Raw genomic sequence first — 72,089 nt, 5'->3', positions numbered from 1 at the left:
GATTAAACATATATGTGTATTGTTTTTGTTGTAAACTTGACAGCCGTGTCAGAGATTGCAGCGTTGCAGTCATTTGTTTATGACAATTTGGCTGGTTCTCTTGCAATTGGCCAATCTTTCGGCACCATGAATACATTATACTTTCGCATTCATAAGGATGCTTGCAAAAACCTGGTCGTGGAGCTGAAAAAGATGTCAAATATTGTGCATGTTCACATCCTGCTCAGGTCAAACCTTCCGGCATATGCGATCGGTTTGTTGTTTCTGCTGATGAGCATTTTGGAGTTGATTTTATATTTGAAAGATCTTACAATAAATAATGTTTTATGTAATTTTATTTGTAATGTTTTGCAACATCAACTGTTACGGATGCAGCACCAGCTAATTTCCGCTTTACTGAACGCTTATGCACTTCAACTCAAGTGTATTTTTAGCCAAAGCCCAGTAACCGTTCATGCGTTTTATTTCCTTCGATTGCAAACCGTGTTTCCTCCAACAGTGATATTCCTAAATTACGGAAGTTTTAGGATGCATTTAGTGAAATCAAATTACACAGATATTCACAGACCTCCAAGTACAAACATCAAGGACTGCCCGCCTCAGACGTGGGCAGGATTCTCTGTGAATGCAAACTATAGATGAACACTCAGCTTACTAACAGAGATATTTAGAGAATCACATCACGTTGTACACACGATAATGCAATCCCACATTAAACCACCTGCAACTTGTATATTTCATTTGAATTGTTGGTGTTATGGTGTAAGTGATGTTATGGTGTTTTATTTGACATTGGCGATTTGCAACACATACCAGATCTTATGCTGAGTATAATACTTCTCTTCTACATGTCTCAATAGTTAACAGCCGTGCATGGAATCGATCGGTTCTGCGAATCTATAAAATATAAAAATCTGCAATCGAGATTTTTGAAACACGTAAGCTTTCTCAATCATTACTGTTTTTGCATATATACTGCCTTGTAATGTTAAGTTATTTCTGTATTCCCACATTGTTATGCGTATTTTGATATGACGTGTACTTTTCCATTTTTTAACTGCGATTTTGCCATGAGAAAGAATATTCTTTCTACGTTAAAACATCAGTTCTATATTGCACATGTGATCAACATTCGGTTAATTGGTTAACAAAAATATCTTCAAATACTGTAAGCGACGGTTAAGTTAAAGTTAAGTTTGTATGATACATTTTTGCTTATTGTTAACTTTGAAACGATACAATATATCTTTGAACTCAAGTCTATTAATGCTCATAAAAACCTCTTTGTTACAAGTGACAAATGTTTATAAAACTCATTTAACTTCAAACTTGTTAGAATTTGTTATCTTGTATACCCAACTTCTTAATATAAAAATCTGTATTATGAATTTGCTTGCATACTACAATGTATGTAAAGAGATTTTTCTTGTAAATAAGAGAGTGATCATCTTTATTATGGTGGGAACTTACCATAATGTGTATGTATACGTTTTGCATTATAATTTACGAAACGTGCCTTTTTATTTTGATTTGTTTAGAGTTTATGCCCCAGAAGGTTGTTAACGAATCATCCATCATTCCGTCCTTGCACTTTAATAACCCTCAGTCCTTCCGTTTCTCAGTATGCCCCGCTTCCAGTGCAAAATATAACGCGGAAGTATTGAAGTGATTTTAATAAATGTATATATACTTAAAAACTGCATTAAGTGCCGAGTAGAAAAGCCACAATTCTTTAAGCAGCATGTACAGAGCCTTTTTGTCGCCGTTCTTCTTTTTCTTTTTGTACGGAGTATAACTTAGCAAGTAATGAAATCCTTCAAATGAAACTAGATGTCTACTATACTGTGGAAGATGCTCAAATTGACCTTTCGACAGCGAGAGTGAAGCCACGCCCACCGATTTCAAGGGGGGTCACTCCGCCGAAGTCCGTCATAAAAATGGCTACGCGAATCGGCCGCATAAGTGAACCAAAAAGGCCTCATGGTATACCAGAAAGGCCATACAATAGTTTTTATTATCATTGAATAGTGGTGCTGAATATAATTATCATATCTTTAAAATAGTCAAAACTTTTTTATTAGTCTACTTAAAAGCCGTTAAATTTATCATCAAAGTCGGCAAAATTATCGCCAATTATCTCATACAGTATGAATTGTTCGTTAGTCACAATATTTTTCCTTGAGTAATAGATGTTTCAGTTTTTTAATTAAAAGCCGTTAATTTTTGCAACCGATGGCAACATCGCAAATGTGGCACAGGTAAGTAAATTTATTATAATAGAAGACGAAGAATGTTTTTATTGAAATCCGATATAACACATATCTACAATGCGTTTGGTCAAAATGACCCATGCGCATTGTTATAATCGTATAACAAAGTCAAAGTCGTCAAAAAAGTAACATACACAATATATTATTATATATTATTATTTCCTCGAAAACTATCTTCTGCAATGTTTAAAATATAAAAAGTTGAAAGAATTTTCATGTACAAAAAAACTCGCTAATCAGACCGGGTTTTCAAAGGGTCATTCACAGTTTGCGGCATCTGTTTTGATAACGGATTAGTAGAAAGCCCACATATGGTGTAAAATGACACTTATTGGCCCCTATTGATAATTACTTGCGCATTTGAAAATAGTTTCTTAACTTACATTAAATTTGGAAGACTTAAACCGAAAGAAATAAAAAATGTTTTATTCTATGTGATATTATTAAAAATAATAACTGATTGTCTTTATTATTACGATTTCATTAGCATTAAAAAAATCTAGCAAAGTTTATAATGTCTTATTTATTTGCCGACTGCATTAGAATGTCAAATTTATTTAACGTTGGCCACCTTTGAAAAATGGTTTTAAATGTTCCTTCCTAATTTGTCTATATAGAGGATAAATTAGTACAAAGTTATACTCTTTTTTATAACGTGTCCGTTGCAAAACTTACATTTTCTATTTTCGCGTAGTATCTTATTATAACGACTGTGTTTTGCTTTCGGGCGATCGCTTAATATGTTGAGATTAAGCTGTTCGTGTGGACGACCACAAAGACGAATCCAACGTTTGAATTTTTCAAGATTAGTACCCGGTTGAGGGAACGGAAAAAACGTACTTCCATCTTTTAACCGGTCTGGATACCTTGTGTCTGAATAACAAGTGCCATAACAGCACCTTTCAACCATTTTCTTTGTTTAAAACACAGAATTACGTATAAGCTTATGTGTCGGACAACGGCGAGTTTGACGGACAAAATGGCGGATAGTAACGGGCCTAATCTATGCTGTAATCTGATTGGTTAATAAGCCTGTCAATCAATCGGCTGTCGAAAGGTCAATTGGCTGGAGCAATAGTTTCTCCTTTGTGTAAAGAAAAAAATATCTATTAAATGATGTTCCTGGAAAAATCCATTTATCATTTCCTCTTCAATGCGTAATTAAAAGTGGAATGGTCGAATGATCGTTTAAGTATTGTTTCGAACCTAATCTTTGTGTCTAAACAAAGTCGAATGTACGTTCAAAAACAACTACGCACGTATCAAGTGATCATCAGCCGACAGTAGTAGAGGCAACAGCAGCATTATTTCTATTTTTATTTATTAGTAGATCAAGAAGTAGTAGAAGTAGTAATAGTAGTAGAAGTAGTAGATGAAGTAGTAGTATTAGAAGTAGTATCAGTAGTAGTAGTTGTAGTAGTAGTAGTAGTAGTAGAAGTAGTAGTTGTTGTAGTAGTAGTAGTTGTTGTAGAAGTGTAGTAGTAGAAGTAGTAGTAGTAGTAGTAGAAGTAGTAGTAGTAATAGTGGTATTAGTAGAAGTAGTAGTAGTAGTAGTAGTAGTAGTAGTAGTAGTAGTAGTAGTAGTAGTAGTAGTAGTAGTAGTAGTAGTAGTAGTAGTAGTAGTAGTTGTTGTTGTTGTAGTAGTAGTAGTAGTAGTGGTAGTAGAAGAAGAAGTAGTAGTAATAGTAGTAGCAGTAGAAGTAGTAGCAGCAGCAATAGCAGCAGCAGCAGTAGCAGCAGCAGTAGTAGCAGTAAAAGAAGCAGTAGCAGTAGCAGTAGCAGTAGCAGTAGCAGTAGTAGTAGTAGTAGTAGTAGTAGTAGTAGTAGTTGTTGTTGTTGTAGAAGTAGTAGTAGTAGTAGTAGTAGTAGTAGTAGTAGTAGTAGTAGTAGTAGTAGTAGTAGTAGTAGTAGTAGAAGTAGTAGCAGTAGTAGTAGTTGTTGTTGTTGTTGTTGTTGTTGTTGTTGTTGTTGTAGAAGGAGGAGGAGTAAGAGTTGAAGTAGTTGTTGTTGTAGTGCTGTGCGTGATCTTGTTAAATTTTTGTAGGTATTAGACGAATGAGTTTTATTTGAAGAGGTTTAAGTGGTTGTTAAACATTACGTTGAGCAATACAACGGACTTTACATGTAATTTTTATTTACATGTTGTGCGTATTTTTTAAATAAGATTTTTGAGGGGGAAATGGAAAATATTGCTTATTATCGTTATAATAGGGAATGATGCATTTTTTTCGGAGAATGCAATATTAATGTTTTATCTTGCATGCACAGCTTCGTCAGCTGCAAACCAAATGTACTTTGCGCCTTCTTCATATAGACCCGCTCGTAGCAGCTTCACACGGCATTTTTTTCTCTCTGTGAGCTAGCGTTCTAGTACAAAGTCCATATACAACTGCTACTCGGTGTTTGTCGTACACGTCTCACTGAATAAATAATATAATGTCTGTAAACAAATGCAAAATCGATACGGCCTTTGAACAAAAGAGGCAATCCAGGCGAGTTATTTATGCTGAAACGAAATAAGGTTAATGCTGACGTGCATTGTAAAGTTTTTCAATAATTTAACATGAACGCTCCATTGGGTAATTGTATATCATGAACACAAATATTATTTATGTGTTTGAATTGTTGTGTTTGTATTTTGAATTTATATTTTAATGTTTATTAACACATGGACTTGGTGGATAAATATTGAGCTTTTCTTTCAAATTTGTCGTTTGTGCCATAATATATAAATATTTTCTGCAAATAATTTTATCTTCCTAGGTAGTACCACTGGTTATATGTTTTGACTATTTTTACAATAAAACGAACCTATTCGTCCAACGTCAAAGCATTTAGTAATCATATTTATATTTTTCTTAAATGTCTATGTTACTGTCACATGTTAATTGACACACTAAAAAGCCAGACTGCTTTGGTTGATCTGAACAGCAATATCAACATGAAAATATAATTCAGCAACAGATAACATTTTGTTCTTATGTTTTGTCCAGTGACAGTAAAGCACCTTCTTAATATAAGTTTCAAGTATTTTCAACGATTACCTGGAAATTGGAAGACGTCATGATTTTGTAATAATTTAATATACTTGACAAATGCTTAATGTCAGAATCAAGTTGATTTTTTTTCTTCTCGCCAAAATATATCGGTAAAGTATTGTGTCCACTTCAGTCACAATGCTTTTGTTTGGGCTGCCGATAAAACATGTTATTTCGGGGATATCTCGGGGTAAAAACGGGACGCGTTTAAGCGTTTACAAATCTGTGGCATGTATTAACACTTTTTAAATGTGCATATGGCATTAAAAATACACAGCTGCTTCATTTGTTTACTAAACGCTATCAAAAGTATGTGTTTAATTTGTTTCATATACTTTAATAACGTTAAGTCGGCTTTTATCGTTTAAATTAACATATGTAAATGACCAGGTAAAATAATGTGCTCTTTAAAGCATGATTTAAACATGTGACAACACATTACTCTATTCGTGTACTGTACAAAATGAACGTTTTTTTATGTTAAAGAAAATGCCTCAACATAGCAATATTTTACCTTTAAAGCCGTTAGAACATCTAAAGTAATTAGTGCGTCCAGATATCAATAACAATTATTCTTCAAGAAAGGAGGAGGCAGTGCTGAGTCTGATGCAGAATAATTTCCGGGAATAGACAATGTCTCTTCTGAGCAGATAAAGCACGGTGTAGAGGCAATAACTGAAGCCAAGACAACACTATGCAGCAAAGATATTGTTGGCGAAGAAGTAGCCCAAGCTGGACCCAGTCTCTGGGATTCTCCCAACCAATCATGGCAACCTCAAGTTGTGCAAACATAATCGCAGCATCAGCATCTTCAGTCATCCTACAAAGTTATGCTATGCATCATCCGCAATCGATTGAATAGTAAGGCCGAGGAACTGCTGGCGGAAAAGCAGGCTGGATTAAGAGCAGAGCGGAGCACAGTGGAACAGATCGTCAAGTGTCGACTAATCATTGAGACACACCTGCAACACCAGCGTGAGCTCTTCCACAATTTCATTGACTTTAAGACAGCTTTCGACCGCGTGTGGTTTGATGGCAATCCATTTGGGGTGCATCAAGCATTATGGAGCCTTGCACGCTTACCGAAGATTCCGAGTAAATTAATGTGGATTATTAATAAATCCAAACGATTGACGAAGTTTGATGAACATCCCCGAATAGACTCGAATAAAACATTCGGGACAAAAGTGTACGACTTTAAAATATAGTTACCGAAGTCTTTGGATTCGGATTAGGCCAAGAATTTCCATATGGTTTCATCAGATACGGTCTTACCATATGTAGTTATATTGGGTATCGTGTTACGGGTTTATACTTAAGCGGACAGCCAGATAACATTTCTTTTGGGGATCACGAGCTACGTGAAGGCGTAATTTTTGTGACTATGTTTTTTCATCACGATCTTAAATATTGTCCATGCTGATCTGTACCATTACAAGAACAAAACTTCAGTAGTAGTAGAAGTAGTAGTAGTAGTAGTAGTAGTAGTGGTGGTAGTAGTAGAAGTAGTTCTTACTACTACAACTCCGATTACTATTGCTACTACTACAACTACCAATACTATTTTTGTTCTTCTTCTACTAGTACCACTACTTCTACTACCACTTCTACTTCTACTACTACTACTAATACAACTACTGCATCTACTACTACTACTGCTACTACTACTACTACTACTACTAATACTACTACTACTACTAGTAGTAGTACTACTACTACTTCTACAACTACTACTACTACTGCTACTACTACTACTACTAGTAGTAGTAGTAGTACTACTTGTACTTCTACTACTACTACTAGCCTAAAAATGAATGATCGTAGTTTTAATGTTACAATTGTCTTTAAAATATTGGTTAGCAAAGCAATCAAATTTATATAAAAATTAGTTTTTTGCTGTTTACTATGCTGCATTCCTACTGACTTAATGCTATATATAAATAGTGTATTGATCCTAAGATGCAATCGTTCTATTTAAAGTAACGATTTGTCGATCGATTCCTGTATCGTCAATTGTTACCGACCGTTTTTGTGCATACCTATTTCATAAACATTGAACAGTGTGGGTTTTCAACTTTGAAATATTGTGTTTTGTTGACTATCGCAAAGGAAATATTACAGACATGTAAAAGCTGAAATCTGTATTACATTTAATAAGTTGATAAGTAATGCAAACGTCATCGACAGTTGTCCGTAGAAAAACAAACATGCGCGTTCGAAATAAGTGTTTCAGAAGTGATCATTTTTTATGTAGGGGGGGATATGGATCAATTCTTTGTAGTTGTTTTTACAAACGTATGCTCGATTTTGTCGGTTCGACAGCTTTATTTGTATTCTACCGTGTTAGTAAATGTAAGCGTTTGCACGGCGCTACATGTAGTTACGATCACCAACGTGGTTTCAGTCACGAAGTTTCTATATATGTAGCGTAAGCATAATGATTGAAATTTATGCTCATATAGCTACATAAAATGTCAGAAATTACTGTCTAATAATGCTGTGTATATCCAATGGGGAATATACATAATTTATTGATCATATGATGTCAGCGCTCCTTCACTAAAGCAAACAAGCATATTACATGCGGGGTCTGGCCGTGCAGGTGTCTGACATGAATACAATATTGGCTTTTGTGTTTAAATTTATTACTGTAAAGGAATAATAGAGACATTCCATAACAACAACCGTCTGTATTACACAAAACATTAAATCTAACATGTGGTATGTGTATAACTCAACGTTATTTGCATACCATAACGTTATTTGCATGACGCAACGTTGAACAAAATGCTTCATGTACATATCGTTGTGTTTTGAACAGACACAAACATTGCTTTAATAAGTATATTTAATCTGAAAATTAAACATGTTTTCGGATAACATATTACTTTTTGATTAAACGAAAAACTTGAATGAGTGCTTTATCATTTTTTTGTTTGCCAATATCGTATTACACTTCTTATAACTAGGCACCTATCCGTAATTGACAGTATATGTATTGTTGCTGTACAAACTGTCTTTATTATCGAATAGTGGTCCATATATAACAACGCGATGTCTTATCATGCATTGTTCACTACATGTAGTTGAATTGACCTAGATATAGGTCATATATATATATCCATATTGTGTAGCTGTTGCAAGCGATTGATAATCATTTAATACTTGTAACGAACTTCACAAAGTTGTGATAAAAACATAAAACCTTTTTAAATTTGCATAATATGTGTGTGCTGGGACATATTTACTATCGCCATGCTTTTGAATATTTTTATCATAGTAATCTAACTGTTAGTATTGGTTGTTGTTTTTTGTAAACTTTAAACAAAATAGAAATTAAAACGCGTCTTGAATGATTTAAAACGTCTGAAGTAATATCGTGGAAACAAGATAAATGACGCTCTGGCGATGTATGAATCGTGATTGTGTGAAATTCGATCGAGCTGATTAGTATATTATATAAATGCAAATGACTGGCAGTTATTGTTTTTCAAAAGTTATATATAATGTGTCGTTTGCCGCCATAGTTTGTAGTATTATTGTTTGAAAATTCGAAGTAAATCAATTATGCATATTTAATCGACTGTTGCCCTCGTTAACACAACAACTATGAATTACCTGTTTCCGAATAATGACCAGGAAATATTGATTTGTGAATTTTATTGTGGGCAATATTTACATCTCAATGCAGAGTTATGTCATGTGCCCTACTACTTTAGTTTTTTTTCCTTCTAAATCATCACCGAAGATATCGATCAAACAAATTTCGGGTTCATTAGATAACTGTTTAAAAATGTTTGTTCTGTAATTGATAACATTTGCTTACCTTTATTCCAGAAGACATTTAACACTCAAGTAAGAGGTAAACACCGCAAACATAAAAATTATCGATAGGTTAATGGCGTGTGTCAAAGGGCAAAATCTGAAACCTATAATAACTTGAATATAAATAGAGAGGACAGGTCGGATGAAAATACAATTGTGATGGTTCAATCTCAGAGCAAATAAATTGTTTAATTAGAAAAAAAAATATGAATATGATTCATAGCAGACAAAGATTTTAGAACAAAGTCAATTTTTAGATGCACAAAAATATACTGGAAGTTATAAAAGGGATTGTAAAGCCTTGCAAATCGGATAAATTAAAAACTGATGTTGTTTTTTCTCGATACTTTAACTCCACTCATGATCCAGACACACATTTTTGTCAGCCAGATGAACACATTCTGTACTTTAATAAAATATACCTTAATGAGGAATTTTAAATATTGTAATACACACTGGGGGTTCTTTTTCATTAACATATGACGCACTCTCAGGACAGGCTCTTACAGCAATACATAAGCTGAACGCAGATTTAGTTAAATACCAAGTTATATCAGTTCATCATAGACTTGAGCTATTAAATCAACTTATTGAGCCTATTCTAAGCTATTGCTGTAAAGTATAGGGATTAAATAATAGTGTTCAGATTGAAATAATACATATACGATACTGTCAACAAGTGTTAGGTGTGAGGTTGCAAACACAAAATAATAACGTTTATGGGGAACTGGGAAGTGTGACGTTAATAAATAAGCGTATCATCTGTGATTTAAAGTACTGGTTTCAAAAATAACAATATGATAATGTCACATAAAATCGTGTATGATATGTTATTCCTTGATAATGATATATACCAAGAACACATATTGGGATAAATATCTCAATGAATTATTGACAAGTAAGGATTTATTGAAGTATGTTTTTTCAAGGGGTTGGAGATATTAATATATTTATATCAATAGCTAAACGACGAATATCTAATATGTTTTGCAAACCTGGTCAGGTGCAATGCAATACACGACAAAGGGTAGAAGTTATAGCATTTACAATAGCTTTAAGTTCCAACAATAGTTAAAAGTATTAAATGTTTCAAAATTTAGAGTTGCGTTAACTGGTTTTGCAGTGTCTGTCCCTTAACGTAAAGTGGAAGCAAGGAGATGATACAAGCCTGAAACTTTACCGTTTCGAAACAGATCATTCAAACATTGGTACGTGCTTTAAGTTCATTTTTACTTAAATGGCCAATGTGTATTAATTTACGGAAGAAAAACATACATGAATGTTACTAGAAGAACACAAACATGATCAAGTTTAATGACCTCTTACAGACTTAAAATTACAAAAGTGCACATAAGCTATATATTTATGTTTCAAAGCTTTAAAGCTGAGAGCTTACTTATATTATCAATAGTTTCTCTGTATGAACTAACATTCATTTATCTTTTTATACAAAAATAAAATACGAGAAAGTGTATATAAATGTCTGTATTTAGACTTTAATCTAGGTTCAGGTTATTTACATTTTTTTTATATTAAGACTTGCATCTAGGTCATGTTAAAAATTCTGGACATCATTGACCATCTGTGTATATATTTTGTTGTAGTATGCGTGTAATCACGGGCTTAAAGCCTAATGTATGTTTAAATAAAATCTCTTGATATGATCAACATTTAATGTGTATGACAAACATGTATACATGACTTTTACGGAGGTTTAGGTGTTTGATTGTCTTTGAACAACGTAGAAACATAAAAGTGCAATGCTGCAAACACGATGTGTGCAATATGTTTGTAGATAATTGCAGCAATCAACATAACATATGAATATATGAATGCTTACAACTCGACCGACTTTATTCACAATTTATTTTTTATGTCAGCGTTTACAAAGTTATGCACACGTATACAGTTTACCTTTACTGGAACAGATAAAATTTATATATTTCTGTGAGTTCACTGTTAGTTTAGTGACTGATTTCTGCGAATTATGTTGTGTGTGCGTGCGGAAGAAGATTTGTTTAAATAAAAACATGGTTTGCTGTTTTCAAATTTGTGATTGTCACATATGCTACATAGGTTGTTTTTATAATGAATCAACTAAACTACAAATTTTAACTACAAGTTTTAAATTTATACCAGCCGTTTTATTGTGTGTGACATTTAGTGGTTGTCATTCAAAATATATGCGTATTCATTGCCATAATAATGTTTCAATTTAAAACAATGCTCGTTATCAGCCAATGAGAGTTGTTCTTTTGTTTCAATCAATCAATGAGAGTTGTTTTTTGTTGCAATCAACCAATGAGAGTTGCTATTTTGTTTCAATTAGAAAACGTGTGTACTCTGATAATTGTTTTGACTATTTTGTAAACTGACTTAAAATACGTTACGAAATCCTATTTTCCGACGCATTCTTATGAACGTATCTCTGCAGTGATACCGTTACCATTCCTTTTATAATATCACACAAAAATACAAACCATAAATATAAGCGTAATAGCAGTGATATATAGTTGTCTAGTAGTTGAGACTTGTGGTAAAAGTGATACACAAGTGTTCAATATGAAGTTACTTCACATACACAAGTTTTTGTATGTATTTAAAACATTTCAAAATAACACGCGGGCCACACACAAACTATTAGAAACTAGAAGTTGTGCGGCAGAGGCCGACGCGTATCCCCACGCTTCATGATGTTTTATTTAAAGGCAATTTCGGGTGGGCAAGGCCTATGTTGGTGGGGCCACGGCGAAGATATTGTGGACATAGATGATTGAGATGGACCATGTTGTTATAAGAGATGTTCAGTATTTATTTCAAGTCAATTTGTGAATAAATGAAGAAGTTATGCTAAAACAAAATTCGGGGTACGAACAAAAATTTGGGTACGAACATATTGGTTACGAACGAATTATGCAAAAAGAAAATTGCGTACGAAATTTGGGTGTGAAAGTATTTAATTTGGGTAAGAAAAAAAATTGGGTACGAAAAAACATTTTGGTACGAAAAAAACATTGGGAACGAAAAATTATTGGGAACGAACAAAATATGGGTACGAAACAAAATTTCGGCTACGAAAAAAAATGGGTACGAAAAAAATTGTCAAAAAATGTCGATACGAAATAAAATTTGGGAACGAAAAATAATTTGGATACGAACACAGCTTGGGTACGAATAAATAACGGTACGATAAAAAATTTGGGTACGAACAAATAATAGGTACAAAAAAAAATGGGTACGAAATAATTTGTGTTCGGGTACGAACAAACATTTTGGTACGAAAAAAATTGGGTACGAAAAGAAATTTATGTCAGAACAAAATTTGGGTACGCACAAATTTGGGTGGGCAAGGCCTATGTTGCTGGGGCCTCGGGATGAAGATTACATACCAGAACCTTACGCGCGATTAAGGTATCGTGAACTCTAGCACATGAAACACTTAAACAAGGTAAGATTCAAATTTCCTTCAAAATCCTATAACTGTTAATCACAGTTAAACATGCATTTAATAACTAGAAGTGGCGCTCAGAGGCAAACGCGTATTCCCAAGCCGCGTAGATGTTATATTCAAATGCAATTTTGGGTGGGCAAGGCCTATGTTGGTGGGGCCCAGGGGTGGATAATGTGGACACGGATGGTCGAGATAGAACGTGTAGTCATAAGAGATGTTCAGTATTAATTTGAAGTCAAATGGTGAATAAATGTAGAAGTTATGTTCAAACAAAATTGTGGGTGGTCTATATTGGTGGGGCACCCCAGGTTTGGTAATGGGCCATGCATAGTTGAGATTTACAGTATTGTCATAAGAGAAGTTCAGTATCAATTAGAAGTGAATCGGTGTAGAAATGAAGAAGTTATAGTAAAAGGCAATTTCGGGTGGGTGTGGCTCATGTGGGAGGGGCCCTGGGGTAGGCAATGTGGACATGGATGGTCGAGATAGACCGTGTTGTCATAAGAGATGTTCAGTATTTATTTCAAGTCAATTGGTGAATATATGAAGAAGTTATATTAAAACAAAATTTGATGTACGAAATAAAATTCGGATACAAACATTTTGGGTACGAAAAAAGTATGCCCATACAAAATGTGGGTACTAAATTTCGGTACGAAAATATTTAATTTGGGTAAGAAAAAAAGGGCAACCAAAAACATTATGGGTGAGAGAAAAAAAATTGGGAACGAAAAATAATTCGGTACGAAAAAAATCTGGGTACGAAACAAAATTTCGGGTTAGAAAAAAATTGGGTACGAAAAAATTATGTAAAAAAATTGTCGGTACGAAATAAAATTTGGGAACGAAAACCAATTTGGATACGAAAAAAATGTGGGTACGAAAAAATTAGGACACGGTAAAAAATGTTGGTACGAAAGAAATTGGGTACGAAAAACATGGGTACGAAATAAATTTTGTTAGAAGAAAAGTTTGCGCACAAACAAACATTTTGGTACGAAAAAATTTGGGAACTAAAACAATTTTATGTACGAACAAAAATTTGGGTACGAACACAAAATTGAGTACGAAAAAATTTGGGTACGAAAAAAAAATTAGGAACGAAAATACATTTGGGTACGCAAACAAATTTTGGTTTACAAAATTTGGGTACGAAAACAATGTGTGTACGAAAAAAAATTGGGGTACGAAAAAAATTGTAGGTACGAAAAAATTTGGTACCAAAAAAATCGGTACAAACAAAAAAATTGGGTACGAAAAAAAATTGGGAACGAAAATTTTTGGGTACGAACAAAATTGGGTACGAAAATAATTGGGTACGAAAAAAAATTGGATACGAAAAAAAATGTGGGTACAAAAACAAATTTGGTACGAAAAAAAGATTTGGTGCGAAAAAATTGGGTTCGAAAATTTTGATAAATTTGAAAGAGGACGGGAACACAGCTGCCTTTGCCTTTATCAATGGCCCAGGGATGGGTAATGTGGACATGGATGGTCGAGATAGACCGTGTTGTCATAAGAGATGTTCAGTATTAATTTGAAGTCAATGAATTGGTGAATAAATGAAGAAGTTATGTTAAAACAAACTTTTGGGTGGGCGTGGTCGGCTACTATCTCCTCCAACACTATTAGCACTATAACCTTTAAACTTACACACATGGTAGCTATGAGCGTATGTTGGACCGTGCACTATTTGGACTTTTGATCTGACACCTGGGTCAAAAGTAATTATCATGTGCTTCGCATATTGTTAGTACAATGAGTTTTTTTTACCCATTTTACCTATTTATTTACCCATAACTTTTGAACAAGGGATCAGATCAAAATTCCGTCGCCGTAACCGTCGCACATATGTTCATAGCTACCATGTGTGAAAGTTTCAAGGTTCTAGTGCTAAAAGTGTAGAAGGAGATAATGGCCAAACGGACGGACAGAAAGATGGAGACCAATACGATAAACCCACGCTTTGAAAAGCGTGGAGATAATAATGTTCAGTCGGCATTGAGCATTGTTAGAAATCTCAGATCACTTATTTTGTGCGTTTCAATAGCTGTGTGGTTTGAACAAGACTTTTACGAAAATACCGAATTCATTACCAAAACGAAATTATATTCAAACTTTTAACAAACACAAAAGTTCCAATCGTCCCATACTACATACAACCCCTCAATTTAAAAAAAATCCACGCGTTTTTTCTGCCATTACATCTGCGGGAGGTCGTTAGACCATAATTACGACCTTACTTCGCGTCGTTGTAATCGCTAGCAAAACATAAAAGGCAGTGTATACGTCCTTATACGTCTTCCTTCTATATTCGATGCATAATCTAATGGATCCGGTTTTTTTTTTTTCGAATTTAAAGACCAGCGGTTCTTTGACCCCGTTTGTCAAGCTTGTTCTAATCATCTGATGTTCTTTTGGATAATTATGCTTGTATCATTCCCTCTCTCTAACACTTTCTGTATTAACTATTCAAGTAGTATGCACCACGAAGAGGTAATCTCTCTTTTTCTCCTGTTGAGCATTGCAATATATTATCTTAATTCGTTATCAGCTTGTGAAATATGTTATATAACTGCTAAATTATTCGTCTTTTTCAAGCTGCATTTTCTGCTTTTGTCCCTTCCTTTTCATATGCTGCCGGTATCTGTTTCCTTGATTGAATCTGTCAGATAGCTTAAAGTTATTGAAGTTTCATTTGTTGCATTCGTGTTTAAACGCCCTTAAGCAGATCTTAATTAGCAGTACTGTACATGTCCTCTGCGTACATGTTATGTTAAGTATAACTTTGTAATGATGTCCTCAGAAATTGTTACATGTCAAATCACATTGTGTATAATCGAACTTTCCTTGCCGATGTATTTCTCAATCAACTGGGTGATTGCATGTGTCGTAATGTAGTTGGTTAGACTTCCAATTGTTTATATCATTATATATGATGCTCATCTTTTCAACATGTCCTGCGGTTTTGCGTCATATCCGGTATAATTGCCGTTGTATTATATATTTATAAATTATATTTACAAAATAATACACTTAAAACTAGTATATGTTTCTTAAGATTATCTGACATTTAGCGCCAAACTTAGGGCCGTGACGTTAACTGGGTTATACACTTAGAAACCTGTGTTTTTTTTATGAAAATTCCGAATCCATAAGTTCGATGACTAAAACATATTGAGATGGAAAAGGCTTTGTAGCGATCCAGTCAGCTTAGTCGGAAAAACAATCGCGGCGTGTCCCTGGTTTGAGTCCAGGACTGGTCACAGCAATTTATCGCCCTATGATAAAGGCATACTATAAGACTAGTAAATACTAGTAAATATATTTAAAGTACATTAGCCTTCTTATACACGTAACAGCATATCACCCACAAATATGTTACAATATTCAACTTCTAGCTTAAATTGAAGGTTTAGATCCGCAATTAAGACAACGAATCTTGTTGCGTCGCGATTTTAAGTATTGTTACAACATCGATATTGTCTAAATTCTGTGATAGAATTGATTCGCCAAAAAGTGTTATATGTTTTTATGGTTTTGTTATAAGCATGAACACCATGTCTTATACATGGAATCGATAGAAAACCCGAAAGCTTATTCGTTTTTTTTGGTCTTATATCATGCCGTTACGATCGTATTTCATGCTGTTAATAATACCGTTCATTTCAAAAGGCGAAACCGGAGGTGGTGGGCTTTGTTTTATCACCATTGAACGTCACGTCATTCGATTATCGTAAAACATTGTCCTACATCGGCCTATATTCATGTCGATGATATATCTTACTTTGAATACAAATTGAATATCATTGCTGACTCGCGAAAGTGATCAATTTACAGCGCGTTACGCATGGAAAAATACTTTTGTTACCAATAAAATATTTAACATTTAGTGATTTTTTACAATGCCTTAAACGACTCCCCATTTAACACAATGCTAGTTTACTAGCGTAATTATAAGAATGATTTATTTTGCGGAAGGTCATGATGACCTTGTGTAAGGATGTATTTGAAGCTTTTTTTAAAAAAACATATATATCGACGTTGTGAGAACTTAGACAGAAAAATGTCCTCTCATATATAATCATGTGTTTGTAGTTTTGTTCAAGGTGTAAATTTAGCGCTATTTATATGTGCTTTTGGATCACAGACAAGTGCTTGTTTACAGAGAAATAAATCGATCATATTATAATTTTTCCTTCAAAAATGAACAAACATAGGTATCCGGCCAATTGTGTTCAGCTATTTTGTTAAAGCATGCTGTGTAATCTATGAAAATATACGTTTAAAATTTTCGTTGTTGGGAATAACTGGGATAATGAAGTCCGTGTAGGCTATTCAAGGTTGAAACTTTTGTAGAAATGTTCGTTTAAAGAAGGTATCTTTGTAATAAAACCCCAGCTTAGGTGAAAAGTGTCGCACCTGATAAGCCTGTGCGGACTGCACTGGCTAATCAGGGACAATATTTGTTGAGCATGCATTGAGCTCAGTTTTCAGTTTTCGAACAACGAGGCTAAAAGAAATAACACTAGATCGCAACGCTAGTGGTTCATGACCCAAGTCCATGTCCTGTATTTTCTAGTAACATTTCAAGTGATACGGTCAAATGGAAGCCTACATTAGAATTTGTCATCAACATACAATAGGTATTTTTCCTTTACAATGTTTTAATACGAGGCTAAAAGGCGAGAGCTGAATGTTTTAATTTAAGTTGGTAAATATGTTAAACTTGTGTATTAACTGTATGTTTTATAAAGTAAATAATCTTTTATCAATGAACTGGTCGTAACGGCTTCAGCTGTTCCGTGCTATTTCATGCCATCTGATCATTATCTGTGTTTTTAATCCTTTACATGTATTGAATAGCACTGACCTGAAGACCATATTTCATTATTCATGCATACGGAATTATTTGTTATTTGCTATTGTAATTATCGTTAGGTGTTTTGTGGGTTTAATTGTCATGGACACAATGCATATTACATTGCGGTTTCTTGACATTCTAGTGTTTATGTCATAATGTTCCCATTTAGCGCCGTAAACAGAAAAGTGCTATACGAAACAACGGTTCTTGTTCTTGAGCACATTGATTTATATTTGTATTGAACAAAGACATGTAATTATATACTGTCTGTAAATGTCATGCAATTTCATTTGCTAATAATAATGTAGTTTTCTTAAATAATGCGTTTTGTCTATGGGTATGAAAACTATAGCAAACTTGTATGACTTGCAATGACGTGACACTCCGTTTATCATGCCACAACATATGAACTGTTATAGTTATGTGTGTTTATGTCGGCGGAATAAATGGAATAGAGAAAACACTTGGTTGACGATTGTTATCAGAGTCGTTTGCGCATTTGTTTGCCACCTAACCTGCTCTCCCCGACGAGTTTATCCCAGGGGACTTTAAGTTTGCCCACGGTTTGTCAGTCTGTCCGTCGGAAAACAACATAGGGTGACTTCGAAAACTCTAAATATACTGAAGTAAGGTTGATAAAACTGCGCATAATGATAAAGAAATATGGAGACTATGCATGTTGCTTCATTTTTATTGTCAGAAAGAAGTGGTTTCATCGATACATAAATAGATTATAGATAATTAATCAAGCTCTAAATACTATAAAATGGTTAAAACTAAACTGCATAAGTAGATTTAAAGACAATGAAAGAAGTAATTAAGCAAGGTTAATGATACCCGATGTGTATATAGAGTTTTTGTTCGTGTATATTCACGTTATTACTCGTTTTGGTTTGTAGACATAATTGCGGTTTCTTCTATTACGGAAATAATTGTCATCTAAACTATGTGTACTTTAATGACGTTAAAGAAAAACTTACATGGTCATGTGCCTCTCTTTTACATTTTTCTTATTTTTCGATTTGCTTTCAATAAAAAGATGTATGCAATTTACGTGTTATGGTGTTCCTATGGCACAATGAAAAGGCCTTTTGTGTTTTTTTTCTTTACGAATGCAAACGCGAATGCTTCATGTACTCGTTCGACGACAATGCAAATCACAAACTACCAATTTGTTGGGACTATCTCCATTCCATTTGGTTAATATTATATATAAAACACGTGTTGTACTTTTGTTAACAAGTTTGATAGTTTAACGTTATTTGAATCTTTAAAATTAAGTTCAAAGTTTGCTTACGTTTATTAATTACATAGCTCATCTTTAAGCACGCTTGTTAAACCAATCATATAGATATACAGCAATGGACATGGTAACTTAATAACTACATAATTTAAGACCTACATCCTCCATACATGGTTCGTAATCATACACAATGATACACGAACAGATGATAGTGAGTTATTGTATATTGTTAACCGCATTTCTATTGAAATCGTGAGTAAATCATTAACTTTGGAAACAGGAATTCATACAGCTTTTGTTGAGAAATTAATTGTTTGTTATAAGAGAGGTATTGTGTTTGTGTTTTAATAAACTGGCGTAAATGCTGGAGTTCGATAGGCAACACTGGTGGTTGTTTTTTTCGCATTTCGCGTGCGATTAAACACGCCGACTGTATGCCTGGGCCCGTCCTATCAAAGATCGTACGACATTCTCACCTTACGATGCAATTTTCGAAGCGCCATATATATAATCAACGCATTCTTGAACGTATCTCTGCAGTTATAAGCCGTTACCATTTCTTTCATAATCTCACATATATAATATACAAACCATAAATATAAGCGTAATAGCAGTGATATCTAATTTTCTTGTAGTTGAGACTTGTGGTAAAAACGATACTATGAAGTAACTTTACATAATCATGTTTTTGTAGTTATTTATAACATTTCAAAATAACACGCGGGCCACACAAAAACTATAAGAAACTAGAAGTTGCGCGGCAGTGGCCAACGCGTATCCCCAAGCTGCATAGGTGTTATATTAAAAGGCAATTTTGGGTGGGCAAGGCCTATGTTGGTGGTGCCCCGGGTGGGTAATGTGGACATGGATGGTCGAGATAGACCGTGTACCGTGTTGTCATAAGAGATGTTCAGTATTAATTTCAAGTCAATTGGTGAATAAATGAAGAAGTTATGTTTTAACAAAATTTTGGGTACGAAAGAAAATTTGGTACGAACATTTTGGGTACGAAAAAATATGCCAAAAAAAAATGGGTACGAAATTTGGGTACGATAATTTTTAATTTGGATAAGAAAAAAAATTGGCAACGAAAAAAAAAATTGGGTACGAAAAAAATTTGGGAACGAAAAATAAATTGGGTACGAAAAAATTGTGGGTACGAGACAAAATTTGGGAACGAACAAATTTGAGTACGAAAAAATTATTCAAAAAAAAAAATTCGGTACGAAATAAAATTTGGGAACGAAAAACAATTTGGGTACTAAAAAAGTTTGGGAACGAAAACAAAATTAGGTACGAAAAAAATTGGGGTATGAAAACAAATTTGGGGATGAAAAAATATGGGTACGAAAAACAAATTGGGTACGAAAAATTAATTGGGTACGAAAAACAAATTTAGGTACGAAAAAATTTGGGTACAAATAAAATTGGGTACGAACAAAAAATTGAGAACGAACAAAAAATGTGCGTACGAAAAAAAATAATTGGGTACGAAAAAAAAAATTGGGTACGAACAAACAATTTAGTACGTAAAAAAATGTGGGTCTTTAGAATTTTTAAACGTTATAAACAACCCTATGACGCCATACCACGCATTGAGTTTATGTTTTGAAAAACAATAAACTTCCGCCGAGCTGCATATATATAATCAACTAATAAGCTTAATCGAATTTCGCATAATCATGAGACACACACTGCCAGAACGTCATTTATCTAGTCGCCATTATCTACTTTTGATGAAGACTTTTTAATGAGTTTACAATTAGTCAGGATTCTTTTTACGTGTTACTTTGACAATCGATTTGGTTCGACAATAATAGTTTATAACCCAAACACTAACACTCAACATACCTTGATCTAAATATGCAGCATCACGGTTAAAGTGAATGTGTCCCAGCACACACATACAATGCTCATATTGACGAGGTGCTATGTTTTACCTAAACTTTAGGCTAGTAAGTGTATTTATAAGAGATCAATGGCAATCATAAGTTACAAAATGTGAATCCACCGATGGTATGTCAATTTAACTAGTGAACAATTTATGATAAGGCATCGTATTGTAATATATTGAACATTGAAAATTAAGACAATGCGTACAGACAATACGTACTGCAACGATCAATATATTTGCCCTATGTTGATATTTGTGTATGTGTAAGTCCATACATTTAAATTGCAACAGTACTATTCAATTTTGCTAGAGAAATACATACAACGTACACTCTTTTATAAGCACGTTTACAACAATATTAAATAATAGGAAAACTCCTGCACAGTTTTCTCGTGTATTTTAATACAAATGCGAATAACAACTTTAATAGGCCTTGCCACTTCCTGATAAACTTTTGAAAAGGACTAATACGTGAAAATTTGATTATACGTATATGATTTTTTCAATCAACTGCTAATTATTTCACAGCCATGAACAATTACCTGAACAATTACCTGCGACAGTTCATGGATTTAGTCTCAAACACCTGGTTGTCAGCTGGAGTGTTTTGCACACACTGAAAATTACGTAACACAAGTGCTCAGTTTCAACTGATATTTGTATCGAGATGTTGATGTTCAGTTCTACCATTTCTGATTGACCTTATTTATCATACATTAATATTTTACCGATAATTTATGGACAAGTACATGTGATTGGAGTTCTTTGACGTTTGTTGTCAAACTAATATATAATTATCATGTGAAGGTTCATTCAATTGAAACAATAGTCGAAACAAATAACCGGCGATGTTGCTTAGCAGGATGATAATATTTACATTAAATTATTCAGGCCAACGTCATATTTTACTTAAAGCTCTCTATATGCTAATCAGGTCCATCTAATATGCATGACGGTCATTGAAAGACAGAACAATTAACTACAGAATTCCCACTGAAACGATAAAAACACATAAATCATTTTTGCCAACGTAATAGATTGTGCCAATTCAACATTCATGTGAAAAAATGTTTTTTTACTAAGCACTTACCAGACGCCTTAGTTACATATGGTATTCATACATAGTTTCGTTCTTGCACGTAATAAAGAGTTTATGTACACAATAACTTTTATTTACAACTGCTACTCGCGGGTCTATCGGACGTATGTACGCACTAACTTTCATTTACAACTGCTACTCGCGGGTCTAACTTTCATTTACAACTGCTACTCGCGGGTCTATCGGACGTATGTACACACTAACTTTCATTTACAACTTCTACTCGCGGGTCTATCGGACGCTTATGAGTTTATGTACACACTAACTTTCATTTACAACTGCTACTCGCGGGTCTATCGGACGTTATGTACACACTAACTTTCATTTACAACTGCTACTCGCGGGTCTATCGGACGTATGTACACACTAACTTTCATTTACAACTGCTACTCGCGGGTCTAACTTTCATTTACAACTGCTACTCGCGGGTCTATCGGACGTATGTGCACACTAACTTTCATTTACAAGTGCTACTCGCGGGTCTATCGGACGCTAATGAGTTTATGTACACACTAACTTTCATTTACAACTGCTACTCGCGGGTCTATCGAACGTATGTATACACTAACTTATATTTACAACTGCTTCTCGCGGGTCTATCGGACGATAATGAGTTTATGTACACACTAACTTTCATTTACAACTGCTACTCGCGGGTCTATCGGACGTATGTACACTCTAACTTTCATTTACAACTTCTACTCGCGGGTCTATCGGACGCTAATGAGTTTATGTACACACTAACTTTCATTAACAACTGTTACTCGAGGGTCTATCGGACACTATGTACACACTAACTTTCATTTACAACTGCTACTCGAGAATCTATTGGACGTTATGTACACACTAACTTTCATTTACAACTGCTACTCGCGGGTCTATCTGACGTATGTACACACTAACTTTCTTTACAACTGCTACTCGCGGGTCTATCGGACGAATATACACACTTACTTTCATTTACAAGTGCTACTCGCGGGTCTATCGGACGTATGTACACACTAACTTTCATTTATTACTGCTACTCGCGGGTCTTTCGGACGTATGTACACACTAATTTTCATTAATAACTGCTACTCGCGGGTCTATCGGACGTATGTACACACTAACTTTCATTTACAAGTGCTACTCGCGGGTCTATCGGACGTATGTACACACTAACTTTCATTTACAACTGCTACTCGCGGGTCTATCGGACGCTCAAGCAAAGTACGCGTTCGGTCTGCCGATTTGGAAAAAAAAACACGACTACGGTACATAAGCTAAAAATGTAATTGATTCATGCCTTTAAATTAATATAAATTACTACACTTCTTCTAACAAAAAACAACAGCAGCAACACGAAACTAGTAATAAAAAGAAACAAAAAACATAACATAAACACAAATATAACAACAACCACAAAAATAACAACACACTACTTTTACTATTTAACATGCTACAACATCTACTTCTATTAATACTACTAAAAGTAGCAGTAATAATGCATATACTTGTAGTTAATAGTGTTACCAAAAGTAAAGTTTTGGAACAATTATAATTTGACCATGTATTAACAATAGTGCAAATTTGAATACAAAGTGTAAAATACCCTTCGCTTAACAACGCTCTAAATTTCATGACGTTAGTCTAACAAATGTCGAAATAATAACCCTGCTTTGCAGCACTAACTGGTAATATAACATAAATGTTAAGTAATAACCACGCGTTATGTTTAAAGTAGGACCTACTTATACACAATCTGGGCAGAGAGCAGTCATGTTTTCAAACCAGATATCGATTTTATAAACCTATGAGACAAGGTCTGGCAGCAAAACGTCGACAGCAAGACACACTTGGTTTCGTTTGGATTCAGCAATAACTAATTGCGTCTTGATAATGGCTTACAATGTGTTTTTGAAACTCGTGTTTTGTCTCTTTTATTTACAGTATAATCGAAATAATTAATAATAAACAACTAGAACAAGTTATTGTCGTATCTCGTTGTTATGTGTTCGATGAGGCTTTGAATAAAATATTGACGAGGCTTGTCATAGAAAATGATATCGTGCCTATACCATTTTACTGCTTAACCGATGTATATACAGGAAATCCCCATCAGATAAACACACAAAAACCTACTATACTTTGTCTAAGAGTTCATCATAAAAGCATGACACAATAGAAAGTCTTCAGAAAACATCTAATCCTATCTTAAACATGCGCGCCCACTGGCAATAAAAATCTTGTAGTTCAATCAGTGTTACATAAATTGCATGTTTTTAATCAGACAAAGATGCAATCGACAATTTTCTAATCATCGTTGTTTATTCACGAAAGTATATTCTTGAGTATCATTTTTCAAAGATGAACACATATAAATGTAGCATATATCTAAAGTAATACGAACTCCGTTTTTGTCTTGTCAACTAATGTCAAGATAATAAAAAGTGTTTATTTGATAACTACAAAATTAATTTTGATTAAACCCATTGATACCTAGCGTCTAGAAAAAAAAGCCTTGTCAAACCGCTTAGACCAAGATGAGACGCCGAATGATACGGCTTCTCATCAGGGTAGGCGCTGTTTGCTTAAAGGAATTTCTGTAAGAAATATTCTAAATATAGAAATAAATATACTAGACATCCCTAATTTTGGAAATAAATTGATCCAATTTAGTAGGATGGGAGAGTCCACTAGGCTTCAATGGGTTAACGGTTCACGTTACAGCATATGTATCCCGCTTCAGAGTTAGGCGATAGCAACATTTGAACATTCGACCACAGTGCACGGTAGGGCCGTATGATGATTATACCACATTATACTGTTGGATTGAAGGATAATTAGATCATATGACCACAGTTGAACATTTTGAAGTTTGATGATTTGCACATTTGACATCATTGCACAGTTAGGCATTACTATGATTTGAAGATTTGACCACAACGCACAGTTGGGCTGTCAGATGCCTTGAACATTTGACCACATTGCACAGTTGTACAGTAGGAAGATTTTGACATATGGTCACTGTGCATAGTTGGGCAGTAGGATTGTTTTTAATTTACCACAGTGCTCATTAAGGCAATATAATGATTTGACCATTTAGCCACATTGCACTGTTTTGCAATAATTTCGTTTGAATATTTGACCCCAATGCAGTTTTATAAATGTAATATTTTACCATATTGTACAGTTGGGTAGTAGGGTTGTAGGTATATAAAGGTAATCAGTTTACCCCAATGCACAGTTAGGCAGTATTATAATTCTACATTTAACCACATTGTACAGATGCGTAGGAGGTATATTTGATTATTCAATCACAGTGTACATTTGTGCATTGTTTGTTTTTCTAATATTGTACAATTGGGTAGTAGGACGGTTTAAGCAATTAACAACATTTTCTAGTCATATTATTTGATCACAGTGTTCAGTAGGACAGTAGGACATATGAGCATTTGAGAAGTTTAATGAATGTATAATTGAAACAGTTTATCGCGTTGTTCTGTTGGATAAAGACTAATTAAACGTTTGATAACAATTAACAGTTTTGCAGTCGGTTGATTTGGACATGTTTCCACATTAAACCGCTGGGTTTTAGAATGATTTAACAATATGACCAAAGTGGATATATGGCAATTCTGTTTGAACATTGACATTTAAAAAAACTTCAACAAAGCCCGTTCACGTGTGATTTAAACACCGCGTTTCTAGATATCGATTGTAATAGGATATACTAGAATTAGATCAAAATAAATAAAAAAGAATGTCCATGTTAGGGCTCGAACTCAATAACAAGGCTTTGATCCAAATCACTCTGCCATTCGAACTGTTATTAGGTTGCATTTGTTTGTGAACTTTATATAAATGATCCGCGTGTTGTTACAACATTAAACGAAAACAACAAAAACAATCCTAATGATTTAATAGTTTGTAACTCTTCATACTTTTGTTCATTTCGAATGATCATTATTCATAAAAGAATATGTGTTTTTAGTATGAATGTACGCCATTAGTGTTATTTCGCCCTCTGATGTATAGCATTCTTTATTTTTTGAATATATAACAAAAATAAATACATTGTCATTTTAACAATCTGGGAAAAAGGTACATTTCAAATTATTTATTTGCAGCGAATAACAAAAGCCCTGAGTCGTCGTGTTTTAGTAGAGATTGTTGCAAAGTCGTTTGGTAAAAATAAGTTACCTTTGTTGGAAGAGCGGTAAATCACACTTTTGATATCGGGACTTTGTCTATAACTCAACGTCAGGGAATAATTACTTGTATAAAATGTGTGCTCGAAGTATTGCTAATGAATTTAAAATACATTTTTTTTAGCTCCTTAATAATGACCAAACTGGCTTTATTGAAGGCATGTTCATATGTGCAAAAACTAGACTAATCTATGACAAACACACTGATGAAAATAATATTCCCGGTCTACTCCTTCTAATAAATTTTGAAAATGCCTAAGATTCCTTGTCATGGAGGTTTATTAACAAAACATTTTCCTTTGTTAGGTTTGGTCCTGACATGAGCAACTGGTGTAATGTTTTAAATAAAGATGATATATCAGCGGTAACGCAGAGCGGGTCGGAGTTTTCTCAAAAACAACGCGGATGTCGTCAGGGTGATCCCCTAAATTGTTATACTTTTATCTTATGCGCCGAAATCTTTTCTCTTAAAGTCTGGGCAAATCCCAAAATAATAGTATTACACATAAATAGGTCTGAATTAAAGTTACCACAATTTGACACATATATTTGCCTGGGTGGCTCTGCGGAATCCCTTAATGCAACCTTAGACGAATGATCGCATTTCATATTGTTCTCTGATTTAAAGGTCAACTTCGACAAAACTAAAGTGGTTTGGATAGGAAAACATACATTTAAATCTGAAAGTATTAAAACTAGATGGAAGTTACAATGGAACCATAAGACTTTCAATAAGCTTGGTTTAACGTTTCATGTTGATCTCGACAAGATGATTTATCTTACTTATACGGATAAATTGTTTAAAGTTAAATCACTTTTTCAGTAGAAGTGTTTTGATGTGTGAAGACGTGTTTTTTGTTGTGGACAAGAAATACGAAGTTGTAAAGTTGGTAAATGGATTAAATTGTTTAAATTGTTTATAGTTATTGAGATAAATTTGACGAGAAGCATACTGTAAAACTAATTGTATACTATATTGAAATTCATTTAATTGCAAATTATTGTTTTCCCATAAATAATAGCATTTGTCTCTGGTTTTACTTGTTTTGCATATGATAAAAGGATAATGGGAAACATCGCTCTCGGCAATTGACACGCAGTTACATGGACACCGTAATAGGCCCTTTGCATCCGAAAGGGCCGGCAGCCACGCAAGTGCATTGGAGTTATGATTATTGTGGCATAAAGACGGGCTATCTCAACAATTGTTCATGGAGCTAAAACAAGAGCTGTTATACTAAAATAATTCTACCTGATAATGCACCATCAATAATACGCGTAGTAAGATCATGCAACCCAATCTTGAGGGAACCTCACAGGATTATGAAACGGACTTCGAGCCAGCAATGACAGTATGTAACCATGAATACTATACACTTCTTGACAGCGTGCTTTCAAATCTCCCTAAAACGCTCTACATTAGCAAATTAGTGCCACTGTGTGACAAACAAAACATGATGATATATTTGTCTATCGGAACATGATATATACATGCGCACAAACGTTATTACTTTGTCCAGCTGGATCACTTATGCAATGACGAACAACCGACCAAGATAATGCTTAAAAAATATGCAAATGACTGATACGCTCTCCAATAGTTCATCGACAACAATGACCCAACACTTCTCTACGACACACTGATAAAGCCGAAAAAGCAACATAGTAAAATAAGTACATGTTCGACAGACACGGCTGAAACGCAATTACTTACGGAAATACCGTCGTAAGCAAACTATTATTCAAGCAACAATCGTGGTTATGAAACAAATGTGACTTTTATAACTTGAGCTAATACATCAATTGTCATTAGAACGTATTGAAATTAAACGGTACTGCCGACATCTCGCCGATGCATCCGAACAACTTGTGTTTCCGACGTTGTCACAAACAGAAGCAACCACATTTAATGCTGATATGGCAGAACGTGACATTTCCTGCCCAGTACACGAACCATTCGAAAACGACCACGCACAAGCAAACGAGTAAAAGAAGACTTACGCAGACTTTTGAAATCATCACCGCCGAAGGGACATGCTATACCTATGATTATTACCAGACAATATAACCAAGACATCACAACCTGTGTACAAGATACAAAACACTGAACGCGTTTCACTCTATCAAACGAAAACTGTACAGAAACAAAACCTTTTAAATAATTGTCCACTTAAAGTCGAAAAAAGCAACATGCATAACGGACAAAGCGCAAAACCATACATGCTTGACGCCAATAAAGCATATCAGAAAACTCTTACGATACCGACCGAAAATAATTCCTGATTGAAACGGGAGTCGAACCCGCGAAAATCAAATTTATAAATATTTATTGCGGAACGTTAGTTGCTAGAATACCATTCTATCAGAATGATTATCATCGTAAACAGAAACGAGACTTCTGGCCGAAAAACATATATTGTAGACGTTGGTACTCAGAACATAAATGGGACGCTTTGCTCCATACGGAAACTTAAATGCAGAACAGTACATATGATGAAAACATTTAACTGCCTCACCCATAACCATTCAATGACTTACCTACAGGCAGTCTCAGCCATCTTCTTAATAAACACAAGGTAGATATTGTAATCTTGACTGAACACAAGCTGATGAAAACAAACATTTTTTGAAACAATACATGCAAACTACACAGTACATTCCATCTGCAAATCGGAAGTGAGGCAACTGTCTAGATGCGGCAAATGGGGAGTCATAATATTATGTAAACATACATTGTCTTTTTCCAGCAAAAGCAGCAGCTTATCTGAACTTAACAATATATGCTGAGCTAAAATATATACCGTAAAATCATAAGCAATCTTTGTTTTTGTAGTATATATGCCGACTATCAATTACGAAATCGAGAATTATATTGAAAACATTCATTTTTTGCAAGGATTAGTAAACCGGTTTTCCAACGAAGGTGCCATTCTCATATGCGGTGACATGAATGCAGATATCTCGAATAAATAATCCGATAAGTACTGACCAACGGTCCGGACGATTACGAGAATTTTGAAATCAAATTAACGGTTTAAAAACAACGAACACACGTGATACATATTTACAATTAAATAAACGCAGAACAAACTATTTGATAATCTGCGACTGGCAAACTGATATCTTATACTATACTCATGAAGCAACCGACGACTGCTGCTCAGTGTCGGACTACTGCCCTTTTTAAACTGTGCTAAAATACCTATCACAAACTTTGTCATAAAAGTGACATAGTTGCATGGATAACTGTACCCGTTCGAATTTAAACAACTATAAAGAACTATTCAAAGCATACCTTTCATGTATCAATACTTGCAAGCTACAACCACAAGCGACAAACATAGAAAATATGTATGAACATATAATCCAATGTATTAAAAGTGCATTACAAGGTTTGACAATAATAAATGTCAACAAATACGCTAAACTTAATTGGAAAATCTATGTAAAGGGAGCCCACAATTCACAACGCATTGCGAGATCACATGGGATAAATAAAGGAAAGTTACCCGGCAGAAACAATCCGTACTTTGAAAAATAGGATTCAAAAACTAAAATGTATTAATACACAACAGAAAGTAATAGCCGATACAGCTGAACTGGTCTATCATGAACTAAACACGGCTTTCGATAGGATGGGTATGGGTAATTCCTGGAGAATATGAGTCTTGTTCTGTTAAAACTGGGCTTAATTCGTGTGCGTAAAGTGTCGTCCTTGCGGACTGCACAGGCTAATCTGGGACGACACTTTACGCACATGCATTATGCCCAGCTTTATCAGAACAAGACACATATATCGCTGTTAACAAAATCATACACACGAGCCTACTCATTATTAAGAAAGCGACAGAAGTACATTACGAAACTCAAATTACATTGCATTTACATTCAGTTCATATTATGAAGACGTGTTTACTCAAATAATGATCAAACATGCATAATACAAATCTTCATGCTGAATTGAAAACAACAAAATTTAAATATCTTTATAATCAAACGACTATTCCAAAGCCAAGTGCCTAGTCGTTCAATTAAGGAACTTGCAGAAATAGTGAAAAAGCTTTAATTGAAAAAAAAACACCTGGTCGTGACAACGAATTTAGCGAACACCTTTTTAATAATTTTACTTTTCACAGATTTTACAAGCGACTTATGTTCCGTCTGGATGCAAGATTGGAATAATCATCCATTCTCTCAAGGGAGTGAAACCAAGAACTAAATGCAGCAGCTATCACCCAATCACACTACTTTCGGTTTTATACAAACTCTTCGAAAAACTTATTCACTAAAGATTAAGCAAGTGATGCATCGACACTGAGAAAATATTTTCTAACCCACAACAGAATTCTTACCAAAAACCAACTAGGCTCAATTTACGTGTCGTTTAACTTACAGGAATGTTTATATTTCAAAATGGAATATGACTCCTCTTGGTACGTGGCTCTGTTTGACACTTCCGGTGCATTTGACAATGTCGTTCTCAACTTGTTATATTATGTGATCTACGTTGCAGACGTTAATAAATTGCTACACGGACATTAAAAGCGAAATGTGCGTAATTTTGTGCTATCAATTCCATTTCCGGTTTGTCAGGGAGTCAGACAAGCGGGGTCCTTTCAACTTAGTTGAACCTGCAATTTATAGACAAGCTTGTCTATAAATTTGAGGTTCAATGAAGTTGAAAGGTTATGCAAGTGTTTTCTTGAAAAGATGCTTTGCAAATGGTGTACATTTTATTGGTGATTTGATAAAAAAGCACGAGAGTTTACAATAGTATGGATACGAAGATGTGTGTAACAAATATAAGTTCTCTACAAATCACTTGCATTTTTAAGGTTTTGCTAAGATAGTAACTAAATACTTGAAGAAATATGGTGGTTCGATAAAACACATGTTCTAAATACGATTGCAGTTTCAAACAATCTTTACTTTGTTAGACAATTTTTTCCTATACATATTTTTGAAAGTTTATGGACATATAGTATGCAGCAATCGTCGGTCGCTCGGTTGCCGTTTAGTGTTCTTAACACGATTGCAGATTTAACCAATCTATACTTGGTTAAGCCATTTTTTCCCTTACATATTTTTGAAAGTTTATGGTCATATAGTATGCAGCATTGGTCGGTCGGTCGGTTGCCATTCAGTGTTCCAAATACGATTGCAGATTTACAATCTTTACTTTGTTAAGCCTTCTTTCCCTTGCAAATGATATCTATTCTATAAATGCACCCTAGTTTATGTTGGGACATACAAACAGAAGTGCTCCTCTTAGTCTAACTTTCCATATCACTGAAATAATTATATTATATAACTGTAAAACGCTATGTAACGATTCGTTATCAAAACCAAGTCCTTTAAAGCTACAATACCGAGTAGGACAAAACATCAAGGTTTGTACAATATTACAGGATAAAAAAAATCCTCTTTGCCGAACACTTGGCAAGAACGTGAACATATAAACGGCCGCCCAAATGACGCCACCTTTTGCGTTCTTTATTCGTTATCTTGGGTTAAATCTTGACTCAGAGGCTCCTTGTTTTTGAATTATTTGTTTTATGGGCATATATAATGTGGCAATGATGGCCGGTGACCCTTCAGTGCTCTAAATTCGATTGCAGATTTAAATAATCTGTAATAATATGCAATTATTATATTACTCTTATTATGTAACTATGATTACCTGTCTACTTTGCAATACTGTAAGTTGTTAATTGTTACATGCATATTTTAGCCATATATTCATTTCTTCACTTCATATACATGTATTTCTATTTATCCAGCAGTTAAAAAAAAAATATTACGCAATTATTTGCACTTGTATACAAGGCAATATTGTGCACCATGCATAATGATATGTTATGATCTGTTATATATACTGATTAAATTTAAAGAAATGAAAAAATATATATGATTAAACACTAGTTAACTTTTGTTGTGTTATCATGATAATTATACAGAAACGACGACATTATAGAACACGTACGCAGCGACATTCGTTTTCATCACGAAATTGGATTATTAGGTTAATTTAGAAAGAATATCAGCTGTCGCGAAGGATATTGTAAACATACAGTATCTTATTTAAGCACAAACAACGTGTTTACCAGATGTTCAATGTACTGTTTTCAACCAAGTACATGTATTATGCATGATATCCATAGTAAAAGTATACAAAGAGATATACAGCCAGTGAATCGTCGCACACCTAAGTATAATATGGTAAGTTTAACGTATAGTTGGTCCATTAGATCGGCGATGTTTAAGTAATTGACACCTGTTGTATTGCTCTCAAGAATAAATGAATACTCGAGATATTTATTGAGCATAGGTTACATGAACGGATTGTCTCTAATATCTGTTGAAAAGCACCGTAACAATAATTGCTTTATCTATTTTCCAATACGAAAGCTCGTAAATGTGAATTATTGAATGAAGATTATAAATATATTATAGTTAAACAATAGGACAATTGTGTTTACGCGCGCAGTTATTTTTTATTTTCTGCTAGCTAACAACACCATATACGACAAACGACTGTACACAATGTTTCACCAATTAAAAAAGTAACGGACCGGTTTATAAATATGTCGATCCTCAAACTTACCTCTTAATTTATTATAATATACAAGTTCACATTGATATAGCGTTCAGTACAGACATATTGGCCTGACAACCTTAACAAAGCACTGACCGCTGAAGTTAACGATTCCGTGATACTGCATACCTTAGAAAACAGAAATACATATATTTGATTTAAGGTCGACCATTGTTCTCAGTCTCAATGAATAATTAATATATATTGCAATTTGGCAAATATATTAAACTTAATTTATATAAGACGGTTTTTATTTTAAGATATTATTGGGATATTGGACCAACCTGCAACCGCATTCGTTACATTCCGTCTTTTATTTTTGCCACGAATCGTTGCATCGCGGTTTCAATGTTACATGTTTTATGTATAAAAAATGAAAAATGTAAAAATGGAGCCTCTTAGTCAAGATTGAGCCCAATATAACGAATAAAAAACGCCATAGGTGGTGACATTGAGGCGACCGTTTATTTATCGACGTTCTTGTCAAGTGTTCGCCAAAGAGGAAATCTTTATTCCCCGTATAATTGTACAAACCTTTGATGTTTTGTCCTGCTCGGTATGGTAGCTCCTCACCAGTGTTGGTATTTTTTATTGACTGGATTTTGATAACGTCTGGTGCTTCCAGTAGAGTAGAGGACCAGGGAACGTTCTAATGAGATGAGCGTCGATATTCTGACTGCCCTTAGTATTTTGCAATACAATTGGTCAAGTAAATTTATACATTAAAAAAATACATCAAATGCGGACGCTGTATCAAGGTTGCAGTACAGATGTCCAAGGATCGCTAATCATGTTAAGTGGGCGCTTTGATGTCGCCGACGTTAACCTCATAAACGTGGATGAATTACAGCATAATAACACGTGCAGTTATACAGCTTCAGGACGTAGTGGGAACGCCTCGTACATGCGAAGAAAACAGAAAGCGAATTTACGCTGCTATAGGTGAAGGTAAAGGTAGTTCTTCAAGAAAAGCACTTTGGCTTTTTTATTTCTCCAAAACTGAATATTGGCGTCGTTGTACGATGTGACGGGGTCTTAATCGATACCGCCTTTCTGGAATAAGAAAATACGCGCGTAATGTTTGCTTTTGCAATATCCGCCATTGTAACAGTTCTTTGTTTGTGAGAGTCAAGTAATACAATTTAAAGTAAAGTTAAAGAAAAGTATTAAAAACAGAATGCCTTGTTATTAAAGGACTTGCAACGTTAAGGGTTTCATTTTTACAACAATTTTCTTTATTGTATTTGTTTGAGTGTTCAACACATTATCGATTGAATGAGTGTAATATAGCTTATTTCGTTTTGCGCACTTACACTTTACTTATTCGCACCAGCAGTTAATGTTAAATACTAAATTGCTTTCAATTTGAAAACGTCGCCGGTTATTTAAAAACATGTTTCTTAAAAGAATGCGGGAGATACGTTTAAACGCTCGCTTGGCAGAAATGTCACCCGATCCTGTTTTATTAGCTACTACTAGTAGAAACTTATTAGACTTTTGAGACTACTACTACTAATAATAAAAGATGCCTTTCCTACCGCGGTACAATTTATTAGCTACTGCCAACACTAATAAAAGATCACGGTTGGCCTGAATTATTTCGACCAATCAATCAAAAGCACTCTTTACGGCAACAAAGATGGAGGCATCCAGTTCTGTTGCAGTACCGACGGTAGGCTACGTTCTAAATTTCTATATCATCACGATTAAGTTTTGGCGTATCTGCATGTTTATTAGTGATTTTATTTATATGACTATTTAGCGACTGAAGACAATAACGATTGCTTTCACTGAAATATTGTTTCAAGGAATCTGATTGTGCTATAGACGTCTATTTTGGATTTAAGCAAGGCGTTATTATTTTCGACTGACCTACTTTCGCTAGGTCGATCTACACAATCCTTTTTACTCAAACCAAACTGAAATGAAAACTGCTGGTGTACCCTAGTATGGTTAGCAACGATTGTACTTTAAGACCGGGATTTCTTTACCAGAGTATCGTATCGATATATTCATTTGTCAATGTTTCTCTTGTTTCATGTTTCGTCCTTTAGCCTTTCTTTCGTCCTTTGTTTTTTAAGAAAAGCATTTTAACAAATTTCATCAAACTTCTAATTTGCCAAATCTTTAGATATTTTTCCATACCCCACCCACTATTTTAATGTTTCATTTTTACCTACTCTACTGTAAACACAATAAAATCAAAATAAAGCATAAACACAAACAAATGTAATCAAAAAAACTAGGCTTTTAACAAATCACAAAAAATCCTACCATATAAGTTATGCTTGGGCGAGTAGTTATATATGTGGGGCGAATCCTTATATAATAAGGGGCGAGTTTATATGGGGCGAGTCGTTCCCTATCTGGCTACATACATTACTAGTTCTTTTTGAATGCTCTGAGCTTGTATGGGTGCATACGGAGTGTCAATAGCTGTGAGTAACTATTTCACAACTGTGTTTATATTGTTTCTAAAATTTCACATTTTCGATTAAATGACCCACAGCCTTTTCACAAAATGACCAGGCTAGGGCATCTTCACAAATTTTGGTGAAAAACCCATGCAGTCCCATAATACACTGCTTTTTATATCCCCCACCAACAAGGATATGTGAATCGCAGCCATCCGTCCGTTCCAATTGTGTCCGGAGCATAACTTCATCATTTATAAAGCCAGTTTTATTAAACTTGCTACAAATGTTCCCCATCATTAGATTATGTGTCACCCTTAATTACCAGGTCCCTGGCCACATCCAAGGTCAAGGTTACACTTATAGGTCAAATGTCTATGCGGTCAATGTTTCCATCCAGTTCATGTCCATAGCATAACTTCATTTATTAATATTAAGCCAATTTCATTAAACTTGCTGCGAATGTTCCCCATTGTTAGATGGTGTATCGCGCTAAACAACCAGACACTACCTCCAAGGTGAAGGTCACACTTAGGTAAAGCGTCTTTATATGGTACAATGTTTCCATCCAGTTCGTGTCCAGAACATGATGTTGTCATTTATTAGGTGAATTTCATTTAACTTGGCACAAACATTCGGCACCATTATTCAATGTGTCTTGCTTAAAGGGTTTCCTGCCTCCAAGGTAAAGGTCACACTTATATGTCAAATGTCCATAATGTTCTACACTTATTTATGTCAAGAGCATAATTTTGTTATTTTTAGCTTTTGTCCGTCGTGCGTCGTCCATCATCAACATTTTGCCTTGTGAACACTCTAGAGGCCACATTTATTGTCTGATCTTCGTGAAATTTGGTCAGAACATTTGTCCCATTGATACCTCGACTGAGTTTTAAACTGGGTCTTGCTGGGTCAAAAACTAGGTCACTAGGTCAAAAAAAAAGAAAAACCTTGTGAACACTGTAGAAGTCACATTTGATGCCCAATCTTCATGTAACTTTGTCAAAATGTTTGTCTAAATGATATGTTGGTTGAGTTCAAAAATGGTTCCGGCCCATTAAAAAAAAAACATGGCTGCCAGGGGGCAGGGCAGTATTTCTTATATGGCTATAGAGAAACCTTATGAACACTCTAGAAGTCACAATTTTTGCCCAATCATCATGAAACTTAATCAAAACATTGGTTGCATTGATATCTCGGACGAGTTCGAAAATGGTCCAGATCGGTGAAAAAACATGGCCACCAGGGGGCGGGTCAGTTTTCCTTATATGGCTATGGTAAAACCTTGTTAACACTCTAGAGGCCACATTTATTGTCCAATCTTCATGAAATTTGGTCAGAAGATTGGTCTGTATGATATCTTGGATGAGTTTGAAAATGGTTAACTTACGTTTGCCTGAAAAACATGGCAGGCTGCCAAGGGGCGGGGCATTTTTCCTTATACATGTATGGCCATATATGGCTATAGTAAAACCTTGTAAACACTATAGAAGCCACATTTATTGTCCATTCTTAATGAAATTTGGTCAGAAGATTGGTCGCAATGATATCTTGAATGTGTTCAAAAATCGTTAAGTTGGCTTGAAAAACATGGTTGCCAAGGGGCGGGGCATTTTTCCTAATATGGCTATAGTAAAATCTTGTTAACACTCTAGAGGCCACATTTATTGTCCGATCTTCATGAAACTTGGTCAGAAGATTCATCCCAATAATAGCTTGGACGAGTTCAAAAATGATGCAGATTGGTTGAAAAACATGGCCGCAAGGGGGCGGGGCATTTGTCCTTATATGGCTATAGTAAAACCTTGTTAACATTCTAGAGGCCACATTTATTTTCCGATCTTCATGAAACTTGTTCAGAAGATTTGTCCTAATGATATCTTTGATGAGTTCGAAAATGGTTTCGGTTGCTTAAAAAATATGGCCACCAGGGTGCGGGGCATTTTTCCTAATATGGCTATACATGTATATCATGCTGTAGAAAAACCTTGTTAACACTCTAGAGGCCACATTTATTGTCCGATCATCATGAAACTTGGTCAAATGATTTGTCCCAATGATATCTTGGATGTGTTTGAAAATGGTTCCGGTTGGTGGAAAAACATGGCCGCCAAGGGGGCGTGGCATTTTTCCTTATATAGCTATAGTTAAACATTGTTAACACTCTAGAAGCCATATTTATTGTACAATCATCATAAAAATTTGTCAGAAATTTTGTCCCAATGATATTTTGGACCAGTTAGAAAATGGTTCCAGTTGCTTGAAAAACACGGTCTCCAGTTGGTGGGGCATTTTTCCTTATATGGACTTATGAATCTTCATGAAATTTTTTCTGTATATTTGTTTAAATGATATCTTGGATGTGTATGAAAATGGTTCTGGTCTGTTGAAAAACGAGGCAGCCAGGGTGTTCACTAGTCATGAAAGTTGGTAAGAACATTTTGTTCTAATGACATCTTGGGCTGCACAGAACAGGTCAGTTCCTTTGAATCTCAGGTGGGCGACTTTGGGCCTTTCAGGCCCTCTTGTTTAAGCAAATTTAATTAAACTTGGTACAAATTTTTCCCATCATTAGAAGATGTGTCGCGATATAAAGCCAGGTCCATACCTCCAAGGTCAAGGTCACAAAGGGCGAATGTCTATACATTGTACAATTTTTAGCTCACCTGAGCACAATGAGCTTTTGTGATCGCTTTTTGTCCGTTGTGCGTTGTGCGGCGTCAACATCTGCCTTGTTAAATCTTTACAGGCCACATTTATTGTCCAATCTTCATGAAATTTGGTCAGAAGATTGGCCCAATGATATCTTCGATGAGTTTGAAAATGGTAATGTTTGCTTGAAAAACATGGCTGCCAATGGGCGGGGCATTTTTCCTTATATGGCTATATATGGCTAAAGTAAAATCTTGTTAACTCTCTAGAGGCCACATTTATTGTCCAATCTTCATGAAACTTGGTCAGAAGATTCATTCCAATAATATCTTGGACGAGTTCGAAAATGATGCCGGTTGGTTGAAAACATGGCCGCCAAGGGGCGGGGCTTTTTTCATTATATGGCAATAGTAAAGCCTTGTTAAAACTCAAGAGGCCACATTTATTGTCCAATCTTCATGAAATTTAATCAGAAGATTGGTTTCAATGATATCTTGGATGAGTTTGAAAATGGCAACGTTTGCTTGAAAAACATGGATGCCAAGGGGCGGGGCATTTTTCCTTATGGCTATATATGGCTATAGTAAAATCTTGTTAACTCTCTAGAGGCCACATTTATTTTCCGATCTTCATGAAACTTGGTCAGGAGATTTGTCCCAATAATATCTTGTTATCTCAGGTGAGCGACTTTGGGCCTTTCAGGCCCTCTTGTTTGTTTAAGTTATCACCCGTCTTGTCGCGTTTTTTTATAGCTTTTCCGACTGTGTCGGCAACTGAACATACAGCATCGTTTAAGATCTTTTCTATAATGTCTTTCTTAACATTCAACTTCAGCTAACTTTGCAAACAATATGTTAAAAGCGTGTTTTTGCACGCTTTGCAGTTTTTAGGACTCTCTCTGGGCGCTGCCATTGTTTTTTGACAGATAGACTGTGCACGCCGCTTTTATTGGAAAAAAATAGCTTTGCAAAACAAACCCGATAACCATTCAATATAAGCACCGAAAAGATCGTTATTACGCAAAAAGAACTCAATAAAAATTGATACGAACCGATGTAAAAATAATATTCGTGACTTGATTTTGTAATTCTTAATGGTACGCCAAGATTTTAAAATAAATACGTAACGGACTTGAAAATAATTCGTAATTACGAAAATACGACCCTTATCTGGAGTTCTGAAATATGAGTTTTAGATCCGATTCCAACACTTTTTATAATGACTTGCACTGAATTGTAATGACCTGTATTGGGTTGTTTTGTCCTGAATCAAATTATTCGATGCCAAGGCCCTGTTGGCGGAGAATATGTCTGCAACTGTGAAGTTCTTGTTTTATTTTCAAAACAACCTGTGGCTCTCAAAAGGAAAATTGTTAGCTGATAATCAACAGAAAAGATATTAATAAGGTATAGATCAATATGAATTTCATTTATATGGTGAACCATCATATATTCGCATCCAAAAGCTGATTGAATAAAGCGTTTGTGATTATAAAAAAGTGGGTATTTGGAATGAATTTAATGAAAACATCTAAATGCTAGGGGAGAAATCCGTTTTAGGAAACTTGTATTTTGCTAGGGGAAACAGCCTGTGTTCGGCTGTAAAAAATTGGGGGAAAATTCACTGATATAAAATTAAGAAACTCCCAAAACATTATGAGGAGAGAACACCTTATTATCAACAAAAAATCCCTTATTTAAGGCAAATGACCATTTGCCTAACAGAAAAATAAAAAAGAGAACATTAAAACATAAAACACAAAATGTGACTAAATCTGGCAGTGATTTTTGTGCTTTTATTATACCCCCAAAAACAAAGTTTAGGGGGGTATATAGGAGTGAGCTTGTCGGTTGGTCGGTCTGACTGTCTTTCGATCCGTCCGTTATTAGTGTCCGCTCTCCAATTCAAGTTGTTTTCATCCGATGTTCACCAAACTTGGTCAGATGTTGTATCGAGATGATGTCTAGGTCAAGTTTGAATATGGGTCATGCCGGGTCAAAAACAAGGTCACGGGGTCACTTAGTGTGTTTTAAACATTTAGCATGGAGTCCGCTCTCTAATTCAAGTAGTTTCCATCCGAGCTTCACCAAACTTGGTCAGAAGTTGTATCTAGATGATCTTATGACCATGTTCGAACATGGGCCATGCCAGATAAAAAAACTAGGTCATGGTAATATCAGTGGTAATTTTGAGCAAAAAAAATCACTGTCTGGGAACACGGTCTGACCTTGGAAAGGTCAATATAAAGCACTGGGAGGTTAAACAGATTTGAGAGATCCCAACCTTGGTCCAGCAATATACATGTAGTGAATGTACTAATTAGATATAAGAAAAGACACAAAACAAGACAACATTGAAAACTCAATGTTTTTAGAAGCTTGGGTCACCGCCTTGGAAATGTCAAAGGGTCATGTACGCACTGCCGGTTTAAACCAGTTTTAACCGGTTTACAGGGATACCTAACCTCAGACTTGGTCCACAATTGACCATCGTACAAACATGTGTAAATAAACATTGACTTCATAGCATTCCTGTTCAAACAAGCAAATTCGTTGAATTGATATCCACCGCCAATATACTTAAGGACACAAAAGTGTTTTATTTGACACTACAAAAGCATTTTTTTAAGATACAAAGGACCATAACTCTGTTATTAACAGATGTTGTACATTGCCATTTAGCGTGTATCATCCTCTTATCCATATATATACTCATACCAAGTTTCAAGGAAATCTGCCAAAGCACTTCCAAGATATGGCTCCAGACACAAAAGTGACGGACAGATGGAAAGACGAACGGACCAAAAGATGGAAGGATGGACGGACGGACAAGGCCAAAACAATATCCCTCCGCCTATAGCGGGGGAAAATTAAACAGAAATACGAGAGAATAATAATTTTATTGATTTAATTACACAATGGTTTCATGTGAAGCACCAGAACTGCAACTATTTAAGAAATGATGATTTGAAGTAAATACGAGTATGTACATAATTTAAGGCCAAGCCCAAGGCAGAATAATCGTCCAATTGTAAGGTTGTCCAACGAGAGCTGTGTTTGGTTCATTCACTTCTCTGTTATTGACACTGTTTGAGTATTCTATCGGCTACAGGTAGTTAGGGTGTAGGTCACGATTCAGCTTTTTTTTTAGCTCACCTGAGCACAATGTGCTCATGGTGAGCTTTTGTGATCGCCTTTTGTCTGTAGTGCGTCGTCCGTTGTGGGGCGTCAGCATTTGTCTTGTTAACACTCTAGAGGCCACATTTATTGTCCAATCTTCATGACATTTGGTCAGAAAATTGGTCTCAATAATATCTTGGATGAGTTCGAAAATGGTTAAATTTGCTTGAAAAACAGGGCTGCCAAGGGGCGGGGCATTTTTCCTTTTATGGCTATAGTAAAATCTTGTTTACACTCTAGAGGCCACATTTTATATAGTCAGAAGTCTGAACTTGGTCAGAAGATTCATCCCGATAATATCTTAGAAGAATTACAAAAATGATGCTGGTTGGTTGAAAAACATGGCTGCCAGGGGGCGGGGCATTTTTCCTTATATGGCTATAGTAAAACCTTGATAACACTCTAGAGGCCACATTTATTTTCTGATCTTCATGAAACTTGGTCAGAAGATTTGTCCCAATTATATCTTGTTATTTCAGGTGAGCGACTTTGGGCCTTTCAGGCACTCTTGTTTAAAAACATTGCATGTTCTGTGCATTTCCAAAAAGAAAAACCATTTTGTCATTTAATAAGACCCAGTTCATTCACTGCACAATTTATGAAGTTATGACTTCTTAAAGGGGGCAACATAAAAACAGCACCCTCCTATTTTGCTCTTGATCTTTCTTTACCTCAGATGTGGAAGGACCTCATAAACTTATTTTGAAAGTTTGCGTTTCCTTAAACTTACTCTATTTTTCACCATTTAAAAATTCAAGAACACATAATAAACTTAAAACAATGTTTGCCCACATGTTGGTCTGGCCCCGCAACAGTCCATATTCTTTCTCTCAAACTGCTACCAATGTTCTGCCAAGAGTGCATTTTATGTATAATCATTTGATAGTTAACTATCTTAACACAAAATTTAAAACTCGTAATTATCTTTATGCAGGTAGGACTGCCTAAGGATGGATCAAACAATATTGGAGGTGCAATTTGCGGCATACCGAGGGACACTCAATTACCCCCATGGCAGGGCAGGACCCCCCCCCTGGCCCCCAGTGAATGCCGACTTGTTCTTTTCTGCAATGAAGACTTGTAAGTATTCCACATTGTGAAAACTGGTTCATGGGTTTGTTTCTGGAGTTGAAATTATTGTTTGTGAAATTGTGAAGTAGCCTGCAATCAGCCGCTGTTTTATTAGGTGAAAATGCCCTGTATCTATGAACACTTTCAACACTCCTAAATCAACTGACCATATTTGGATCTTTAAAATTACCTACTTTTGCACTTTAATTAAGAATTATCAAATTCTTGGTATACCAAAATGGTGCATTTCATATGACACCAATACTGCTTGCTACAAAGCTTTCACAGTTGCATGGATTTTATCTTTAAACCTTTTCAAAGACCCACATCACTCAACTTCAGTTGATCTTGACATTGACCTATTTTTTGCACTAAGACTTCAAATGGGCAAATGAATTGATACTGATCCGGCTTCCACCAGGGGTGTCACCATTTATATTTATATTTTAATTTAGGGTCACTGTCACATAACCCGAAATTTAATGTTAAAACCCTTTCATGCCTTAGAAATGTTTGTCATGCTTTAATAACCTTTTTGCGCTTTGGTCATTTTAAAAAACTTTCAAAAAAAAATTGTTTTAAATTAGTGCATGTTCAATGTCACAAGGCATTCAATTTTGCTATAGGTCAGCCCCTGTTTCAACATGGAATGTTGAGTTTCTCTGTGGACACTGATTTATCAGGAGCATGCTACTTAGATACTAAAGGCTTCAACTAGACTATTTAACTGTGAAAAAAGTGGAGCTTGCCATCTGCAGATGGCAATTGTATTATCCTACTAATGTAACCATTGGGAGAATTTTATAGAACCATAGTTTTTCATCGTTGCGTATGTTTTCTGCCATGTCTTAGAAGCTTTTCTTATTTCTTCTCAACGAAAATGCATACAGTCGGAAAGAAGAAAACTTTAAAACTTTTATACATATGAGTCGTGTTCTGAGAAAACTGGGCATAATGCATGTGCGTAAAGTGTCGACCCAGATTAGCCTGTGCAGTCCGTACAGGCTTATCAGGGACGACACTTTCCACTTATATTGGATTTTTGCTAAAAAGAGACTTCATTTAAACAAAAAATGTCATAAAAGCAGAAAGTTTTGTCCCTGATTAGCCTGTGCGGATTGCACAGGCTAATCTGGGTCGACACTTTACGCACATGCATTATGTCCAGTTTTCTCAGAACACGACTCATATATATAAAAGTTTTAAGGTCAAGGTCACATCTTTACCCGGTATATGGTTTTGTTGTATGAAAATAGTGTCTGAGAGATATACTTAAGTACCTCTTGACACTCTCAACCTAAGTTGCCTGTAACTAACAGAACACAAGGTCAAGCTCACATTCTAACCTTTCTATTTCATGAAGTAATTTCTCATCTGTCCTGGGAACACATAATATGATAATTGTTTTTTCATGTTTTTTGCCAAGAAATTTCTATTCAGGATCTTTTATTGTATGGTAGCATATGAACGTACTATTGTACTGTAAATATGCATTTAGGATGGCATGCATGTTTCACAAACATTTTTTATCTGTGATATGAGGCTACTTTGTGATTAAATTGCAATTGCTGCACAAACAGGACAAATAATGATGTCCCCCCTCCTTTTATATGTAGGAATACATTTTAAAAATACCATAAATTTCCTAATTTTACGTGTAATGGCTATACATTTTATAAAAAGCAATCCTTTATTGATGGACTCTTTAAAAAAAAAAATAATAATAATTCACAACATGGTCCTGGTAGGATTTCTTTTCTGAAAATAGTGCCATTTAAAGACATTAACTAAAGTGCACTTGCTCATACAGGTTTTCTCGTGCACATTTTATTCAAGAAGGTTTTACTAGAACTGTAATGTTCCACTGCACGCAAGAATTGTCATTATGAAATGACCCCTTTCCTATATATACATATAAGGGTTCATTTTACGAATGAATACTAAGTATTGTTAAATTATAATATTTATACATTAATTAATTTACAGTAACTGACCAGACACTAGAAGGTCCAGGTGCTGATAAACTACACAAGATCCAGTCCTGGTGTACTACACCCTACAGGTATTGGCTTGTGATAAAAGGAGTGGCATGGTTGTACTTTTATATAGGAGAAATATTGTGTATGACATGCATTAAGAAAAGAGATGAATTTTTATGCCTAAAGGCTGGCACATAATTTTTAGCTCGGCTGTTTTTGGAGAAAACCCGAGGTATTGTCATAGCAAGCTCTTCGTCCGCCGTCCGCGTCGTGCTGAAACCTTGACATTTTGCTATAACATCAAAGTGCTTCCACCTACAACTTTGAAACTTCATATGTAGATGCATCTTGATGAATTCTACACGCCACACCCATTTTTGGGTCACTAGGTCAAAGGTCAAGGTCACTGTGACGACAAAAAAAAAATCTGACAAACTTTCATTTATTCAAAATTGCACCCACAGCCGAGCGTTGGCACCCGTTATGTGGTGCTCTTGTTTTAATCGTATGTTGGTCAGTACGTCTGTCCACAATTGTGTGTCTCGTTTATATCTTTACAACTTATGGATGGATTTTTAAATAACCTGGCACAAATGTGTAGCATAGTAAGAGGAAGTGTCACGTGCAAGACCCTGGTCCCTGTCTCAAAGTTCAAGGTCACACTTAGCTTTTTAAGGTCATATTTTAAGATTCTACATTGATTGGCCTGTTTGGTCGATATCTTTGTCATTAATGGATTGTAAAATGACATGGCACATATGTAAAGCACAGTATGAGGAAGTGACGCTTGAAAGACCTAGGTCCCTAGCTAAAATGTCAAGGTCACACTTAGACTTTCAAGCTTACCGGTATATTTCATGATTGTGCATTTATAGATGTGTCCAGTCCATATGTTTGTCATTAGTTGATGGATTTTAAAATACCTTGGCACAAATATGTAGCACAGTAAGAGGGAATGTCGGGCTTAAGACCATCCTTATCTCAAAAATCAAGGTCGCAATTAACCTTTTAAGGTATTATTTTAAGTGCATTGATAGGCGTGTCCTGTCCATATTTTTTTCATTAGTGGATGGATTTTAAAATAACGTGGCACAAACGTATAGCACAATATGACGAAGTGTCATGCGCAAGACCCAGTTCCCCATGTCAAAGGTCAAGGTCACACTTATACTTTCAAGATCATATTTCATCATCGGCATTTAAAGGCGTGTTGGGTCAACATCTTTGTGATCAATGAATTGCTTTTAAAATAACTTGGTACAAATGTGTAGCACAGAAGACGAAGTGACACGCGCGGCTCAGGTCTCTTTATGGATTTTGCATTAAGAGGTGCAGCTGGTCTGTCGTGTGTTTGACCAAGGTCCCTATCCCAAATGTCAAAAACCCAGCGGGGGCATGTGTCATCCTCTGGAGTCAGTTCTTGTTTTGTCACAGAATACTAGTATTTTAAAAGAAAGTTCTTACGGACATAGAGATTACCATGTATTTAAGCTGGTATATGACTATCTATAATCTTATGGATATTGATGCAAATTGTCATTGATGACATGGCTAGGTCATGGTCACGAAGAAGTGGGTGAACCTTGTTGCCTCTAAAGACATGGTTAAAGTAAAGTTGTGTTTGGACCACAACTTTGTCAAGCATTATGTGATTGTAAAATAAATTGGCGCAATTGACCACTATATCGAGATGAGGATGTCGCATGAAGCAACCATTTTGTTTATTATTTTTTTAACAATTGTGTGTTTTAGTTTTATTTGGTTAATTGTACAAATATGAATAAGCATGACACGTTTTTATTGTATAATATATGTTATTAATTACCGGAGTCCCTTTAAAATTAATGTTTAATATGATTCTGTACACTTTCAAGTTTTGTTGGGATCAACTTTAGATTTATGGCCTCTTAATTGATGGTAATTGAGAAATTTTGTATGTACGGAGCCATCGCATAGAATTTTATTAATTCAATTGAATTTAATATCATCACACTGGTTGAGATTAAATGAATTTTTTCAGTTCATTGATTGTTTGTTTAAATAAGTTCCATGTGCTATAATTTACTTGACTTTAAATGTCTCTTTCAGTGTTTCTGGCGGCTGGTGGAGCGATTAAAGAAAAGCCATGCTAATGTTGCAATGATATGTATGCTAAACAAAATAAATAAATTTAAAAAAAATGTTTTAATTATTGTTGTTAAATATAATTTATCAAACTTCCTTAGATGCAAAAGCCAGTGTATCGGTTTGATTTCATGGCCACGGTATAATTTAAGTATATTAGCTTTAGAAATTTGGGCATTAAAATGGAAGTAAATATGACATTTACATCATTTGACAGTTTACTAACAATAAAAAACGCGTTATTTATTAAATTGAATTACAGGAATATTGCTAATTCTAATTGCATTGAATAATGAAACAATAGTGATGTTCCAACAACGCCAAACAGAGGGCTATGAACGACTTTATCAACATGATATCTCGTCTGAAGGATTTCGCTCCATGTTAATTATTAAAATGGTAATGGTGACTCATTTAAGGTTTTAACGTATATCACATTTATGAGCCCATTTTTGACAGGATGAGGGTATCACGTGATAGTCAAGATGGTGACGTCCATGCCGAGACAGTTATTTTTTGCCTTTTTATACCCTTATTACTTCTGTTTATTGTTTAAATGACGCTCACTTTCCAGACATATCAGTAAAATAGTGATTAGCGTTTATTTCGTATTTAAATTCGCTTTATATCTCGACTTTACTCCCCGCAAATTTTACTAGCGCAGCCCTAATTATGTCATCCCGCTAAGAAATTTCGCACCGAGTAAAGTCGAGATGTAGAGCGAATATTACTATGAAATATAAGCGATTAACTGTCTTCCTAATATGGCTGGAAAAGTGAGCGGAATAAAAAAATAAAACAAGTAATAAAGGGTGTTAAAAGACGAAAAATACCTGCCTCGTCATGGACGTCGCCATCTTGTTTGTCACGTGATTACCCCCTCTGGGGTACTACACCAGGCTTTTTCTCTGAACTATAATAATGGGTAACACGACTATATGTGTGCCTTACTATAACGCTGTACTTCTGAACAGAGGGAGAATATTGGCATTTCTTTGTGTCTTGACAATGTGATCCTTAAATCGTTAAAAAAAATCAGTGATTGATAACAAATGTAAGCATTTAGTAGTATAAATTGTATACTTTTATAAAGAGTTATTGATGAAGTACTTTGACATGCTTGAATCTTGACATTGTGAAATGTGTTTTGTTAATATCCGCCCGGTTTCTGTCCAATTAGTGACCTTTTAATTAAAGCCAAACATGACCACTAAGGCTACATATTTTAAGCCTTTCGGTGCTTTGATTACAAATCATGAAGCTGCTTCATTATTTCCACATTACAGTTAACATACACAACTACTTCACCCATTTGATAGACAATTTCGTTCATTGTAACTTATATCTTGCGCAAGTTTAACATAAGAGGTATTTATATAACTCTTCATTATCTGGAACTGTATTTTCAAGCAATATCCGAATTTATTTTACCCGAATTTAGTATGTAAATATCAATATTATTAGCACCAAAAATAGGAAATATTATAACAAATTAATACAAAAAAACACTATTTTTATGTTTGATAAGAGAGTGGTCTACAATATAAACCCAATACAAGTCATCGGTTTGCACAAAAAGCGTAAGAAATCAAAAGTTCATATATAAAGGTTATATTACACTGATTTATCACGCTATTGTAGAATAAGCGTGAACACAAAACTGCATTTTCTAAAACATTACAACAGATGCACGAGTGCTAAAGCCTATATTTAATAATAGAAAGTTTCTTTATGCAGTTAAACATAGAAGATAATGCCTTATCTGTGTGTTCACGTGTGTTTGTTTAAATTGAATAAATCAAGAGTTGTCGCGTATTACTCGTTACAAGGCCGTGCACGTCTGACCTTTTGAAATTTATTGTCAAAGTAAATTGTCAAAAACCATTGTGAAATATTGTTATGGGCATTTATATAGAGCACTCGGGTATCCCCGCAACATGACTTTCCCAAACAGGCCTATTATGATACGCAATTACGAACACGAACATCGGTATCCTCGCTACATGGCTTTCCAATACAAAATTAGAATGGTACTCTTATAACGGATCTGAACATCTGGTAGTAGGGTATCCCCGATTCATGACTTCTCGTGCAGAACTAGAGTGATACACAATAGCGGACATGGACATCTGTTAAAAGGGTATCTCCGCTACTTGACTTCACGTGCATAAGGCCGGGTTTACATGTCTCCGCGTTCCGTGTCCGTGTCCGCGAAAAAACGAACTGGTTGAAATCTGTTGGACTCAGTACACGGACGGCAGTCAACATGAAAGGTCGACTTTCAAGCATAGATATTAGTGAAACAATAATAAACTTAGTAAATATACAACAAACGTATGAAAGAATTCAAAGACAAAGACATTGCATTAAAACATCTGGAAAAGCATAGCCAACGAAATGTAAATTGATGGCGTTTCAGGTAAGTGAGAATAGTAATTTGCGAATATATATCGTCTGCATATTGTACACTCTATAATCGCTTTTCAACAGACACAGTTTATATTCCAAACAAGATATAACGCTAAAATAAGTCGCTATTTATGTTCTTTTTTTGCCTATATATATAAGTTTCACATATAAGTTTTGAAGTCTGTCTAATACGAATAAATCAGTAATGTTTATCAATATAATTATAAGGTTTTTAGAATCTGAATTAATAAATTTGTTCGACGGTTTCTTATGATGGCACGTACATCTATCCAGTACCAATGCCTGCAATCCGTCTACTAACATGCTGTACTGCAGTCATCACAAAAAATGTGTGCTCTTCTAATAACGACATCTTAATCCAAGTACCACCTCGTTTGGAATGGGGTTTTACACGGAAAGGCTAAAATAATAAGCGGATGCATGGACTAGATACTCCGTGTCCGTATACGGAACGCGGACACGAAACGCGAACGCCGAGCACGGACACGGAAACATGGAAACCCGGCCTGACTAGAATGATACGCAATAACGGACATAAACATCTGGTAGTAGGGTATCCGCGCTACATGACTTTCCCGTGCAGAACTAGAGTGATACGCAATAATGGACATGAACATCTTCTAGTAGGGTATCATCGCTACATGACTTTCCCGTGCAGAACTAGAGTGAAACGCAATAACGGACATGAATATCTGTTAGAAGGGTATCACCGCTAAATGACTACACGTGCAGAACTAGAGTGATACGCAATAACGGACATGAACATCTGGTAGCACGGTATTCCCCTTACATGACTTTCTCGTGCAGAACTAGAGTGATACGCAATATATACGTCATATATATTTGTTTTGTTGTTTACGCTCAGTTGAATTAAGGATCAAACCTGCAAAGTCGTGTTTTGCATATCAACTCACTCAAAGTATACCATTATACCTTCGTGAAATATTCCATGTATATATTGCATGCTCAGCACAAAATCCCTTTTGAGTACCGTTACTAAGTTATAAGTGTATAAGGTGTCCTATATATTGGTTGCACTCTATCCCTAACCTGTGACATAACTCAGGGACTGTTTGTATAGGTCCGTGCATAACTATATCAAAAAGAACACAACTTTTATTTAAATGATTTTCATTTCATTCAGGTTTATTTTTCATACATTGATTCACAATATAAAATTATTGCAAGCAATTAATAACATGACTCAACATACATGCAATTTAAACTATGCAAAAACATTGTCCATAAGTGTTAAGCTAAGTTTTACATACCTTACTAATTACCTTTCAGTACTCAACAACATCTACAGTATCACAAAAACAAGCTGAAGCAAAGCGACACCATACACACAAAAAAATTAACAGGGTAAATCGGTGTAATAACAATTGATTGGTGTATGTACTAACACCATTTCAGCAACAGAAAAGCAAAGGGGTGGAACCATCAACCTCTTAATTGCTCTTAAATTGTATTGTCCAAGATATGTTGAAGTCTATACTAAACAAGATATGTTTGTGAAACACTAGGTCCCACCCATATATTTGACCTTTGACCTTGAAGGATGACCTTGACCTATCACCACTCAAAATGTGCAGCTCCATGAGATACACATGCATGCTAAATATCAAGTTGCTATCTTCAATATTGCAAAAGTTATGGCCAATGTTAAAGTTTGACGCAAACAAACCAACAAACAGACAGGGCAAATATAATATGTCCCCAAGTATAGACTGGGACGTAAAAAGGACATAGCTTTTGAGACATATATATCAATTGCTTTTAAAATTGTTATATATATGCATGTATTTGTGATAATAGTAATCTGAACATGATTGTCAGTTTATATATATATTTATGATAATAGCAACCTGAACATGATTGTTAGTTTAATTATTTCTGTATACGACCACCTATACGCAAAGAAATTATAGATGAATCTATAAGGAATAGTTTTCTCTGTAAATTCTAGAATGGTTTATCCTTTGGAATAATGTATGTTTTAATATTGGTATGAGTATTAGTACAAGTTAGAACAAGTGCTGTTTGTAAAACATGCATGCCCCCCATATGTGCTGTCAGTTGTAGTGGCAGCCATTGTGTGAATACGTTTTTTGTCACTGTGACCTTGACCTTTGACCTAATCAATAGGGGTCATCTGCCAGTCATGATCAATGTACCTATGAAGTTTCATGATCCTAGGCCTTATTATTCTTGAGTTATCATCAGGATATTGCAAAACTTTAACCAAGGTTAAAGATTTGGACAAACGCAATTAATGAATCACTGTGACCTTGACCTTTGACCTAGTGACCTGAAAATTAATAGGGGTCATCTGCCAGTCATGATCAATGTACCTATGAAGTTTCATGATCCTAGGCGTAAGCATTCTTGAGTAATCATTCGGAAACCATTTTACTGTTTCAAGTCACTGTGACCTTGACCTTTGACCTAGTGACCTGAAAATCAATAGGGGTCATTTGCCAGTCATGATCAATGTACCTATGAAGTTTCATGATCCTAGGCCAAAGCATTCTTCAGTTATCATCCGGAAACCATTTTACTATTTTCAGTCACTGTGACCTTGACCTTTGACCTAGTAACCTGAAAATCAATAGGGGTCATCTGCCAGTCATGATCAATGTACCTATGAAGTTTCATGATCCTAGGCCTAAGCGTTCTTGAGTTATCATCCGGAAACCATCTGGAGGACGGACCGACGGACGGACCGACATGAGCAAAACAATATACCCCCTCTTCTTCTACATCTGATGACTTCAAAATGTCCCACAGCTTGCTGTCGCACGACTTTACATCTTCAAATGACAAATGTGTCGGCATTTTAACGACTTCCCCGCCAACCGCATTGTACAACGACAGCTGTTCTCTTATCTTTTTGTTGCTTGCCCAATCTTATGGCTACAGCTTGTCCTCCTAAAAGCAACATTATTTTTTAAGTTTTAGTTAACTTTCAAATGACTCCTAAAAGAAAGGTAATGAATGATGTGACAATTTAATTAGGAAATACTTTTACTCTCAAGCTAAGTCTGCATATAAACTACCAGCACACTTAACTGTACAAAATACCCACATGAACACTCAAATTATTTAGAGGAACATTCTATGTAATGTAACAGCTAACATTGCTTAACTGGTCCCAAATGTAATCCCAAACTTAATGTGCAATACAAGTTTCATCACGATTGGCTCATGCAAACAAAAGTGATTGTCTGGAACCCACCTGCTTGTTTCCCTTCTTGCCCAAATGGCTCATATCTCAATAAATAACCAGGTTTCCAACTTTGTTGATTAGACAAAAATAATGAAGTATATTCAGTAATGAAAAACACACTGAAAGGTCTTAGGAAGATATTTGTATTACATTAAGGTGACAATAACTTGTATCATATAGAAATGGAATTTATACTTACTTGCATACTTTTTCATTAAATCTAACAAAAACAGCCTCTCTGCAGTCGTCTGTTGAAGGGTCTCCAGTATCTGAAGTCTTAGTTTCTCTTGTGCAGTCTTGAGTGTCCGCAGGTAATCAACATTTGTTGAGTCTCATTTGACACCAGCCTTCTTCCCTTTCTTTTTCAGTTTTGTCTCTAGCCTGCATTGGATAAAATTACATCCTATTGATGTATATGTTCTTGTATGTAAGATTGGCATTTAAAGGTGAAATGACTTTTTAAATAATTATTTTATACACGCATTAGGCAAAGAATCTATAACATGCATTAATCTTTGACCATTTAAAAACTACTTGTCTGGGGGTAATTTACATATCGTTATTTTTATAAGTGGATAGAGTTTAATTTGCCTTACTTAGAGGACAGAAAATAGAACAGTATGTTTAGATAAATAAATAAGTATCAAATGGAAAAAGGTCAATTAAAAAAGGCCATGCATAATATATACATGCAATATACCTTTTCTTATCTTTGTTTACATCCGTCGCAAACACACCCCTAAAATTAAGATTTCATAAAATTGTTAGCGATATAATCATATATTTAACATACATACAGCATATGATTTTTAACCACTGGCCACTACAGGAACATTATGTAAATGTACTATGTATCTAACAAGAGCTGTCAGAGGACAGCGCGCTCGACTATTCAAGTGCTTGACAGTATAACGTAAGACAACATGGGGAAATTGTTCAAATTATTCAATATGGTCAAGTTAATAGTTCAGGTATATTTTCAGGTGGGGGTAGGGGAGGGGGTTGAGAGGGGGTATAATGTGGGGTGTGGTCATTTATAAGACGATCTTTCAAAAATAAAAAAATGAAAAAAAAAAATATTTTTTTTGGGGGGGTGGGGGGTGGGGGGGCAGGGATTAAGGGTTGGTGCGTGGGGGATGGTTTGGACGGAATCCATTGTGGTATTCATACAAGTGTTGTTTTGTAAAAGTATTCATAAAATCTGATCATAAATAAAGAAGTTATGGCAATTTAACTAATTTATGCTTTTGACATTGAGAGTCAAGGTCATTCAAAGGTCAAGGTCAAATTGAACTTGCCAGGTACAGAACCCTCATGATAGTAAGAAAATATTTGAAGTTTGAAAGCAATAGCTTTGATACTTTAGAAGTCAAGTGGATCTAAACACACAATTTAACAAAATATTCAATTACTAAGAAAAAAAGGGCCATTATTCTTACAAAATGCTTGCTACAGTTGTCTGCTCTTGTTTATAGATTGGGGTCATGTTGGTAAAGAAGTTTGCAAAATATGAAAGCAAACTATAACATTTGCACGCTAACGCCGACACCCAGGTGAGGAGGATAGCTCCACTATATATATTTCATATATAAATGTCGAGCTGACAAACAAAACTAAATCTCCCCAAAAAACATTCTGAGAAAAAAAGGGTTAAGTGTTATGATTGAAAACTCATTATTCTTGCACATCACAACTTCATTTATTTTTTATTTATCCACAAAGAGACTGGATGCTAACTAATAACATTACTTAGAATCTGTATAAAATAACGTAGTAACAAATGCATTATTCCTATTAAAAGTACCTGTATTTTGTTAGCTCCTCCAGGACTAGACAATACTCTTCAGCAGGTGACAAGGAGTGATTTTCTGTATTAAAATGTGAAGTGCAAATCATTAAAACACAAAGACCATGTTAAGCAAATTATGTGGCTTGTAAACACTTATTGAATTTCTGTTAAAACAATTGAATGCTGCGAGAAAATGAAAAACTCACTAAGCTACTTATGAATCAAATAATTATCATATAACATACCAGTTGATTTGCTGCGGATACACACAACCCGCTCATAATCTATCCATTCCTGTAGACATTCAGTTGTTACTCCTAATCAACAGAACAATTTAATAAATATTTGTGAACTTACACAGAGAAAAACAATAATTATTTTAAATTCATCTACATTATTTAAATGGTTCATTTTGTTATCGGGACATTTATAGTTTTGTTTCTTCTGATTTAACATAAAGTCTTTCAATTCTATATTGTTATGCACAAACATTTTGTTTTTTTTTAATATTGGGACAATATTTTCTGAGATGGCAATTAGTCGAATTCTGTCAAGCCAGCAATTAAAGGTGTTCATCTCACAACTGGTATTGACATGTGCATCATTTAATTAAACACTGGAAACTGCAAAACAAATATGGGATGGTAATTTTATATAATGACACAAACACTTGTAGAAAATCTGCATTTGTCCATGTTTTCTTACCTGCAAAAGGTTCCAAAATTTCTTGAAGAGCCTCCTTGCTTTTTTTTTCTATATCCTCTGCTCTAGCAAGCTTATCAGGGAGGGAGAATCCTGAATAAGAAAATACCCAGAAGTTTAAATTGTCACAGAAAACTAGCATCCATTTTCAAAAAAGAAAACACCTTTCATGAGAAATTGACAGTCAACACTTCTAACGACTTCGTTGAGGGAACAGTAAACTGCTATTTATCCTTTCTTTAAAAGATTAATTCAAATCAGTGGTAAATACTAGCACATGGAGTTTTGTCTCCATCAGTAAGTAAAAGTTAGCGTTTTTCTTTTCATTATGTCCTCTTTGTTTCACATCATGTTACAAGACTGACAATATAACCCTTTATCTTAGGAATTGTATTATTTACAAAGTCAGCTAGCAAGCCTCTGTTGGTTATGCGAGAAATCAATAAAACCAATGTATTGAATAAGTTTCACACTGATTAGGCAAAATTGTGACTTCTATAGTGTTCGATCACAAGGTTTCTCTCTAGTAACATAAGGAAAACTGCCCCCCTCCCTGGCAGCCATGTTTTTTTACTGATTGGGATCATTTGCGAACTCGTCTGAGATATATATATATAACCCTTTACCACTTAGATACGTATTTTCACGCATTTGTAGTTCCTTATAAAATAATATTTCATTGAAGACCTTTCTTACTAGATTAAAGATTTTAAGACTTCATATCTAAACCATAGATACTGATGAGCAGCAAACAGCATAAAACATGAACAGGCTGCGAGTTACTCTCAGGCTTTTCTGGTTTTATGCTGTTTGCACATTGCCTTTTTCACTTTGCTTCTAAGCGGGAAAGGGATAACCAATCTTTTCAACAAGTTTCATGATGATTGGGGAAAAAATGTGACTTATAGTTTTCACAAGCTTTTTTAAATAGATAAATATAAGAAAACTGCCCCCCCCCACCTCCCGGCAGTCATGTTATTCAACTGACCGGAACCATTTTCAAACTCAACTCTCATATCAAGGAAACATATGTTCTGACCAAATTTCATGAAAATTGGGCCAAAAATGTGACTTCTAGAGTGTTCACATGTTTTCACTATATACATATAGAGAAAAATGTCCTGCCCACTGGAAGCCATGTTTTTTCACCGATCTGGAACATTATCTTACTCGTCCGAGATATCAATAAAACCAATTTTTTGACCAACTTTCATGATGATTGGGCAAAAATTGTGACTTCTAGAGTGTTTACAAGGTTTCTCTATAGCCAAATAAGGAAAACTGCTCCGCCCACTGGCGGTCATGTTTTTCAACGGACTGGAACCACTGTTGAACCCAACCATCATATCATTAAGACAAACAAAGTTACAGGAAGATTGGGCATGAAATGTTACTTCTACTGTGTTTACAAGTTTTTCCTTTTTTGACCTAGTGACCTAGTTTTTGACCCGGCACAACCCAGTTTCAAACTCGACCGAGATTTCATTGGGACAAAGCTTCTGACCAAGTTTAATGAAGATCGGACAATAAATGTGGCCTCTAGAGTGTTTATGAACAAATGTGAACGGACGGAGGGACGGACAGACGTCGGACAAAGAACGGTCACAAAAGCTCACCTGAGCAATCAGGTGAGCTAAAAAGCAAAGTATCAATTCATTGATTAATATTTATTTTAAATACTGTAATTGTAAAATGGTGGGATAATTTTCTGTTACAATCACTATTTTTAACATTACCTCATAACAAGCTGGACATTTGGATCCATCATCGTGGATGTTTTCCATTTGGTAGATAAAATGTCGAAATTCATCGGCTGTTCCTCCTACAAGCACTTTGTACAAATCTTTGACCTAAAAATATAACCGTGATTTATCCCATTTATTCAAAATTTATTAAACATGATAAAATAAAGAGACAAAACCAACAGTTAAAGCAAGCTGTAAGAACTTAAAATAAACGTTTAAAGGTAAACTAAAGCATACACATAAGGCAATTACACATTGCAATTAAAAATAAGGCTTGTCATAGGATCTGACATATGCCACCAATGTGGAATTATTGTCGGTGCAGTGTGAACTTTTTTGTGAAACTTTTCCAGATGTTAAACTTTGTTCTGTGTTAGCGACTTCAGTATGGTGTTTCCACTTACATACTTATATTCAATCATCCATCCATTCAGCATAATTCCATGCTGTCTGCTCTTAATCAAATTGAATTTGATAATTTTCATATCAAATAATAATGTATGTTAATCTATAAAATTGTTAATAGCCACTATAACACATAGGGTCTTTCTGTAATTATTTGTGTACAATGGTGAGACATACTTTAAAAAAGTAGAGCACAAAAATGGAAGGGGGATGGTACATATTTAACAGAGAGGGGCACAAAAATGGAAGGCTCCACCTCCTGCTTTTCTGATACTAGTATAGCAAATCATTCACATGAATCAGTAAATCAAATATTTATACTTAAATTATTTTGTAAACAAGCTTTATTTTATGTATTAACTACATATAAAAATATTATACTTTTGTGTTACTTCAAAAGCAATTCAAACAAAAATCATGTACAAACATACAGGGTGATGAATATATGTCTTCATGTGCTTTGATGTCCACGCGTCTAATGCGGAGCAGAAACTTTTAAATGACACCGAGCTTTTCAAGAAGAAGAAGACCACATAACCAGCGCATGAAGTCAAAGTGAAATGCCACGTTTGGAAATTTGGTTGAAGATGGCCACAGGTTGAACCTAATCAAGCGTACAGCTTCAACTTCACACTTGCAAAATTGCAGGGTCTTCAAATGCTGTCGACCTTAAAAAAGATTACAAGGTTTTTAAAAAATACTTATGGTTGTTAACTATAAAAAGTGTTTTAGTAATTGCAAATTGGCAAAACCATGATTTATTGGGATCATATAACTCACTTCAACTTGCAACTTAGTTGTAACCATGCTGGGCATTTCCAGTTGTAATAATTAGTTACTTGGCTTTTAATGACCCAGTTTGATACAGGGTGCATATATTAATATTGGCGAGAATGTAGCTAGATTCCAATATAAGTTGACTACTGTTTAACACAAAGTAACAGGACAGCAAAACAACCTGCAACGAATCTTTCGTACCAAGTTACATTATAGGATAAGAACAATGCAATGATCAGTGTGAGACATGACAAGATCAGAACAATTATCAGCATGAGACATGATAAGATAAGAACAATGATAAGCGTGAGACATGATAAGATAATAACAATGATCTGCATGAGACATGATAAGATAATTACAATTATCAGCATGAACCAGGATAAGATAAGAACAATGATCAGTTTGAGACAAGATCAGAACAATTAGCAGCATGAGATATAAAATATGAACAATTATCAGCATTAGACATGATAAGAACAATGATCAGTGTGAGACAATATCTGAACAATTATCAGCATGAGACATGATAAGATAATAACAATATCACCAAGAGACATGATAAGATAAAAGCAATTATCAGCATGAGACAAGATAAGAACAATTGTCAGCATGAGAAATTATAAGATAAAAACAATGATGAGGGTGAGACATGATAGGATTACAAAATTACCTTTATCATCCACGACCACGAGTTTTTTCAGGTAAGTAGTGCTACAGGAATGGTCATTCAATTTCCAAGCCTCATCATCATCAATGAAAGAAAGGTAAGCCATGTTCTGTAAAAAGGGCATTTAAGACAAATGCTCAATAAGAATTTAAAAACACCTGGCAGTTTTAAAGTTCAAGATAACAACAGCTTTTGAGTTTGATGGCAGTTGGAACTGGTTGGTTTTGAAACCATGTATTGAAAAAGACCACATTTGTAATACACGTATTTGTATGAAGCTCATGTAATGATAATTTTCTAAAATGGTACTTTGAATATCTCTAAACACATTCAAAGATTTTTTAAATACATGAAGTCATACCACTTTAAGAAAACAAAGTAAACTGTCTAAGATGATTTATGTTCAAATTCAATGATATGATAAATGCTTTCTCTTGTATTTGTTAACATTGTACCTTCCAAATGCAGATGAGGATGTTTATGCCTCAACCGCAAGCATGTGAGGCACGTAGTCTCCCATGAACAGCAATCACAACACCTGTACAGTTCATCTGATTGCATTGGGACAAAGCTTCTGACCAAGTTTAATGAAGATCGGACAATAAATGTGGCCTCTAGAGTGTTTATGAACAAATGTGAACGGACGGAGGGACGGACAGACGTCGGACAAAGAACGGTCACAAAAGCTCACCTGAGCAATCAGGTGAGCTAAAAAGCAAAGTATCAATTCATTGATTAATATTTATTTTAAATACTGTAATTGTAAAATGGTGGGATAATTTTCTGTTACAATCACTATTTTTAACATTACCTCATAACAAGCTGGACATTTGGATCCATCATCGTGGATGTTTTCCATTTGGTAGATAAAATGTCGAAATTCATCGGCTGTTCCTCCTACAAGCACTTTGTACAAATCTTTGACCTAAAAATATAACCGTGATTTATCCCATTTATTCAAAATTTATTAAACATGATAAAATATAGAGACAAAACCAACAGTTAAAGCAAGCTGTAAGAACTTAAAATAAACGTTTAAAGGTAAACTAAAGCATACACATAAGGCAATTACACATTGCAATTAAAAATAAGGCTTGTCATAGGATCTGACATATGCCACCAATGTGGAATTATTGTCGGTGCAGTGTGAACTTTTTTGTGAAACTTTTCCAGATGTTAAACTTTGTTCTGTGTTAGCGACTTCAGTATGGTGTTTCCACTTACATACTTATATTCAATCATCCATCCATTCAGCATAATTCCATGCTGTCTGCTCTTAATCAAATTGAATTTGATAATTTTCATATCAAATAATAATGTATGTTAATCTATAAAATTGTTAATAGCCACTATAACACATAGGGTCTTTCTGTAATTATTTGTGTACAATGGTGAGACATACTTTAAAAAAGTAGAGCACAAAAATGGAAGGGGGATGGTACATATTTAACAGAGAGGGGCACAAAAATGGAAGGCTCCACCTCCTGCTTTTCTGATACTAGTATAGCAAATCATTCACATGAATCAGTAAATCAAATATTTATACTTAAATTATTTTGTAAACAAGCTTTATTTTATGTATTAACTACATATAAAAATATTATACTTTTGTGTTACTTCAAAAGCAATTCAAACAAAAATCATGTACAAACATACAGGGTGATGAATATATGTCTTCATGTGCTTTGATGTCCACGCGTCTAATGCGGAGCAGAAACTTTTAAATGACACCGAGCTTTTCAAGAAGAAGAAGACCACATAACCAGCGCATGAAGTCAAAGTGAAATGCCACGTTTGGAAATTTGGTTGAAGATGGCCACAGGTTGAACCTAATCAAGCGTACAGCTTCAACTTCACACTTGCAAAATTGCAGGGTCTTCAAATGCTGTCGACCTTAAAAATGATTACAAGGTTTTTAAAAAATACTTATGGTTGTTAACTATAAAAAGTGTTTTAGTAATTGCAAATTGGCAAAACCATGCTTTATTGGGATCATATAACTCACTTCAACTTGCAACTTAGTTGTAACCATGCTGGGCATTTCCAGTTGTAATAATTAGTTACTTGGCTTTTAATGACCCAGTTTGATACAGGGTGCATATATTAATATTGGCGAGAATGTAGCTAGATTCCAATATAAGTTGACTACTGTTTAACACAAAGTAACAGGACAGCAAAACAACCTGCAACGAATCTTTCGTACCAAGTTACATTATAGGATAAGAACAATGCAATGATCAGTGTGAGACATGACAAGATCAGAACAATTATCAGCATGAGACATGATAAGATAAGAACAATGATAAGCGTGAGACATGATAAGATAATAACAATGATCTGCATGAGACATGATAAGATAATTACAATTATCAGCATGAACCAGGATAAGATAAGAACAATGATCAGTTTGAGACAAGATCAGAACAATTAGCAGCATGAGATATAAAATATGAACAATTATCAGCATTAGACATGATAAGAACAATGATCAGTGTGAGACAATATCTGAACAATTATCAGCATGAGACATGATAAGATAATAACAATATCACCAAGAGACATGATAAGATAAAAGCAATAATCAGCATGAGACAAGATAAGAACAATTGTCAGCATGAGAAATTATAAGATAAAAACAATGATGAGGGTGAGACATGATAGGATTACAAAATTACCTTTATCATCCACGACCACGAGTTTTTTCAGGTAAGTAGTGCTACAGGAATGGTCATTCAATTTCCAAGCCTCATCATCATCAATGAAAGAAAGGTAAGCCATGTTCTGTAAAAAGGGCATTTAAGACAAATGCTCAATAAGAATTTAAAAACACCTGGCAGTTTTAAAGTTCAAGATAACAACAGCTTTTGAGTTTGATGGCAGTTGGAACTGGTTGGTTTTGAAACCATGTATTGAAAAAGACCACATTTGTAATACACGTATTTGTATGAAGCTCATGTAATGATAATTTTCTAAAATGGTACTTTGAATATCTCTAAACACATTCAAAGATTTTTTAAATACATGAAGTCATACCACTTTAAGAAAAAAAAGTAAACTGTCTTAGATGATTTATGTTCAAATTCAATGATATGATAAATGCTTTCTCTTGTATTTGTTAACATTGTACCTTCCAAATGCAGATGAGGATGTTTATGCCTCAACCGCAAGCATGTGAGGCACGTAGTCTCCCATGAACAGCAATCACAACACCTGTACAGTTCATCTGATTTCATTGGGACAAAGCTTCTGACCAAGTTTAATGAAGATCGGACAATAAATGTGGCCTCTAGAGTGTTTATGAACAAATGTGAACGGACGGAGGGACGGACAGACGTCGGACAAAGAACGGTCACAAATGCTCACCTGAGCAATCAGGTGAGCTAAAAAGCAAAGTATCAATTCATTGATTAATATTTATTTTAAATACTGTAATTGTAAAATGGTGGGATAATTTTCTGTTACAATCACTATTTTTAACATTACCTCATAACAAGCTGGACATTTGGATCCATCATCGTGGATGTTTTCCATTTGGTAGATAAAATGTCGAAATTCATCGGCTGTTCCTCCTACAAGCACTTTGTACAAATCTTTGACCTAAAAATATAACCGTGATTTATCCCATTTATTCAAAATTTATTAAACATGATAAAATATAGAGACAAAACCAACAGTTAAAGCAAGCTGTAAGAACTTAAAATAAACGTTTAAAGGTAAACTAAAGCATACACATAAGGCAATTACACATTGCAATTAAAAATAAGGCTTGTCATAGGATCTGACATATGCCACCAATGTGGAATATTGTCGGTGCAGTGTGAACTTTTTTGTGAAACTTTTCCAGATGTTAAACTTTGTTCTGTGTTAGCGACTTCAGTATGGTGTTTCCACTTACATACTTATATTCAATCATCCATCCATTCAGCATAATTCCATGCTGTCTGCTCTTAATCAAATTGAATTTGATAATTTTCATATCAAATAATAATGTATGTTAATCTATAAAATTGTTAATAGCCACTATAACACATAGGGTCTTTCTGTAATTATTTGTGTACAATGGTGAGACATACTTTAAAAAAGTAGAGCACAAAAATGGAAGGGGGATGGTACATATTTAACAGAGAGGGGCACAAAAATGGAAGGCTCCACCTCCTGCTTTTCTGATACTAGTATAGCAAATCATTCACATGAATCAGTAAATCAAATATTTATACTTAAATTATTTTGTAAACAAGCTTTATTTTATGTATTAACTACATATAAAAATATTATACTTTTGTGTTACTTCAAAAGCAATTCAAACAAAAATCATGTACAAACATACAGGGTGATGAATATATGTCTTCATGTGCTTTGATGTCCACGCGTCTAATGCGGAGCAGAAACTTTTAAATGACACCGAGCTTTTCAAGAAGAAGAAGACCACATAACCAGCGCATGAAGTCAAAGTGAAATGCCACGTTTGGAAATTTGGTTGAAGATGGCCACAGGTTGAACCTAATCAAGCGTACAGCTTCAACTTCACACTTGCAAAATTGCAGGGTCTTCAAATGCTGTCGACCTTAAAAAAGATTACAAGGTTTTTAAAAAATACTTATGGTTGTTAACTATAAAAAGTGTTTTAGTAATTGCAAATTGGCAAAACCATGATTTATTGGGATCATATAACTCACTTCAACTTGCAACTTAGTTGTAACCATGCTGGGCATTTCCAGTTGTAATAATTAGTTACTTGGCTTTTAATGACCCAGTTTGATACAGGGTGCATATATTAATATTGGCGAGAATGTAGCTAGATTCCAATATAAGTTGACTACTGTTTAACACAAAGTAACAGGACAGCAAAACAACCTGCAACGAATCTTTCGTACCAAGTTACATTATAGGATAAGAACAATGCAATGATCAGTGTGAGACATGACAAGATCAGAACAATTATCAGCATGAGACATGATAAGATAAGAACAATGATAAGCGTGAGACATGATAAGATAATAACAATGATCTGCATGAGACATGATAAGATAATTACAATTATCAGCATGAACCAGGATAAGATAAGAACAATGATCAGTTTGAGACAAGATCAGAACAATTAGCAGCATGAGATATAAAATATGAACAATTATCAGCATTAGACATGATAAGAACAATGATCAGTGTGAGACAATATCTGAACAATTATCAGCATGAGACATGATAAGATAATAACAATATCACCAAGAGACATGATAAGATAAAAGCAATTATCAGCATGAGACAAGATAAGAACAATTGTCAGCATGAGAAATTATAAGATAAAAACAATGATGAGGGTGAGACATGATAGGATTACAAAATTACCTTTATCATCCACGACCACGAGTTTTTTCAGGTAAGTAGTGCTACAGGAATGGTCATTCAATTTCCAAGCCTCATCATCATCAATGAAAGAAAGGTAAGCCATGTTCTGTAAAAAGGGCATTTAAGACAAATGCTCAATAAGAATTTAAAAACACCTGGCAGTTTTAAAGTTCAAGATAACAACAGCTTTTGAGTTTGATGGCAGTTGGAACTGGTTGGTTTTGAAACCATGTATTGAAAAAGACCACATTTGTAATACACGTATTTGTATGAAGCTCATGTAATGATAATTTTCTAAAATGGTACTTTGAATATCTCTAAACACATTCAAAGATTTTTTAAATACATGAAGTCATACCACTTTAAGAAAAAAAAGTAAACTGTCTTAGATGATTTATGTTCAAATTCAATGATATGATAAATGCTTTCTCTTGTATTTGTTAACATTGTACCTTCCAAATGCAGATGAGGATGTTTATGCCTCAACCGCAAGCATGTGAGGCACGTAGTCTCCCATGAACAGCAATCACAACACCTGTACAGTTCATCTGTGGAGAGACAACAATCAGCACATTGTCGCTTATTGGGTGTCTGCATTTGTACATAAGCAGACATAATTTCTGGAGATATACTTTTCCATTCTTCAAGACGTTTTGCCTTTTCAGTATCGTATCTTATATTTTCATCTGCAACGCATACATATCTTTCTTTAATATTTTGAGGAGTTTCAAGTTGACAGTAAATATTATTGATTATAGACAAATAAGTAGACCTCAATTATTGTATTCTCAGATATTCCAAGTTTTTTTCCATGATTTTGTGAGGACCCTGGCCCACTAACTTTTTTTTTTGAGTTGCGAACTTTTCAAAAAAAAAATTTCAATGAGTCGCAAAATTCTGAAACATAATTGTAGTGTGTGTTGTTTTTTTATACATTTCCACACACCCGTGGTATGGGGTACTTTCCCACTTTAATTAATATCATGAGTATGTATCGTACGATTCCCTTTTTTTGAGCATGACCTAATTTATATCACTTTGTTTACATTAAGATTGCGGCTCTCATGATGACGTCACATGCATGCGTTCCGAGTATTTTGTTTTACTAACATTACTACGCTTGAAAATATAAACTACAGACACAACTAAAATAAGGAAAAAAAAGTTTAATTACATTACAAAGCTTACTTCAACTGTAATATTCTAATTGTATGCCGATTCCGTTCATGTTTTTGCTACTCATCAATAAACTTGCACAGAAATTGCAGACCACTGCGCATGTGTAAACACATAATTTCATGTATTTGTTTTATTTTAAAGAAAATTCTTTTACTTTTTCACAATTCCCAGAAAATGTTGCATGGAAAAATCTTTGCAGGTACATCACAAAAATAGGTGACATCCCTTATCCACATGTTCAGTGGGTATACACTGTCTCGATTTGATATTTTTATCAAATTTTTTTATAGTAACATATATGCCAAAATTTTATTTGAACAAATTGCGAACGTTTTTGTTTTTTCCAATTCTTGAGCACTTTTTGTGTGTATATGTTGCTTAACAGAAGATCTACCGATAAAACAGAAACTTGTTAAATGGTAAATAGAAGTTATAAAAAAGTTAAATTAATCTTTCAGTTTCTCTAAATTTGTTCAGTGAATCGAATTTTCTAAGTTTAATTGACATCATGTCTATTGCAATCGAGTACTATAGCTTTTTAATGTAACCTTTTGACTCAAGGTAGACAACGCGTGTAGTGTATATTATTTGCGGATGTGCATGGAACTATCGACTTTGCGTAGTTTAACACGCTGTAAATAAACAATTTGTACATGGATTTAATGGGAATGAAATAAATTGTTTGAGGTACATCGTTTATTGCGGCAATGTTTGAATTATTTCAGAAATTATTTTATTTGCTTCCTTAACCGCTTGACTGAAGGTAATTGGAGGATATATTTATACTAGCTGTGTGATCTTATAAGGTAATGTCAGAAGTTGTGCGACAATGCTGGGAATTAAAAACAAGAGCAATGCATAACGGGTGCCACACTCGGCTACGGGTGCAGTTTTGAATAAATGAAGGCTTGTCAGATTATTTTTTTTTTAAAAGGTTACAGTGACCTTGACCTTTGACCTAGTGACCCCCAAAATGGGTGTGGCACATAGATCTCATCAAGGTGCATCTACATATGAAGTTTCAAAGTTGTAGGTGGAATCACTTTGATTTTAGAGCAAATGTTAAGGTTTTAGCACGACGCGGACGGCGGACGTCAGACGGCGGACGACGAGCTGGCTATGACAATAACTCTGGTTTTCTCCGAAAAAATATCAGTCTGGAATAATAATTAACTTCAGATTTTTAAACTTTCCTTAATACTGTATCATTGGTTTTGGAAACATTACTTTGTGAATAGATATATATGATCACACACACCCATAAACCAAGGACAGCTGACATGTGACTAGAGCCGGACGGAGGCTGGAATTAATCTCAATCAATGCACCAATTAGGTTGTTGTTTACTTACCAAATGTAACCGAAGTATCTACGTCTGATACTGAACTGCTATTTGTAGTACAGTTAGCAATTAAGTTTGTTTCTGGTTTCTCATTCTTAATCTGAACTTCTGCAAGTTCTTGTGATTGCGTTCCAAGCTTTTGCCTACTGCCCCACTTCTCGGTGACATGTAGGCCTACTGTTCGCCGGCTTTTCCCCTTGTACACAGTTTTAATAGAAGCTTCCGGATCATTGGCATGATGTTTAGTTAATTTAGGCTGATAACTTTATTATCCCATAATTATTTGTATTCTATAATTAAAATAACACAGACACGTTTCTTCCGCGAACGCCGGTACGTCAGCATTATCAGACGATTGACTGTATAAGCGCCTTTCAGAAAGGTATAATTTGCGGCCAGATAAGACTTGACGTAAAGCTGAAGCGCAATCGAACCACTCGAATAGCTTTTAAATGCTTATCACTGCGCAGGCAAATTTAATTAAAAATAATATCATTTGTAAAAAAGAACAGCGATATCTCGAAAATATTTATTCATAATACTACATAACCGGAAACTATATATTTTATATAGTTATTTTAAAAGTAGCACTAAACTGAATTCTCGTCATAGGTATCAAATTGTGCTTAAATCGTGTAATCTGCTATAATTTATTGAAACCCAACATCCAGAGTTCATATTCGTTCGAGCATTTTAAAGGCAGGAAATACAATCAGCTATGCAATAACGGCATAATTCCTCACACGTTGCACACCATTGTCCGCCAAATGAACAAGCACCGTTTAGCGACAGCATCTTTTATTAGTGTTGGCAGTAGTACTAAAATTTTACCGCGGTAGGAAATGCATCTTTTATTATTAGTAGTAGTAGTCTAAAAAGTCTAATAAGTTTCTACTAGTAGTAGCTAATAAAACAGGATCAGGTGGAAATGTTCGGACCATCAACACTTTTTCAGAAACCGTTTCATCAATTATACAAAATGAAACTTCTTTTTGCTCGATGATTGTTTAATTTAAAGCCTTCGCAGAGAATGCTTATGTTAAAACCACAAAAATATAATAAAAGGTGTGCATTATTTAAACCTTATTAACGGCTGAATAGAAATTATCGCTCCAGCCAATGAGTGCTTTCCGCGAAGCGCGTATTGATTTCGAGGTTGATGTTGTAAGTTAGTATCGCAATGAATAGCTCACACGGATTCTGGAATTGTAGAGAACGGACGGATAAAGAGCTAAAGTGAAATCATGGCCGAGTGCAAAATTCAGTTACGCATGACGATTGTTGGACTCCTAATGGTCGCTTTAGGTACGCTGGGATACACCATGGCTGCAACAGGTTGGAAAATAGTTCATCGTTATACAAATATAAACTTAAATGACATTAAATGTATATATGAAGGTTTGACTCGTCATCTTTTTCATTTTATCGAAAATGATGGGTGCTTACTTTGTGTTATACATGTTTTAATCATTTATTAGCGTTGTGGCCAGCATCTGTGTTGGTAATTTCCGACTTAGTGCCCTGAACATGTTATTCGGTAACGACAGGTTAGTGAAGGCGCTCCTCTTTTGCTTGGGTCGTTACACGCAAAACTGTTGTAAAAACAACTGTGTGCAAAAAAACATGGCTCGCTAACGTCATGTTTTCAAACACTTATTTATAATTTTAGTGTGTGTTAATCTTGTGATAAAATTATGTATATTTATCACTCATTTATACGCATTTATAGAGACGGCCTAACAAGCTCATCGTTATTAAAACGTAACATATTGAAATTTAATAGCTTTCGCTTAACTCGCTTAGTAAATAATTCAAGTTCAGTAAGAAGTCAATCGCCTCTCGTGCACAGTTCAAGTCGAATATTTTCCGATTAAGTTATTGTATTTTTTCGTGTTGATGTAGGCTTGTAAAATTAAACAATATGCAGGTCTTACTGTTTTACGCTTGCGCATATAGTTCCCGCTATCTAACTTGGTTTATTAATGTATGTTTGTTTTCCAGTAAAATGTAACAATTACCATTGAACGGTATTTAGTTTATGCTAAGGATTAGTTATTGTGTATTTTGTAATATACATTTTATAATAAATAGACAGCATGTTTACATTTAGTGTACAGGACTTATATCGATGTTGAGGATGTATGAGATATACACGCAAGAAAGATGCTATTCGAGATTGATCAAAATGGGCATTCACTAGACAAAATAAAATATATTTTTCGACGGCAATCAACGCATGACTTTAATGAAATAATCATAACCAACTGGCTTTGCCTCTAGCGGCCACTATTGCTCAAAAACGATTGTTATATTCGGCCTTTAAAAAAAATGAAAATTAAGAACGGTGTTTTTTGAAAGTCATTAAATGTAAAATATGTACGAGTGGAATATCCATATATAGCATATCTTCTAAACATACTATTGTAATGTTTTCATAACTTACCGTTTATACCGTCATTTTCAGATTCAAAAAGTATACTGGTCATTTTGTTCATATTTGAAAGTAAGTAATATGCAATGAAAAAATTGTAAATATTTTCATATTTGAATTTAAACTTTCCGATTGGAATATGTTATTATGGTGCTTTAAAATTCGATATAATGTAATTTGGTTAAATAACATATGCATTTGAAACGTCCTTTTATAAGTACCATAAATTCGTATTTCGATTTGTTATTGCACGCTCACGGAAAAGTACGAACCAACGTTAAGCTTTCGACCGTTCCGGTCCTAATCGGAGATAAAATAGGGACTGACGAGCTGAGCGTTATTGTAACTTAATTTAAAATTCAATTCAGCTTTGAAGTAGGAGTAACTTGAATACGGTTTGTTATAGATTAATAAAACGATTCCATGTTTTGTTTACCGTATGTTTATGTTTATTGAATCATGACGGATTTAAGTGTTTATTTATTTATTTATTTATTGTAGGTTATCTCTAGTTTATTAATTATGATATGGTCCGAATAGCGCCGTGAGGATGATACAAATGCACATAGATTGAACTGTGGAATGTATGTTATAATTCCACATTTTGTTAACGTTTGCAAATTAATGCAGAATTTACTTGAAATATTAAGTAATGTTGTTTAACATTTTAGTTTTGGGCATTATTTTCAATATTTGCTTTTCAATTAAAAGCTTATAGAGCAACCAATTATACTCGGCTGAATGAAGTCTAAACAAAAGACTCCAGTCCAGATTAATCAAGTAACTTTCATCCATTTTTTTCAAATTAATGTTAAATGTACTCTTAGTGAGCGACTCATGCTTGTCCGACACTTTCAACAAATACGTTTGCGTGAGTTTTTATAACAGTAATCATTTAAATACAAGGTAATATGAGGGCGAGGATATATAAAATGAATATTTTTATCATCGGTATACAATACGGCGGATTCAGAATTTTTCTTTTATACCAGCCTAATTATGACCCTTACAACATCTTGGCCGGATAATATTAATTCCGTTTCTTCATTGATGGTGGTGTCATTGTTTATCAAATTAACCCCTGGTGCGTATATTTCCGAATTTGCTTATTAAACATATTAAGAATAAATAGTATTTGGCAATGTATTTGACATATATATATATATATATATATATATATATATATATATATATATATATATATATATATATATATATATATATATATGTATCACTGATTTTGAAACATGTATAGGTAAATCCTTAAGTTGCCAATATATGCTTCAGCTGGACTTCACAGTTGGACATTATAATCCGATAAAATGTATGGTCGCGTCATTAAGATTTTCGACCCCAGAAGTATGTTCAAGTCTATCATGGAATTTTTCCCAAACGATACATTTTTCTACTAATATTCGTTTACATTAAAAAAGAAACAAACGCATTATGCTGCTTTATGTGTTAACCCGGAGTCTTCCCCAGCACACCTGACTAATTAATTTACTAAACTCACAAATGTTGGGACGAATTTCAAATTTTAGCTGCCACGTTCAGCCTTATCCTTATCGCTGGACGATTTTTCAATTTGTTCGTGGTCTTGTGTTGTGGGGGTGGGGGGGGGGGGGGGGAAAGCCGGAGTACTCGAAGGAAGCCCCACCTGTCAGGTTTGATGACAAACAACCAAACTCTAATTTGGCCGGGAACGGGAATTGAACCCGGGTCTCATAGGTGAGTAGCGAGTGCCAAAACCACTGCGCTAGCCGGACAGTTAAAACGAATTATCATGTAGTAGCGCATTTAGAAAGGGCGATATTGACATATGTGGTCTCTTTGTGCCGCAAAACGCTAAAACCGTCTGTAGAAACGCATTTATAGCGTTCTCTCATTAATATAGATATGAAAATATTCATCAGCGTTACCGCGCATGCGTTTTGGGAACACATGGAATTACTAGTGTTCCCGCCCCCCCCCCAAACACACACACTTTAGAGGCGCATGTGGCGATGGTATTGGATAAGCATTTATGATCAAACTAGGGTCACATACAAACATGTAGAAAATATACCTTTCAATTTAAACTTAAATCGTACGACATACAGTGTGCATAAGCTTTGGGTCAGCTTGTGATTGGTTAATTTGCCCTCACACATACAGAAAATCAGTGCCTGTAGTCTGTTAGAATAAAAACAAACAATTAATAGCAGCTGCGACTGTTCAACACAATATTTGTTGGCACTATCGATCTATATTCCAAAAGTAAATAGCATAAATAATCATTGAATAAAGACAACCAGTAAGCCCAAGGGAATAAATACAAACTTGCACTTAACCTAACAAATGGTTTGACTGTATTGACAGCTTCAAATGTGGCGCTTGGTAACCCTGCTACCCAGACAGACACAGCTGGCGGGGCTGATCCGTCTCGTGCTGTAGATGGAAATAAGTCAACCTGTGCGGAGACAGCGTCTCCAGATGGAAACTGGACGATATATCTCAATAATTATTATAACATAGAGGAGGTTTCGATACATTATGGTTCTGGTATGACTCCATTGCCATTATGCCTGAATGGATAATAAACGCAAATAACATGATTTACAAGAACCAATTACACTGGTTATGCAATTACACCGGTATAAAATTTAACTCAATTTATTGATTAATTTTGGGAATATTTTTGAATCTAAATTGTATCGGATCTTTGTTATAAACTGTTGTGTTTACGTGTTTTGTTATGTTTATGACACTGTGTATCCATTTCAAAACCAGCCTCAGAATGGGTGACGTCTGTTGTAGCACATTCAACCACGCTGTAAGTACTCGTATTTCTATAGATGAAATCTTAACATCATATGTGTTTCGGTGAACCAAATATTAATATAAATATTTTTAGATTGTATATGTTAATTTCGGTTTAAAATATATTTTAGTGAAGTGTTCGTAGAGATGATTATAATAATAATAATATTACAAGTACACAAATCATTTAACAATTTTGTGTACGGTTTCATTCCTGCGTACTAACGTTTCCGGTTCTGATAACATACACGAGACACATACATGCACGGCTAACTGATATATTTAAAAAATAATAATATGATTCTAATTTCCACAGTTAATGGTCACAAACAGTACATACAATTGTTTCATGTCGCTAATAGTGTTCTATATAACAAAAATGCCTACATTTTCTCTCATTGACAATCATAGCAGAATCATCGAAGCCGAATTGTGCATCTGCTACCCATTCACAATCGGAATTGTGATATAATTAACAATCAATTACGCATAGAATTATTGTATGACTTGTTTAATTAGAGTAATTGTCATTTGCTTCTGATATGTTAAGGGTGATTTTCAAATCAAAGTAATATTATCCAAACAGCAAGCTTCGCAAACACACACTACTCGTTAGCATTGATACATTCGACATAATGATTTAATGAGTTAAAGCAATTATTTACCTTGATTGATAAATAATTAATAAAAATGTACGTATTTTTGTGAAGCTACGAGCCCGAAAATGTCAACGGGGTCAATGACAGAAAGGATTGGGTTGGTGCATGGATTGAGGTAAGACCAGAAAGAGACTTTATTCGGGTTCATAATCAGAATCTCAAGCATAATGCTATTTAATGACACGCATTCATAAGCTCCTGTTCAGTTTTATGTAATAATTCGCAAATTAGCATTGACAACGTTTTACTTTATAAAAGGTTGCGTTTGCCAAGAAAATGAGGTTGTCAAGAGTAGATATTTACGAATATCTTAGCGAAACACATGCCGGAGTTGGGGAGATTAAGTGCTACGTGAACGGTGGCTGGGAAACCGTATGGAGCACAGCAGCAATACGCTCTCTCAATGAGAGTCGCGGAAGACAAACATTTTCACCAAACCTGGTATGTGTTATTCACTTTTTTCAAATATATTGGGAGGGTTGTTTAGAAGTCGGTATGTGTTGTCTTTATCCGTGGGTGCGTACATAATAGTCTGTGTTTGTTTATGTGTGTGTGGTATCGTGCGTGTGTGTTTGTGCGTGCGTGCATATGCGCGTGTGTACGTGTGCGTGTGCGTGTTGAACGGTTTTACATGAAAATGATTTGTCCTTGTATTTCAGACGAAATCATGCTTCTCCAATCGTTTTAATCTCACAAAA

At 34.8% G+C, this 72,089-nt stretch overlaps 2 long non-coding RNA genes across 14 annotated transcripts; one reads left to right on the top strand and one right to left on the bottom strand.

Annotated features, from left to right (window-relative positions):
* The first annotated feature begins 34,018 nt into the window (after window positions 1–34,018).
* Window positions 34,019–47,090, top strand: LOC127847846 (uncharacterized). The gene is made up of 4 exons (XR_008034216.1): window positions 34,019–34,141; window positions 41,649–41,794; window positions 43,772–43,847; window positions 45,853–47,090. It is a non-coding gene; the product is annotated as an uncharacterized LOC127847846 (long non-coding RNA).
* A 4,790-nt stretch (window positions 47,091–51,880) lies between these two features.
* Window positions 51,881–65,856, bottom strand: LOC127847845 (uncharacterized). Of its 13 annotated transcripts, none has more exons than XR_008034212.1 (10): window positions 65,512–65,856; window positions 63,434–63,529; window positions 62,982–63,087; window positions 61,963–62,199; window positions 61,119–61,232; window positions 54,042–54,131; window positions 53,582–53,653; window positions 53,352–53,415; window positions 52,248–52,286; window positions 51,881–51,928 (listed from the first exon to the last, which is right to left on the bottom strand). It is a non-coding gene; the product is annotated as an uncharacterized LOC127847845 (long non-coding RNA). The 13 variants fall into 13 exon arrangements; XR_008034210.1 differs by lacking the exons at window positions 61,119–61,232; window positions 61,963–62,199 and adding exons at window positions 58,447–58,560; window positions 59,292–59,528; XR_008034209.1 differs by lacking the exon at window positions 61,119–61,232 and adding an exon at window positions 58,447–58,560 and having other exon boundaries at window positions 65,512–65,855.
* Window positions 65,857–72,089: the final 6,233 nt, after the last annotated feature.

The sequence above is a fragment of the Dreissena polymorpha genome, chromosome 10 (genome assembly GCF_020536995.1).
Source record: "Dreissena polymorpha isolate Duluth1 chromosome 10, UMN_Dpol_1.0, whole genome shotgun sequence".
NCBI classification, from domain to species: Eukaryota; Metazoa; Mollusca; class Bivalvia; order Myida; family Dreissenidae; genus Dreissena; species Dreissena polymorpha.
The sequence above is the reverse complement of the archived record's forward strand: the minus strand, read 5'-3'. Positions and strand labels throughout refer to the sequence as shown.